Source organism: Nicotiana tabacum, chromosome 16 (assembly GCF_000715075.1).
Source record: "Nicotiana tabacum cultivar K326 chromosome 16, ASM71507v2, whole genome shotgun sequence".
NCBI classification, from domain to species: domain Eukaryota; kingdom Viridiplantae; phylum Streptophyta; class Magnoliopsida; order Solanales; family Solanaceae; genus Nicotiana; species Nicotiana tabacum.
In genome coordinates this window covers 5374940-5447028 of record NC_134095.1, presented here as the reverse complement: position 1 = coordinate 5447028, position 72089 = coordinate 5374940, and the positions used below count along the sequence as shown (strand labels likewise).

The window sequence follows — 72089 nt, the reverse complement described above, 5'->3', positions numbered from 1 at the left end:
TATGGGTGTTTTGAAAGTAGTTCTGTATGCCCATAAAGCATCATCTAACTTTAAAGACCAATCTTTTCGAGAAGAACCAACAGTTTTTCTAAAATTCTTTTTAATTCTCTATTGGATACTTCAACTTGTCTGCTTGTTTGAGCATGATATGAAGTTCCTGTTTTATGAGTTACTCCATATCTTGACAACAAACTAGCAAATTATTTATTTACAAAATGAGTTCCCCGATCGCTTATGATAACTCGTGGAGTTTCAAATCTAGAAAAAATATTTTTCTTGATAAAAGCACAAATAACATGAACATCATTTTTTCTAGTGGCCATTGCTTCTACGCATTTTGAGACATAGTCAACAGCAACTAAAATATATTCACAACTGTTTGAAGGAGGAAAAGGACCCATAAAATCAATGCCCCAAACATCAAATATTTCATACATAAGGATAGAGTTAAGAGGCATCTCATCCCTTTTTGAAATGTTACCGCTTCTCTGGCATTTGTCACAAGTGGCGACATAATTTCTTGCATCTTTAAATAAAGTGATCCAAAAAAAACTAGCTTCAAGCATTTTTGCGGTTGTTCGTCTTCCTCCATAGTATCCTCCTATAGCTCCATCATGACAGTGGCTTAGGATATTGTTCATCTCTATTTCCGTATCATACCATCTGCACAAAATTTAAACAAGTAAGGATCTTCCCAAAAATAGTATCTTATTTCTTTTTTGAGCTTTTTTCTTTGTTCGTAAGATAAATCTTTTGGGATCCATCCTCCAACTAAGTAGTTGGCAATGTCAGCAAACCAAGGTGTCTGATTTGTAACTATAGCTATTGTATAAACATGCTCATCAGGAAATTCCTCCTTGATATCTGTTGTTTCAGTTGGAGGATTTTCCAAACGTGATAGGTGGTCAGCCACCTGATTTTCTGAACCTTTTCTATCTTTTATTTTAAGATCAAATTCTTGCAAAAGAAGTATCCATCTTAACAATCTCGGTCTAGCATCTTTCTTTGCTAAGAGGTATTTTAAAGCAGCATGATCAGTAAATACTGTAACCTTCGTTCCTATCAAATAGGAACGAAATTTGTCAAATGCAAATACTACTGCAAGTAGCTCCTTTTCAGTTGTGGCATAATTCTTTTGAGCTTCATTGAGGGTTCTACTGGCGTAGTAAATAGGCCTGAAAATCTTGTCTCTCTTTTGTCGCAATATTGCTCCAACTGCTATATCACTTGCATCACACATTATTTCAAATGGTTCGCTCCAATCAGAAGAAATAACAATTGGAGCATTAGTCAAATGTTCCTTGAGAATCTCAAATGCTTTATTGCAATTATCTGAAAATTCAAACTTCACATCTTTCATCATTAGGTTAGTCAGAGGTTTTGAAATTTTTGAAAAATCTTTTATAAATCTTCTATAAAAATCTGCATGCCCTAAGAAGATTCTAATACCTTTAACAGTGGTATGAGGGGGTAATCCTGCTATAAGATCAATTTTAGCCTTATCAACTTCTATTCCTTTAGCAGAAATTTTATGTCCTAAAACAATTCCCTCTGTTACCATGAAGTGACATTTTTCCCAATTAAGAACCAAATTTGTCTCTTCACATCTTTTAAGCACCAAACTTAAATGATAGAGACAATCTTCAAATGTCATACCAAAAAGTGTAAAATCATCCATGAAAATTTCAAGAAACTTTTCAATCATGTCTGAGAAAATTGCCGACATGCAACGTTGAAATGTAGCAGGAGCGTTACATAGTCCAAATGGCATTCTTCTGTAAGCATACGTACCTTTGGGGCATGTGAATGTGGTTTTTTCCTGATCTTCTGGAGCAATTGGTATCCGATTATACCCTGAATATCCGTCAAGAAAGCAGTAAAAACCATGGCCTGCAACTCTTTCAAGCATTTGGTTAATAAAAGGTAAAGGAAAATGATCTTTCTTTGTGGCATCATTAAGTCGTCTGTAATCAATACAGACTCTCCAACCTGTGACTGTTCTAGTAGGTATGAGTTCATTATTTTCATTTTTTATTACTGTCATACCTCCTTTCTTTGGTACTACTTGTATAGGACTCACCCAAGGACTGTCAGATATTGGATAAATGATACTTGCTGCTAGAAGTTTCACCACTTCTTTCTTGACGACTTCCTCCATTGTTGGGTTTAGTCTCCTCTAGGGTTGGATTATTGGCTTGTAATTATCCTCCATAAGAATCCTATGCGTGCAAATAGCTGGACTGATTCCATTGATGTCAGCTATAGTCCATCCTAAGACTCTTTTGTGTTCTCTTAACACCTTCATTAGTTTTATTTCTTGTTCTGCAGTCAAAAAAGATGAAATAATTATTGAAAATAATTCAGGTTCAAGAAAAATATATTTCAAATGAGAAGGAAGAGTTTTGAGTTCAATTTTTGGTTGAACTTCTTCTAGTGAAACTTTCTCATTTTCAGAATCTTTTTCCAGTATTTTAGCTTCTTTTCTGATTGTGATGTCATCATCACTTGTGGTACCTGACTGTGCCAAACATCTTTCCAATGAATCAGTAATCAGTTGATTATCTTTGTATTCATTTGCAAGGTGATTCAACAAATCAATTTGAAAACAAGATGATGATTACTCATCTTCAGGATATTTCATTATTTTCCGCATATCAAAAATCACTCTTTCCTCATCAACTCGCAAAATTAATTGTCCTTGATGAACATCAATTATTGCTCTTCCTGTTGCAAGAAATGGTCTGCCTAAAATCAATGGTACCTCAGTATTTTCTTTCATTTCAAGTACTATAAAATCTACTGGAAATATAAATTTATCAACTCTAACAAAGACATTTTCAAGTATTCCTTTCGGTTTTTAGTACCTTGATCAGCCAATTGTAGAGACACACCAGTGTCCTTCATTTCACCAAGTTCTAATTTCCTGAAAATTGAAAAAGGCATTAGATTTATTGAAGCACCTGAATCACATAATGCTTTTTTCAAAGTGAGCACCTCCCAAAGTACAAGGAATTGTAAAACTGCTTGGATCACCAAGTTTCTGTGGAAGCTTATTTTGAAGTATAGCACTATATTTTTCTGTAAGCTTAACTACTGAAACTTCTTCCAGTTTTCTTTTACTTGACAAAATTTCTTTAAGAAATTTAGCATATGCCGACATTTGCTTCAAAGCATCTGTAAAAGGTATGTTAATATAAAGTTGTTTTAAAATTTCTAGAAACTTTGAGAGCTATTTGTCAAGCTTTTCTCTTTTTAGCTTTTGGAGAAATGGGAAGGGTACAGAGTAAGGATTTGTCATCAATTCATTTTCTTGTACTTTTTCCTTTATCTTTTTGTTCTTTTTGAAGTTCAGAGTCTCTTTTATTCTCACTTTCATTTACCTGTTCAACTTCTTGTGGATTTCCTTGTCTATCTGCATATGAATCATCAAGAGTTTTACCTGACCGCAGAGAGATGGCTTTGAGGTGTTCCTTTGAATTTTTCTCGGTGTTACTTGGTAAAGAACCTTTTATTTGCCCAGACATGAGGGTTGCTAATTGGCTTACCTGAATTTCCAAATTCTTGATAGCTGAATGTTGACTTTCAACCTTCTCGTCAATAGCCTTAATGAATTTGTACATCAGGTCTTCAAGGCTTTGTTGATGAGCTCTGTGGGGTTGCTGTTGATTTTGTTGAAAATTTTGTTGCCCTTTATTTTGATTTTGAAAACCAGGTGGTCCTTATAACTGCTGCTTTTGATTAAAAAATCTTTGAGGATTTTCAGCATCATTAGGATTACTCTATTAAAATTCTGGATGTTTTTGTGCCATGGGACTACTAAATAAGTAATTATTTCTATAACCAATCATATTTATATGTTCCTCATTTTTGTGTTGAAGCTTGACATTCATGATTGGGATGATTACCTCCACAAACGTCACAATTCTCAAGTTGAGATGATGATTGATTATTTACCTGAAAGGCCTCAACTTTTTGTGTCGGAGTTGCAATTTGTTGTGCTAATGAATTCCAAGCTTCCACTTGATTGAATCCTACTGCTTTTTTAACAATCATTCTGTCAAAGGGCCATTGAACAACATTTTCTGAAATTTCATTAAGCAATTGCATAGCTTCTGCAATGGTTTTGCTCATTATGGATCCTCCTGATGCTGCATCAATAACATTTCTAGTAGAGGGTTTAAGACCATGATAAAATATATATAAGATGTCAGGATCTTGGATACCATGGTGTGAGCATTTTCTTAACATTGCTTTTAATCATTCCCATGCTTGGTATACAGATTCAGAATCTGTCCGCATAAAATTATCGATTTCTTGCTTCACTTTAATTGTTTTTGCTGGTGAAAAATATTTATTAAAAATTTCTGAGTCATTTGGTCCCATGTAGTGATTGAACCTCTTGGCAGACTTCGCAACCATGTTTTTGCTTCACCTTCTAATGAAAAAGGAAAAGGTCGTAACCTGATAGCGTCTGTTGTGACTCCATTATACCTGCACGTTTCAACTAATTTAAGAAAATCAATTAGATGAGTGTGAGGATCTTCACTCGCATCACCAATAAACTGACATGACTGTTGAATGGTTTGAATCAAGCCTGGGCGAATTTCAAAGTTGTTTGCTGCAATTCGTGGTCTCCTCACACTTGATTCTCATTCAAAATGATCCGGCCTTGCATAATCTCTGAGTATTCTATCACATCGTGGAGCCACCTCATCGAACTGTTCTTCCACTTGATGTGGTGGAAGTTGATTATTATTAAGCTCTTCATTCTCCATTTCCTCACAAGTTATACGTTGAGGAGATGGTGTTTGTCCTTTCCTGTGCAATCGAAGAGTTTTTTCAATTTCTGAATCATAATTTGCCAACTCTTTTGTAGAAGAGCGGGTCATAAACTACTTGAATTCCTTAAAGAAAAGAATTTTTTTTTGGAAAGAAAATCAAACTTAGTTCCTAAAATAGTAGTGGTGATACTAAAAAAAATGTATATTAAAATAGTAGTAGTAATTAATATAACTAGTGATAGAATTAAAAATAGAAAATAAAATATGTTTTTTAATGAAATGAGCTGGCTTATCCTAGAAACAATAGAATTATACCGTAGAATAAAAATAAAAATTAAAAATATGAAGAAAGAAAAATAATACGAAAACAGTAAGTAGTAATATTGTTAATAAGAGATTATAGAAAGACATTACTAGTAACAATAATTACAGTAGTAACAAAAAAAACAAAGATAACAATAATACTAATGCTACTACTACTAGTAATAATAATAATAGTAAGTTCTCAAATTAATAACAAAACAATTAATCTGAAGTAAATGTTGCCAATCCCCGGTAACAACGCCAAAAGTTTGACGAGAGTCTGGCGTGCATAAAATTTAAACTTGTACTCTGTCAAATTATAGTATAGAAAGATGTCGAACCCACAGAGATTGGTTTATCTATTCTACAGACGTTTCTTATTTTAATTACTATTTGAGAAAACCAGGAAGAGTTGAGTTGTGAATTAACTAACTAAAAATGCATGAATAGAGCAATAGAAAATATTTTATTTTTCACAAATATAATAAAAAGGTGTTGGGATCATAACTTTACTTAATATTTCTATTATATAATAGGTAAAATTATCCTTCAATTTCTATTTCTCACAAATGTATAAATGCCTCTCACGATTACATTTATATATCATTACTTAAGTTGAACAATTAATTGCATTCCTCTCGGTTATACAAATTAATCATCAGAATAGTATTATTAAAGAGCCAGAAATATATGCTTAAACTAAAACTTGTTCTTTTTAGTAAGTCCTTTTCGGTTACCCTACTTGTTATAACTGATTACTACAATATTTGCCTCTTTCGATTACAAATAAGTGTAGAATCAATTTTAACATATAAGAGTTAGATGTCACTAAATAAAAGTTAACATTTATCAATACCAAAATTAACTATTTACTCTTCCGCCTCTTTCGATTATAGAATTAGTAAGAGTTAATGTTTAGTATGAAATAGATAGATGTTAACAAATTAAATAACACCTAACTATAAAGCAAATAAAATTTAAATGAAAAACTTCTGCTCAAACATGTGAAATTGAGGGATAATATCTACTATTATATAGAAATATTAAGATCCATCACTCTCCCAACACAAGAAAAGTTACTCCATAATGGAGTTAGTACTGACAACGGAAATATTCTTGCCCATTAAATAAGAAAATAGAAAGAAATATTCAAGAGAATAATTCCCCCTATTTATTAAAAATAGGTGCTAGAGTAATTTTCAATATTATAATTTATTCGGAACTAGAAATGAAGCCAGTATAGTGGCTAAAAGAAGAAAGAAAATATTCACAAAATAAGAACTTAGAAAATTGAAAGAAATGAGTTGATCAAGAATGAGGTTTCTGTCTTCTGCTCCCCCTCCAAACAACTCAAGATGCAGCTATTTATAGCAAGTTCTCCCCAACAATTCCTGTTATTTCTGGACTTTTTTTTCAATTAAATAAAACTTTGTCAGCTTTTTCATTTAAGTTGGCCCAAGTTGCCAACTAACAAATGCCAAATTGATTTCACGACAACTTGGATCTACTTGGCAAATTAAACTTTGTGTCTTGAAATTGGTTTTGCTCACAAAGTTTTCTTTCAAAAAGTAGCACATGTCCAATTGCTAGTAATGCTTTTATTCCTTCTTGGTTTCCTCTTTCCAGCAATGGTTGTCCCTTTTCTTTCTCCATTTTATTTGTCTTGGATTTTTTTCATGTGCTCAATTACTTTCATCATTTGTAAAGTTGCATAAACCACTGTACTTTTATTTTTTCAGCTTTATAGTTTTTCTTTGCAAACTTGGAAAGTGAATTTTTTTCTTTTCATTGTTCCTTTTTCTCATTAGTTTAATTATTTCCTGCAAAGAAAGAGAAAAATATTAGTACTAAAAATTAGGTTCCATCTCAACTTATGCATGATATTTTTCTCTGATCACGTTGGTTTGATGTGTTATGAGCATTTTGTTGGTTAATGTCCGGGACTTTTAGGGTGAGGGAGAGGTTTGCCAAGTTGCGGACCTGCTCAAGTTCCCCTTGCAATTCCAGTATTTTCTGTTCCAATTGTAGGATTAAATCATTCTGGGTCGGAGTACTCCGACCGTACGAAGTTTCAATATTCTCAGCATGTGCAGCGTTTTCTTTCCGGATACCACTATTATCATCCATCTTAGCTTTTTCCTTGCCTTTCGGATTGCTTGGAGGAGGAGGTAGTGGAGGGCCTCTAGATCTGGTGTGATATGCTGACGATGCCAGTATGTGCGAACCAACCTTAGAGGATGGGAATAATTAAAATAAAGAAAAGTGCAAAAGGTAATCAAGTCAGTAAGGATTTTGAGAAGTATTTGCAGTATTTAAACACGTATTGCAGGAATGTAAACTCGCGTCCTAATTTTGGGGAACCTCGTTGTGCCCGACGTAAGCTTAGCGACAAGTAGATTCAGAGAGATTTAATGTTGATAAATGCTTCATTTCATTAACATAATAAATAAGATGAACCTAAAAATGACGATAAATAAATGAGTCACGAATGACATCTGCCTTATTACATTCGAATTCCAAAACGACTCAAAACAGATAAACCTAATCTACTTGGTCCCAGATGGACCTTTCCCATATTTGACCCTCTTGGCTCCATCAATTAGATTCCTTAGGTCGTGCATGTCCAGTAATAGGTACGCCCTTGCTAGGTGTCCTCCCTCGTTGCCCTCTGCATTCTGATAGTCTACGACCCTTTTCCTCATCTTCCCTTCCAGTTCCATTAGACCCTGCTCCAAATATTCCAACCTTTCTGTCGACCTTGTAGCCATTTCCCTCCACTCGTTAATTGACTCTATGTCTAACTTTTGTTGTTCCAAATGCATGGCTTCGGAATCAAATACTCTTTTGCGTAGCTTCTCATACTTCACTTGTGCTTCAACAACCTCATCTATGACTCTGTTTCCTTGACCAATCCTTGGATCGACTATTCATGCTATGTTATCTTCTAACCATGATGGGTAGAAGTACACATGATCGGTGTGATATCAATCTGGCTCGATTGTATCCTTTTTCACGATAATCTTCAAATCCCACATGTGCTGGGCCATACATTTGTATGGAATGGCATCATTCTAAAAATTTGCTCTGTAATGACTCATTTTGGAGACTCGTGGTATGACTTGTTTTCTATCAGCTTGTCTCATGACCCTGATAAGAACATATGTATGTATTCCTCTTAACCCAATCAACACCAAATGCGAAACATCCCTAGATCTGATGATGAATTCATTAGTGGGGAACCACTCGAACATCCAGTGAACCTTGTCCTTGGTCAAATTGCTGAAAATTGTGCCCATTCTATAGCATTCTCTGGCTGTGCAAACCTGTATGGGATAAAGGTCATTCTTTTAGGATGGTGGAAAGCTATGTTATCGTTCCACGATCTCCATGGAAACTCTTGGAGGTATTGGCCCATCTGAAGATGTTCTAACAACCAAATTTGCAATAGCAAGTTACTACCCTCAAAATGTTTGAACCCTTTCTTGCAACGATCTAGAGCCCGGTATATGTCTGCTACAATCATCGGAACAATAATATAGGTTTGTCCCTCAATTCCCTCCATTAAAGCTTTGGTTACCATGGCCAAACTGGTGTGAATTTTGTCCCCTTGGCTTGGAAATACTATCATACCCAGAAAGCAGACGATGAATACAAAAATCCTACGATGAGTCCAACCTAGAGAAGTGATGGAGAATTCATCATGGAAGATATAGTAAGATTTGCTGTATCTGTATCGTTCATAGAGGAAGTCGAAGGGTATGTAGGACTTCTTCAGGCATTCCAAGTCGTCATTCTTTCTCAGACCCATCATCTTCAGAAACCCCCTAGTAGTGCGGTTTTCTAGTACTAGTAAACCGAGACTATCCCATGGTAATCCAGCAAATCCTCTTATTTCCTCCAAAATAGGAGCCATTTCGATATTGCCAAAATGGAACACGACCCTTTCCCGTCCCAGAACATAGTAGCAGCCTCAATCAGCATGTTGTTTGGCTAGATGTCCAACAAGGAGGGTAAATTTCCAAGAACCCTTTTCATGTGATTTTTGTTGCTTAGCGAAAGGTTTTCCCACCAATCTAGCAATAACGGTGGTATATTTCGGACCATGCCGAACTTGGGGACTTCGTGCCTCATTTTCTACAAAAAATAAACAGAGTTAGACCCTTGCCCCCTCCAGATTCGACTACTTACACATTAATGATTAGCATGTCGGCATTTATCTCTCCAAATAATGCACATATCATGGTTGCACCTGTTGGGATTATGGAAATCCCGGTGGACTTTGGACAAGGTTTTCTTAGAGGGTTATTATGCGAACAACATATTAACCCAGACTAGGTTTGGTTATGATGCATGTACAATTATTATCAGAGTAAGGTTTCTATAGAAGTCGAGACTGGTACCCTCAAGCGAACAACTTGAGAGGGAAAGATACAGAACCGTCGATTGCACCGCTGATCGACTAGTTTTACCGCAAATAAGCCTTTCCAAATTTAAAGGGTGATTTTAGGAAGAGCGCGGACACTCATCAAGCGTCGCTATGGTATCAGTACGCACGGGTGGAATGAGATGTTGAGCATGTATTTATGCAAAAGAAAATAACATGTTGTCAAGTATTTGCACGATGAATAATGATAAAATGCGGTATTTAATAACTGTAAAGACATTTAAGAAAGAAAAACAAGGAGATAAGTTAGTTTCCATAGTAAAAAGTGATAAAACAGGGAAGAGAAATCATGAATGAATTAAGATAGGCAAATAAATTCACATAGAGTGGGAAGGAGAATGGTTGTGCAAGTATTAACGGAATAATAAGGACATGCTTAAAGACTAATTCACAAACAAGTTCGTTATGGTAAGAGTGTGACGACCCGACCCGTCGTCTCCTGTAATTTTGTCCCGTATTCTCCGTTATATGCTTATTCATGCTTCAATATGTGTACTTGGTGAATTTGAGTCAATTCGGATCGAGTTTGGTAGAAATTGGGACAAATAGTATCTTTAATGAAGAATTAGTTTGGAAAAGTCAACCGGAAGTTGACTTGTGAGTTAGAGATCTCGGAATTGATTTTCGATGATTCGGTTGGTTTCGGGGGATGATTTAAGGATTGGTAGCGCGATCGGAAGTGAATTCGGATGTCCGGAGGGCATTTTGAAGTCATTTGGCTAAGTATAGAAATTTGAAGGTTTTTGAGAAAAATTCGATCGGAAGTGGAAATTTTGATATCAGAGTCGAATGCGAATTCGAAAGTTGGGGCAAGTCCGTAATGTCGAATGTGACTTGTGTGCAAAATTTGAAGTCATTCCGGAATGATTTTGGTAAGGGTTGAGGCACTTAGTCTCTTTTAAGGAAGCTTAAGTTGGAAACCGAATATTGACTTATGTGTTAGAGAGCTCGAAATGCGAATTTTATGGTTCAGATAGCTTCGTTAGGTGATTTGGGACTTAGGAATGTATCCGGAATATTTTTGTGATTACCGGTGTAGAATTAAGCTTGAATTGGCAAAGTTAGTATTTTGGCAAATTCCGGTTGATAGGTAAGATTTTGATCCGAGGGTTGGAATGAAATTTTGAGAGTTGTTGTAGCTTCGTTATGTCATTTTGGACTTGTCTGCAAAATTTGAGGTCATTCGGACGTGGTTTGGTTGGGTTTTTGATCAAAAATGGAATTTGGAAGTTCGTGAGATTCATAGGCTTGAATCCGATGATGATTTGATGTTTTGATGTTATTTTGGGTGTTTCGAAGGTTGGGACAAGTTTGGATGATATTGTGGGACATGTTGATATAATTGGTTAAGGTCCCGAGGGCCTCGGGTGGATTTCGAAAGGTTAACGGAATGAAATTCGGACCAAAAAGAAAAGAAAAAGTTGCAGAAATTTCTGCTGCAATTTTATGCAGAAGGTCTTTGGACTGCAATCGTGGAGCGTATTTCGGAGGCCTATATCTTTTGATATACAAAAAATTTTGAGATGGTTCAAAAACGAAAGTTGTAGCCCTTCATGTCTAGTTTCCAGAAAGCTAAAGAAAACGTAATTTGGACATCTGTAGAGAATGTTACGGTCGATTGAATATGACTGGTGGAGATCGTTCTCCAGAATTTTCTGATTTCGGGGAGCCTACTTTAGAAGCTCATATCTCGGTATATATAAAGAGTTATATGGTGTACAACCTATCAAATTAAAGATCGTCGAGTCTAGTTTCTAAATCTTTAAACCGTTTGTCATTTGGATATTTATACAAGACGTTATGGGTGTTTAAACAGAAGGTGTCCGACAAGGAAAATTTTTAATATGATGTACAACTTGTATAGCACAAGTGCAAGGTACAACTCGACGAAGCACGGGCAGATTCTTTTAAACACGGATTTGGCTTATTTCTTTCATTTCTTTCATTTGGCTTGGATTATTTTGGAGAGAATTTCAAGGGGTATTTCATCAAGCATCAAAGGTGAGTTGTTTCAACTTATTTCCAAGTTAAATACATGGATTAGAGCTGAAAACTCAAGTAATTTATGGACAATAATGGTGGTTTAGGGCTTGAAACTTAAGAGAATTAAATGGTGATTTGAGGGGTCAAATGAACTCTGATTTTTATGAATTTGGTGTGTATAGACTCGTGGCGAGATAAGGGTCGTATTGATGTAAAAATTTCTGAATTTCGAGACGTAGGCCTGGGGTTCGAGTTTTGCTAATTTCGTGATTTTCGACATTTTTCGAGTCTTTTCTATTGAGTTATATTCCCTTAGCCTATTGTAATGTATTCGTTGTGATTTTGACTAGATTCGATGCGTGAAGAGGTCGATTCAAGAGGAAAGGGCATTGCGGACTAGTCTACGACCGGTTAGAGGTGAGTAATAGATGTAAATGTTGTTCTGAGGGTTTGAAATCCCGGACTTTCACATCGTAATGCTATATTGAGGCGTGACACGCACTCCATGGCGAGTGCGGGGTCGGATACTATTGAGGATTGTGACTTGGTCCATCCCGTGTGATGTTTATACTATACTGGTGATTGATACACACACTTTATTGATATTACTGGGCTTGATGCCATGTTTGGGGCCTTGTGCCGACTTGAAAAATCCTTCGAGGATTTACATTACTGCTTAGCATGAAGCATATCATTTAATTTCAGTCCAACGTTTTAAATGCTGCCTTGCAAACTCAGTCATAATTCTAAGTGTTGAAAAATTAAATGACATTTTAAATGTATTTCGGGCTGGGAACTTCTACTTTGTAAATGCCCAAGGGGCTTACTATATTATTTTCTGGACGGATTATAAAGTGACTTGAAACAGTGGCAACAATGACACCGTATGTTATACTTGAAACAGTGGTAACAATGACACTGTAATATATACTTGGAACAGTGGTAACAATGACACTGTAATATATACTTGGAACAGTGGTAACAATGGCACTGTGTGATATAAATTGGTCAGGTAACAATGGCTGACCGGTCAGCCAACAATGACTGACCAAGATATTGCGTTTGGGCTGTAGGAGCCCTTCCGGAGTCTGTACACACCCCCAGTGAGCGTCGCCGACGATAAATAAATATGGATGGCTCGGGCTGCACGCCGTAGTGGGTACTGGAATGTACCATCATATGCATTGCATTGCATTCATGTATTTGTATTTATACTGGTGTTTAGCTGCTCAGTTCCATATGTTGCTGTATATTCGGATTGTAGCTTACTTTGTGTATTTACTGGATTTTCTTATCTTCGGACTGTAGTTACTTTTATTACTCACTGGGTCGGAGTACTCACTTTACTCCCTGCACCTTGTGTGCAGATCCCGGGTAGTCTCAGGCTCAGTAGATCCAATTGATCAGCATATCCAGCCTCCGGGAGTATCGAGGTAGCTGCACGGCGTTCGCATCCATTGATCTTCTCCCTTCTATCCTATCTCTTTATTTCTGCATTATTGGACTTTGGATATACCGTGTATTAGGATGATATTCTGTATTCTAGAGGCTCAGATTCGTGACACCGGGTCCTAGTGAGATTATATTGTGTATTTTGTTAAAATCTTCAGTACTTTAATCTTGCTTAATTGATATTTCTTTCCGCTATTTTTGATAAATTGGGTTAAGTGTTGAATAATGGTCGGGCTTGCCTAGTAGTGTACTGGGCGCCATCACGACCGGGATTGGGTCGTGACAAAGAGCCTAAAGATATCCCTAGCAGAGTAGCCATGCTGTCGCGCCCCATTTTTCTTGCGAAATCGGGTTTCGACATTTTTGGAACAACTCCTTTTTGTGAGGGTAGGGAATTGGGATTGAAAGAGTCATCACCTAACGGATTAAGGTGTGTTAGGGCACCTAGAGCAGATAACTCATGTTGTACTAGTTTACATTACCAGATATCGGGTAAGAGCTCAAAATTATCTTGAGGGAAAGGTGTTAGGCACCTCTCGAGGTCCGCAACGGTGGGTCCCGACCGAACTTAACTTATGAATTAGTCTAATAAAGAAGCGAGAGGAATATTTAATAGGGATGGGGGGTCCTAAATTTTTTAGCCTAAAGGATCACCCCGTGCAACATAAATAATACTTCGTAACTCCTTCGAGTTGGGGTGTTACTTATATTTATTCAGTGGGCATAGACTATCATCTCCTGCTACCCGATTACTATTTTAAAGATGTTACCTAAAACGCTCTAATTGATTCTAGTCTGATTCTTATGCGTGCATTACCCGTCCCTTACCTATGGCCCTGGAGGTATTAGGACCTCTATTTGGAATAGTTCTAGACTAAGCCTAGGTTGCTCAAAAATGTAAAAGACTAAGCGACAAACAAAACATGTTAGGACTTGCAAGTATAACGCAAATATGGGCTCATGTTAACCTCCGCACATAAAAAACAAATACACGCAATTAATTAGTAGGTTTTGTTAATCTGCAGAATCCTATAGACAGGATATCTATGTGAGAAAATAGGCGCGCAGTGTTATGTAGGAGCAACTTCATTAAGGCGGGTATTAGGACTTGTTATTTGCCTACTGATTTTATTCAGTGATATAGCAGGGGACTTCAAATAGTAGTGCATCATGCTTACAGAATCCGGAATTGTTATTAAGTCCTATAGGCATATTGTCTAAGTGATGACAGTGGTGATTATGTTCAGAACCAATTTGCATGATTTCTAATATCGAATTGACTTAAATCCTATAGGCATGATTTCTAGGATTTGAAACTGATTTTTTATCATATAGGCATGGTATCTATTTCGGAATTGATTTAAATCCTATAGGCATGATTTCTAGATTTGAAACCAATTTTAGTCCCATAGACATGGTATCTATTGAGCAGTAATACGAACAAAAATTGTACATATTACCAAAAGGAAAACATTTAGATCAACATTGAGGTCCTATAGGCATGATTGCTAACATATGCTTGTTGGACAAATTAATACAACCTATAAGCAGGACTTCTAATGCAACTAATTTCCTATAGGCATGATCTCTAATGCAGTTTATTTTCCTATAGGCAGGATTTCTAATATGCAAGCATAGTATATCACCCACAAGATTTCAACAGAGATGACGTAAAACAGGGTTAACAGAGCAAATAAAATCCTATCGGCAGGATCTCTACCCGGATTGCCCAAAGAGAATAAAGACCCTTCCCAATTTTACTATATACCCCAGAATTTGTTTGTTACAAACTCTACAGGCTAGAGTAAATGAATGAATTACATAATAGTAGTAAGATAAACTATAGGGAGCCTTCATTAAGCCTAACTGAACCTAGGAACCAGGCCTTCACACCAATCAACTTTGAGTCTCATTTCATAGGCACAACATAGCCAAAATATGAGTGATTCACTCATAGCAAATATAGAACTAGGTTTCCAGTGTGTCAAAGTTCCCAAAGGCCTCAGGGACCCAGGGCAATGCTCACACCAGAACCATGTATTCAGCAGATGATTCACAAGAGATGGGTAACCCATTCCTAGTGTGTCAGAGTTCACAAGTATCTCATGTGGACCCTAAGCAGTGCTCACACTGGGGTGGTTGAGAACCTAAGGGACTAAGAGTGAGGTTTTAAAAAAACCACTTTGTAAAAGGGAGTAGGGGCAGATTTCAAAACAGTTTGAATTCAGAAGAAACAAGGTTTAGAACAGAGGATTGCATTCAGAAAAAAAAAACCAACAAGGGAGCATAGTTTCAAATAGGTTAATTCAGAAGAGAGACTTAATAACACTAAGACAGCATGTTGACATTTAAGACAACCATTGTTTAATCACAGAAATAATTCAGGCAAAGTAATCAGATCATCACATGACATATTAACAGACATGACACATGAGTTAAGCAACAAATTAGAACAAATTAACTAATTACATGCTTGTAGTATCGTAAGAATGCAAGGTTCAAAACAAGTGTAGGATTAACAAACAGTGTGTCCGGACAAATTTGGACATTAAGATAACTTATAAAAGGATTTATATTATTCAAAATAGCTAATCTTATACTAACAGTATTAACCATAAGATCAGAAGAGAGTCATAGGATCATAAGAAGTAGAATCATGCTAAAGTTAAGGTTCAAATCATGTTGTTCACGTAACACTGATTATGAAAAAATATGGAGAATGAAATGACAAGGGATTAGGGACTTACCAGTTAAGCAAAAAAGCAAGTAGATATGCTACAACAGTTATGTTCCAGAATCACTTGGCCTTGGCTTTCAGCCGGCCAAGACTAGAAAAATAAGCATAGAATCAAAGTGAAAGAACCAAGTTTTAGTGAGAGTATGGGAGTTCGAGTCTGTCCTAAAGGGAAGAGGGAAAATGGTTTAAATAGTGTTCAATTAGGAAGACAAATAAGGGAATAAATCAAATATACACAAGTAAGGAATAAATCGGGATTCAATTGAAGTTAGAGTTCAGTCAATTAAAGAGTAATCAGGCAAGTACTACTTAGAATAAGGAAAATATTAATTAACGGTCAGTCTCATGGTAAATAAAGCAAGCAATACTAGAAGCATGGTAGATTGACTGGAAATAAGGAAAGTATCAGTACCATACGAGAAAGGAAAGAGTAAAAGTCTCAAACCTTAATTTTAGGTAAAATATATAAAATCGGCACTAATAACAAGCAAAGATATGCATATAGGCATATAGACAGAGATTTTAACACAATAATTAAAGAGTCAAACAGATTTGGTATGATTTTGCAGAATCAAAAATTCCTAATTTAGGGTAAGTAAAATAGTCAGAAATAACCAAAGGAGTAACAAGGATGCACATAGATACATGAAAACATTGAAGAGAAAATACTCAAAATTAAGGAATCATAACAGATTAGAAAAGATCCGAGCCCTAATTCTGGGCGAGTAGAATCACAATAGCATGCATATAGACATGTATACAGAACATTGGAGAGGATATTCAACCAAAAATAGAACCAGAACAGAGTTTAAAAGATTTGAGCCCTAATTTTAGGGCAAATGAGATTAGTTAGAAAACTTTAACTAAAATCACTAAGAAAATGCATATAGACGGATATTAAATAAGGTACTTAACAAAAACAGAACCATAATAGATCTTTAAAAAGATTTGGGCCCTAATTTTAGGGCGAGTAAATTAGACAGAAAACTTTTGACGAAAAATCACAAAACATTCATAGATAGACATGCGGAAACATAAATAAGATCTTTAACAAAATAGGAACATAAAGAGACGGAGAATGAAAATAGATGCAAAAGAAGCAAAGATCTGAACCAGATTTTGTTCATGATAGGAGAGATCTGCTTGCCATGTTAGGCAAGCAATTATGTAACACCATAAATGAGTAGCCAGTAGCAAGAAAGGCTTAATAAGGTAAGGGAATCATTGATTGATTCCATTTTAGGTTGGAATCGAAGGGGGTAACAGGTGGCGGCGCTAGGGTTTTGGGAGGAAGAAGATGAAGGAGAGGTAGTGTATAGAGATGGCGGGTTGGGGTAAAGCTATTTAGGGTTTGGGCGGATGGGTATAATTAAAAGGGGTGAGGGTGTTGTGGATCAACGATTGTGATTTTAAAAAGGGAATTGGGTCGAATTTTTAAATGGGTATGGGTCTTGGTTAGTTGGTGTTGGGCTGATGTATTGGGATGGGGTAATGGGTAGTGTATAGATCCGAAATTAATTAAGAAAAAGGGCTAGATTTTAAATACCCAATTAAATCAGTAAATAATTTATAAAAATAATTAATAAATAACAAAAATATCACTTGTGCATGAAAATGATTTAAATAATTACTTAACATTATAAAATATAAAAAGTCATTTTTATGTAAATAATGTAATTATGCATATATATGGGCTATTATTGCAAGATATGCAATTTTAGCCTAAGGATGCAAAAATAAATAAATAAATAAATATATATATATATATATATATATATATATATATATATATATATATATATATATATATATATATATATAAAAGATATTTAAAGCTTAATGTGGATATAAATGATTAAAAATTAGATAATAAATTATTATAAAATTATTTGTGATGCAATTAATAATTATTTATATAAAAATGCAGGAATAAATTGATTAAAAGCCTTTAAAAAATTATAGAAAATTATGAAAAAAATACTTGGTGATGCTCATGCACTATTTTGAAGGTATATATGCATATTTGAAATATGTGAGGGAAAAACTGGGTATCAACACACACCCCCACTCCTCCTCACACTACAACCATCACATAGAACTAATTCTAACATCTTTAGATTCGAAACTATCTAGACTTCACATCCTGACTTTATTCATATCCTCAGGGACAGTTGGCACCCAGTCCCCTCCTTATTAGAAGCCAAAGATTACTTCCAAGAAAACGTAAAGCACTGGAATAAAATATCTTTTGGCAATATATTCCATCGCAAAAAGCGTTTGTTCGCTAGACTTGCAGGTATCCAATCATCCCCTCACTTTTTCACTAGTCAATTTTTGCAAGATCTAGAAATTTCCCTTTTAAATGAATATAATGATGTTCTACGCCTAGAAGAAGAATGTTGGAAGCTTAAATCACATGTTCAATGGTTACAAGAAGGTGAAGCAAATACCAAATTTTATCACCTCACAACGTCGTCGTAGAAATCTCATCACAACCTTACAAGATCAAGTAGGCAATTGGTACTTTGATGACTCTCATATTTGTACTCTAATCAATGACCACTTCACCGCCTTATATACCACAAATTCTACTAAATCATTGCTACACCACCTCATGTTTAACTCCCCTACAATCACATCATCAGACAAACTATCTCTTCTACGTCCACTCACTGACCTAGAAATTACCACTGTTATTAGATCTTTCCAACCTTTTAAGGTACCTAGTCAGGACGGCCTACATTCTTTCTTTTACCAACATTACTGGTCATACGTGGGCCCGAAAGTCACTAATTTTTGTAAACAAATATTCTTAGATTGTGAAATTCCGACAGAGATCAACAAAACATAAATTTGCCTTATCCCAAAAATGCGATATACTTCTAATATAGACCTATTAGCTTTTGCTCCACTATCTACAAAATTATCACCAAACTTATAGTCCACAAAATCAAACCTCTCATGGCCAAAATTATCAGTCCCACTCAATCAAGCTTTCAACAAAATCGGCGAGCCGCAGATAATGCCATAATTGTTCAAGAAATTCTATCACACTTCAAGTGCAAATCGGGCAAAACCAGCTACATGCTATTTAAACTTGATTTAGAAAAAATATTTGACCGCATTGAATGGTCTTTTGTCCGACAAGCTTTGCAATATTTTGATTTTCCTCCAACTCTTATCAAACCCATTATGTCATGTCTGACAACTACTTTACTCTCCATTATTATTAATGGGTCTCACACACCTTTCTTTAATCCCATACGAGGTCTTCGACAAGGAGACCCATTATCCCCTTATCTCTTCATCGTATGTATGAAATTATTCACTAGAAAAATTGATATGGCTTTTGACTACCAGTTATGGACACCTATTAGTTTATCTAGGCATGGACCTAAACTTTCTCATATGTTCTTCGTCGATGACTTTATTCATACATCCACCACCTCCGCCAAAAGTTTCCATACCATAATTGACATCCTAAATGAGTTCAATCACCTCTCTGGCCAAAAATTAACTTTCAAAAATACAAAATATTTTTCCTCTAAAAATTGTACCCCTCAAGATAAAATTTTTATTCTCACATCCATCCCCATATGAGAGGGATCCTCCTTTGGGAAATATTTGGGCTTTCCCCTATTCACCAAACGACCCTCCAAATGCGATTTTCAATTCCTAATTAATAATTTTAAAACTAAGCTAGCAGGTTGGAAAACAAACTTCCTGAGTCCGGCAGGACATACTACTCTCATCAACTCCACTCTCAACAGTTTACCGAATCATGTCATGTAATATATTAAACTTCCTCAGTATATCATTCATCATCTTGAACGATGCCAGTGCAATTTCCTCTGGGGTACACCCCCCCCCCCCCCCAATGCAAGAAAATTCATCTTATCAAATGGAGCACACTGACCACTCCCAAACAGCTTGGGGTTTAGGCATTCAGCCTCTCCAACTTAAGAACCAAACTTTATTAGCCAATCAAGCCTGGAAATTACTCAAGCAACCTACCTTATTATGGGCTGCCACCCTACTACATAAGTACTTCTATCACTGTAGCCCTCACACCATAAGAGGCTGTTTCATTTGATTAAACTTAATTGCCGGCTGGCAACTCTGCCAACAAGGGATACAATGGATTATTGGTAACAACTCACTTATCAATTTCTGGAAAGACCCCTGGCTCCAGTGCAATACTCTACTTCGTCACTATCTAGTTGGGCCCTAGTCACGACATACTATAAACAACACTGTCTCTTCCTACCTTTCAAATGATCAATGGAATCTCAACTAATGTTGCACTGTGGGCCGGTCCCGAACCGGACCGGATTGGGCCCGCGGTCTTAACGGGCCTCACGGGCCTGATGGGCCGGTCCTGGTGGTCTCTTAAAGTCCGAGGCGAGCTGGTCTTGTTTGGTAAGCCCACGAGCCCGGGACCGGCTGGCAGGCCTGGTCTGGGCCCAGCGGGCCTAACGGCTATAATTTTAATTTTTTTTTTAAAAAAAAAATAACCCAACGGCCATATTTAAAAAGTAGTCGTTTGGGGCTTTTTTTGACCGTTTGGTAGTTTAGAAAATGGCCATTTGGCCCCCAAACTTTATATAATTACACTTTTCCCCATTTCTCAACTATAAATACCCCCTCATTCTTTCATTTTTATTCACCAATTCATCAATATCTCTCAATCTCTCTACTATAATTACTTAATCTATTGTTGAAATTTCGTGAAAAATTGTGAAGTTGTTGAATTGAAGTTTTCAAGTGTTCAACGATTTTCAATTTTCAAGAAGTTGTTCGGCAATCCGGTAAGCTCGTTTCAACTCTTACGTTTTAAGAATATATTTTTGTGTGGTTTAGATTGCATAATTATAATTAATATGGCATTTTCTTTGAAAAAAATGTTTGGTAAAGGAAAAGATAAAACCGGTGAAAGTAGTGGCCAACCAACTACCCTTCCCCCGGCTCCCCGACCTAGAAAAGATAAGCAAGTTGAAAGTAGTCGCCAACCTAGACGTCCTCCTCCTTCCGTAATTCTTGATAGTGATCACCCTTGTTTTCAATTTACCGATAGTGAATTTTACCATAATGTTGCACCAGGTGAAAGATTAGATGATGAAATTATGAATGCTCTTTATCCTAATGAAACCATCTTAGAAAATAATGAGGAAAATGAGGATGATGATGAAACCCAAGCACCAGATTTAGATGATACACCTACTAGTCCTCTTAATAACTCAACTGATGCACCGGTCGACCCACCTGTAGAAACTCCTACTTTTAATAAAGAACCTGCTAAACGCCTAGAAACATCATTAGTTTGGAATTTTTTTACTCAAGTAAGAGAACAAAATAAGGCTAAGTGTAAAACTTGTGGGAAATTAATGTCGCATAAATATACTGGAGACCGTAGCGGCACGGGTAGTTTGACTAGGCACATAAAAACACACCCTAGAGATAAGGCTAGATTTTTTCAAATGAAAGCGCAGCTAGAGGGGACAAGTGTAGATTCTGCGGTTAACCCTAGTACAGGTTCAAATCTAGTTCAACCAGGAATTAACACTGTCACCGGAGGTATTTTATATTACGATCCAAATAGAGATCGTGAAGAATTAGCAAAGATGATTACTGTTATGTGCTTACCTTATACTTTTGCTTCTAATCCTAATTGGGTTCATTATATTAGAAGAGTTTTTAATCCTACTTATAAAGGTTGGCCTCGCGCAACAGTTAAGAGTGATATTTATAAATTCAAACATGAATATGAACAATATTTGCGGTATTTATTTACTCATATACCTAATCGGATTTCTATTACTACTGATATTGGTAGAAGTGGTAATGATTGTGATTATCTAACTGTTACAAGTCATTGGATAGATGAGGAATGGATAATGCAAAAACGCATAATTGCATAAAGAATAATTAATTCGTGTCACACAGGTAAGTTTATAGCTAACACTGTTGCAGATATTTGTAGATATTTTTGCTTTAGCGATAAAATAATGGCAATTTCTATGGATAATGCTTCTAGTAACACTAGTGCTATAGGCATGCTTACAACAACACTAAATCCTGCATTTACTAATATTTTCCATGTTAGATGTATTTGTCATATTTATCATTTAATTGTCGGTGATGGTATGCGAATTTTAAACATAGAAATTGAAAAGGTTAGAATGGCTCTTAATTGGCTTTTTTATTCAAACCGTAGAAGTAGACTTAGAGAGTATTTTAAAAAATGTGATGAATATGGCCTTAGAGGAAGAAAGGTTCCTAAACCTTGCCCGACTAGATAGAATTGTATGTACGAAAGTTTAGTAGTTGCATATGAATATAGAAACCCAATTAATGCAACGTTTAATTCTCGGGTAGGTGGTGAGGATGATGATGAAATGCTTACTACTCAAGATTGGACGAATGTTAAAATTCTTTTAGATTTTTTAGAACATTTTCAAATTGCTACAAATGCATTTTCTGGGCAATATTATCCTACTATTTCAAACTGTTTAGTTTATATTGCAGCACTATCTGATTTGTTTGTTGAATTTGGTGAGGGTGAGGACATTTATGAACTTGCTATGAATGAAATGAAACAAAAGTTTAAAAAATATTTTTTTCCTATCCCTCCTATTTATAGTCTTGCTGCAATGCTAAATCCTACAATGAAATTGGGAGGTCCTCATTTTTGGTATTCAAATATTAATAAGGCTTTAGATCTTTCAAATGAGGAAATTGCTACACTTGCAGATGCAAAAGCCTCAATTAAAATTAATGCTCAAACAGTTTATAATGCTTATCAACTTGTCTTAGAGCATGCTAGGCCAACTATTCCAACCCCTACTTCGTCTAGCTCACAATCGTCTAAAAGAGTTGCGGGCTTAAAAGCTCTTAAATCTTGGACGGAATTCAGGGGTTCTCAAGGTGATAATTATGATGAAACTTCACATCTAAATGAGCTTCAAGTTTATTTGTTTCAGGGACTTGAAAAGGAGAATCCAGACGGCTCTTTTGATCTTTTGGAATGGTGGAAGGCAAGGGAAAAATATTTTCCGGTTCTTGCAAGGATGGCTCGGGATATTTTATCAATTCAAGCTTCAATTGTTGCATCAGAGAGCGCTTTCAGTCAAGCAAGACTGCAAATAGGTGATCATAGAGCGTCTATGAGGGATAGCTTGGAAAAATCAGTATTGTTTAGAGATTGGATCCGCTCGAAAAGAAGAAATTTTGGAATTGCAGAAGCACAACCGGCGATAGATGAAGCTTATGAAGAAATGATAGCGGAACTTGCGGAGGATTCGGCTTCGCCCGGAAGTGGTGATGAACAAGCTTCTTTTCCACCACCACCAACGCAACCTCCTCCGAACCTTGAAGGATTTATGAGATTTGTTAGAGATAATACATAGACTAATATGTAACTTGTATTTTGGCACATCTTCCTTAGTTTTTTTCCTTCTAATGGTGGTATTAGTACCTTGTTGTGCTCATTCCATTGGGGGAAGGATGACTAAGAAAGATATGCCATTTTTGGTAATAAAATTTATTGCTTCTACCCTTGAATATCTTTTCGCAATATTTCTTTGTCTTTACTTAGAATTATTTATAAGCTACAATATATACATAAGATACAATATATATACTACAAGAAAATATATTATGCGAATATATATACATAAGATACAATATATATACTACAAGACAATATATTATGCGAATATATATACATAAGATACAATATATATACTACAAGAAAATATATACTACAAGAAAATATATAAGATAATATATATACATAAGATACAATATATATACTACAAGACAATATATTATGCGAATATATATACATAAGATACAATATATATACTACAAGACAATATATTATGCGAATATATATACATAAGATACAATATATATACTACAAGAAAATATATAAGAGAATATATATACATAAGATACAATATATATACTACAAGATAATATATTATGCGAATATATATACATAAGATACAATATATATACTACAAGAAAATATATAAGAGAATATATATACATAAGATACAATATATATACTACAAGAAAATATATAAGAGAATATATATACATAAGATACAATATATATACTACAAGAAAATATATAAGAGAATATATATACATAAGATACAATATATATACTACAAGACAATATATTATGCATGACAATTTAGTGTTTTACTATTGTTTTGTTATTTTTCTTTTTCGTCAAGCACTTTAATAATTAGATCTACATATATACTACATATATATTTTTAATATAGCCATGATACTACAAGAAATTGCCTTAAAAAAACGCTAGGCCCGCGAAGCCCACGAGCCCGACCCGTTAAGCCCAGGACCATGTGGGCTTAGGCCCGTCATGGGCCGGTTCCACCCGTTGAGCCCACGAAGCCCGGGACCGCCAGAGCCCAGGCCCATGAAGCCCAGGCCCACGAAGCCCGGCCCGTTTGGCCCACGAAGGCCTGTGCCCGGCCCAGAATATAGCACTAATCTCAACTCCATACCTTTTGAACTACCCCATCCATCATCCAACGTATCACTAATACACATATCCCTTCGTACACTTCTACAACCGACACCTTTGCTTGGGCCCTCACTAGGTACGGTACCTTCACCATTAAATCCCTGTACCATCAGTTACTACCGCAGTCATCCAGTCACTCCTTCAAATGGATTTGGAACCTCCACATACCTTCTAAAATAAAATATTTTTTATGGCTATGTGGTCACAATCGATTACGAACTGCGGCACATTATCACCATATAGGCCTTCTCCCGACTGACCTTTGCGACCAATGTCAGATCAGCTCAGAATCTCTCCAGCATCTACTCTTTCAATGCCCACTAGTTGCACACTTATGGTCTGACTTTCATATGACTCGGGAAATTGCAACACTATTTGCTACACAATGCGAACCCCCCTATTATGTGGTTGAAACAACTCATTTTACACAATGACGTTCCTAACTCCTTTAGTGTACCTAGCTCCATTCTCATTCCTTTTTTGCTATGGCACATATGGCTAGCTCGAAATGGAAAACTATTTCGAGCCCAATCTACTCCACCCTCTTCATCTCATATTTTGAATATGGTCGCCGAATACTACTATTTCTTACTGTTACACCACCATCCTCCCACGACCGTCTACCCCTTTATATCAAATGGCATCCCTCTAACTCCACCCCTTTTAAACTCAATGCCGACGGCTCCGCACAGTTACCCTCAAGACAAGGCGGAATTGATGGAGTAATCCGTGATTCATCTGGTACTTGGCTTATGTGTTTTGCAGGTTACCATTTCTCTCACGGGAGCATGGACTCGGAACTATCCGCACTTTATCATGGGTTGAAATTACATGGCTACAAACCACTAGAAGTGAACGTAGATGCCCAGACTATCATTAAATTACTGCATACATCGCATCCACTATATACTAACATTGTTAATGATTGCAGGCTTCTACTCACACAATTGGATGATCCAGCTGTACTTTACACCTACAGGGAACAAAATCAAGTTGCTGATCTACTTGCAAAGTTTGGTAGCCAACTGGAGAGCTCTGCAAGACTCATTGTATATACACAACCACCCCGTTTTGTTAAAACAACACTAAAGCTGATCGCTTGGGTAAGTTTTTTGTGGCTCTACCATCTCTTCCTACTAGTAGTAGTTTTTCCCCGAATGCCCCTTTTTGTTACGATTCATCGTGAGGTCGCCCCATAGGACTCTAAATAGATTGACTACAACTACTTGTACTATTACTAATATGTTTTAATAGAATAGAATGTTATCCTTTGCACACAAAAAAAACGTTGATATGTTAAATGAGTTTTATCTATTCTTGCTTAGGGGAAGTCTTGGCAGCTAACTACACAAGAAATTGTGCTACTACACCAAGTAAGAAGAACCAATAAATCATCCCATAAGTTCGTAAATCTCCAATAATACTTCTTTGTACAATAAGGGATCGCTTGGTATGTGGAATAAGATGGAATAAGGCGCAGGTAAAATACAGGGAAACTTACACAAATATCTCAAATAAGTCTCAACTTATCAACCTTTAGCCATTAATTATAGACTTACCAAAACTAGCCAGACACATATAAAAATTGAAAAACCAAATTCTTCCACATTTTTAAGCGTGATTAACAACATTAGATGCAAGACGGAAAGGAATTTCATGGATTAGGTAGCAAATAAGGTGATGAAATACAAAAAAAAAGATACAATATTCAAAAAAATCTAAGCAAAAAAGGAACTTTTTCAAGGGGTATAGTTGAAATTCATTGAAAACATATAGATAAGTCAATATACAAAATTTGAGAAAGATTGTACGTGATTTGGACTGGTTTTGTATCAAAATTCGTAACTAAATCGAGTTCAAAAGATTCTTCTGCGACACCTGTATCAAACATGTATCATGCATGTATCTCACACACAGATATACATGGATATACATGTGATACACAATTGATACAACTATGATACATATGTGATACACAGTATGATACACATATCATTTTTTTCATGTTCAGTTTTACTTCGAATTTTCAATTCAAACCACCTCAAAACTTCACCAAATCATCCCAAAACTGAGATTCAAGCTCCTTAAGATGTACTCAATCTATTCTAGTAACACTCACTCAAAAGAAAGCAAAAACTTGACCTTTTTTTTGTTACAAATAGCTAATTGGCTAATATTAGTAATAGTTAACTTTTATGAATTGACCAATTTTTGTAATGAGCTACTTATAAATGGACATAGGTGGCAGTATAAATTTATCATATCTTATCCCATCAAATTTGGTATTATGTTATCCTATTTTCTAAGTGGTATAAACAATCCATGCATTACAATTCCATAATTATAATTCCAGAATAATTTAGTCCGCGTACCAAACGACCCCCGAAACACCAAATATGTAAAATCCCATAAATATCTATATTTACTTTTGCCTTAAGTTTGCTTGCTTCAAAGTTGTTGCAAGTTTCACGCATACGTAAAGTGGCTAAACTTGTAAAAACACAGAAACTTTGGCTATGCGTTAAATGGAGATCCTGAAATCGGCTATATGTGCACTTCTTCCTCCCTAAGGAAGGTGACTAGGTAAGCTCGCTCAGATCCCACAGGTGGCCATGAGGAGCCGGAAACTATGGCAGCATAAAACGATGATTTTCAATGGGACGATGGAATTTTACCGATTTTACAGCTCGAAACCAAAAGTGGATTTGAAGAAGCTAAGGCCAATGATTCTGAAGAGGATTGAGAATCGGGCTAAAGATTATCCAGTAAAATCCATGGTTCCTGTTGCTGAGGAAGTCCTTAAGGCTCGAACTATCCTTTACCATGGCGTTTCTGCCTTAATTCAACGTTTCCCTACTTGGGCATGCAAGTAATTTCACCCCCTTTTGCTCTGTTTATTTGATTTAAGCCTATTTATGTGTTAAAGTTGTTATCTTTATTCGATCTTATTGCTGACTTTAGATTGAGGATAGTTTATGCGTTATTTTTTTTTTTTTAGCTTATAGGGGTTTTGAAGGGTTCTGGATATGCCTTGGGACCTCATGTGGAAATAGTAATCAACTTTCTCTGTCCCAATTTATGTAGCACTCTTTTCTTTTTAGTCTGTTCCAAAAAATATGTCACATTTCTATATTTAAAAATAATTTAGCTTAAAAGTTTTCATTGTACCCTTAATGAGATGATTTATAGCCATACAAATATCTAAATTTTGTTCTAGACCACAAGCTCAAAAGTCTTCTTCTCCTTTTTTAACTTCGTGCCAAGTCAAATGGTGCCACGTAGCTTGGGATAGAGGGTATTGTTTGGGATGGATTAAAGATTATGAAGCTTTTGTTTTTAGGGGACAAGTGAAGATTATGAAGCTTTTTGAATGAGGAGATTGAGCGAAGTAGTTTAAGTAAATAACCATCAGGCCAGGCTTAGTCATCTTAGGTTCCGGAGAAGTTTATGTAGCTGCAGAAATCAAAATAGTGAAAGAACTTTGGGAACTTAGCCCAAAGAAGGCCAAGATTTTGCGATTGTCTTGCAAGCTAAATGTAATCTTCTGCATTTAATGTCGCTCAAATTTTCTGCTAGTTGAAACATTCTTTCTTTGAAGAGTTAAATTTACAGACGAGATATCTTTAGTTTGTATGGTGAACGTGCGTATTGGGACATGTGGGGCTTGAATTGGATATATTGATGTTGGAGCAAAGAGGTGCTTCAAATATTTTCAGGTTTCTGGCTTTGATAAATAGAGCAGAGGTGTTTCATCCCTTAAATAGGTACAAGATTAAGTGCAAGACAGCAAGAAGATAGCAGAGATAAATGCAACACAAAACGATAGCAAGAATTATAAAAGAAACAACGGATTTGGTCAAAACAAGAAGAAAATAGTGATGCACTTAGCAAAGTGTTGAGATATCTAGAACTGAAGATCTGGTTCAATCTGAGGCATGCCTATGTTTATCACATCCTCTTTTTCGTGGAAGCTAGGGCAAAATTATGATGTCTAACTTGTTTTTTCATAATATTTATCTACATATATTAGCTTTGAATTGATGCATAGTTCAATTAGAATTTATTCAGATAATCATCTGTTGTTTTGATGCTTGTATTAGACTTGGCTTGTTTTTTGGCATGTTTATGTCCGACTTCTAGTTGTAAGAAGCCATACCATCAGATACATTTGTTTTACTGACACACTAGTTTCTTCTTTCACTCTTAATGAAAGAAAAGTGGTACTGGACGAGACTTCTTCTAATCTCTAAAAGGGTTTTATTTTGTTGTAGATATTGTCCAGAAGTATATATTGGTGAGAATGGTCATCTAATTCGAACTTGTCATGGTTACCGGCAGCGTGCTAAGAACCAGGCTCATGAGTGGATTAGAGGAAGCTTGAATGATATTCTAGTCCCAGTAGAGGCATTTCATTTGCGAACTATGTTTCAGAACGTTATCAATCACCAAGAACGATTTGATTATGATCGCATTCCAGCAGTTGTGGAGCTGTGCTTGCAGGCAGGGGCTGTTCCAAGTGAAGAAATTGTATGTGGAAGTAGTTTGCCCTCAAGTGATCCTTTTCAAGCTGACTCTCTGTCTGATGACGATCTGTTGTTGTTGGGAAGAGAAACTCTAAAGGCATGGGAAGCACTTAGATCTGGAGTTCAGAGACTATTGTTGGTTTATCCAGCGAAGGTCTGTGAACATTGCTCAGAAGTTCATATAGGACCTTCTGGACATAAGGCTCGTCTTTGTGGCGTATTTAAGTTTGAAAGTTGGCGAGGCAGTCATTTCTGGAAGAAGGCAGAAGTGGATCATTTGTTTCCTCCAAAAATAGTATGGTACCGCCGACCCCAGGACCCTCCATTGCTCCTGGATGATGGCCGGAACTATTATGGGCATGCTCCCGCTGTTGTGGATCTGTGTACTAAGGCTGGAGTAGTTGCTCCTTCCAAGTACTATTGCATGATGAAAGTTGAAGGACTATCGGCACCATCTCTATAGCAGGATAATGGGATCTTTTCCTGCTCTTATTTACCCGATGACCAGAATGTGTGCTTAAATTGAATGAATTCTCTGAAGTTGGACTTGCTTTTGTTCATTTGGGCAACCCTACAACTTAAGTGGATATAGACTGAAGATTGTGGTTGTGCTGAATCAACGTTGTCTTAGCGCCAGAATATTTCATGAAGACAGGAGTATCTTGTAAATATTCATGGGAGGTTTATTCTTATTATACCTACTCCATTCTCATCAATGGAGTATTACAGTTTTTTGTTGACTAACCAGTTAAATCCGCCACTGGATACTTCAGATCCAAATAGGGAGAACCAAAAAGAAGTACAATGATGCACAAGGAAGAGAAAAAGCAGCTGAAAGTGATGTTTCCAGGACTTAATTTTTACTCTTCATGGTCACAAGCGCTTTTGCTCAGACCATAGTTCACATTGCATAGATTCTGCATCGTCGACATTGCTGGTTAATTATATAATCTTTTCAAGACTAGAAGCAGTTTTTACCATCTCAGAACAATTGTTCTTTCAAGATCACTGCTCTGTCAGTCTGTCTACTTTAGTCTATGGTGTTCTTTGGGATCACTTTTCTGTCTTCTAGTGGAATGAAGTTGTAACCTAACTAGGAGTGGTACTAAAGCGTGCAAGACTTACTGGTGCATATGCAACATGATATCGGACAGCAGGTAATTTGCACTGAAATGGAAGTTGATGTCCATCTCAATTTAGAAGAAACTTCTTTAGAGGTAGAATATGTCATCTAGCTGTCCGGCCCTTCCCCGGGTGCGCATAGCATGGGTCCTGCCCTTCCCCGGACCCTGCGTATAACGGTAGCTTATTGCACCGGGCTACCCTTTTTTATTTTTCATTTTCTATTATATACTGTCAACCCATTTTTGTGGCCATACATATAGTAACTTCTGTGATTCTTTTGACTCTGCATATTGAGAAAGCTGTCACTCACTCTAGTTACCTAGTAATGAAATTTTGGTTGATGAGCTGAACCTGGATTTAATTATGGTTGTTTTTCTATTATCTGAGCTCTTAAAGACTACGTATATGTAAATTTGAGGCTTTTAATCGAAGGAGCAGAAAACTTTTACAGGGTTGCATTTGATTCACAATCATTAGTTTTATTAACCACCATTCATTTAAGGGGAGAGGTGGTTGAATGCTTACGAACAGTTGCAGAGCCAAGATTTTCACTAAGTAACATCAAAATATAAAGAAGAAAACTTACGAAAAAGCCAATGGGTAATCAATACATAATATATACATACATAATATTTATCAAGCTACACAATGTAATTTTTCGATGAGGTGCCAATTGACACCCCTTGAGTACATGTGGCTCCGCCACGGTGTGCGAAGCGACAAAGGTAGCTAGACAAGACTGGAAATAACAAGATTTATGAAACCCAAATAACTTGGAATAACTTATGATTTTTCGTTATAATGACAATTGTTAGATTTAAGTCATGCTCGAGAACTTAAACCAACTTAAGAGCAGTGTTATTAAAAGCCATGCTAAGTAAGGGATCTGCTTCATGAGCAATGCCTTCCGCTTCAGATAAGAGAAAATGAAGAACAATCATTTCTGTGAATCTCAAATTTTTGATAAGTTAGAATTAATTTCGGCATTATTATATATTTTGGATGTTGAAAGTAGTTATTTTAACTGAAACTTGATGATTAAAGTACTAAAGTCATATATCTATGGTATTTCTCAACTTCCCGAATAGTGTGTGTGTGTGTATTTTCTTGGCGCAAAGTAATCGTTGCAAGTGACTTTCATTGCATATAAGCATTCACAATTGTCTGGTGTAGCTCATTTGATATGTGTGATATGAATTCTGGCCAAAAACATGCAAAGTTTAAAACGTAGACTAACTAGTGGCCAATTCAACAGGGTGGCGTGAAGAAGAATAAGAAGAAGATGAAGTGCTCCAGCTTTGATTTACATGATTTGAGTTTCTCACACAAGTCACAACTATCCCATTTTTCAGGCAATGCAAATTGTAAGAAAATCCAAGAATGCAGTTCCTGTGAAAACATTCTTTATAATCCATGGATCTTTCATCACAGAACAAGCACTCAACAAAAACAAAACAAAAATGCAGGTGGTGGTCGAGATTATGACAGGAACAATCTTTCATGTCCAAGTAGGCGACAATGCAACAGTGCTAGATTTGAAGATAGCAATACAGAATCAAGAAAACCTTCCCGGTGATCGCCTCATCCTTTTGCTCGACAAGGATGGTGATCATATGATGATGAATGAAGATCAAAAATCCCTTAGTGAATACGGGGTCCAAGATGGCTCTCGCCTCTACGGGTTTTTTAAGCTCCCTCAGGAAGAAAATGATGACGATGCTGATACCGGTGATGACAAGGTCATGGATAAAGATAGGACTGAGAGTGATAGTGAGGAAATGAAAAATGACAACGCTGGTAATAACAGTGGCAGCTCCACTCCTAAAACTCCATATGAAGAGGATTCTGTTCAATCACCTGAGTATGTTTCAGACTCAGATTAGCTTGAATTAGCTATATGAATGAATCACTGTAGTATCCATTCTGCTTTATCCAGTCTTATTCCTGTTAGCTACTAAATTATTAAGTGTTGTATTGCAGTCACAATGATTTCCTAAAATTTGAAGTATCATCCTTCTTACATCTAGCTTCTTCTTTCTTATGATAATCTAGAAATATGTATTAGGTATTCGGGGAGAAAGAACTCGTAGTGACATCTTCATGTTTCCAGTAGACAACATGTACCATGTTTCTGTTTCCAACTTTAGCCTCGACTTTGAATTACTCCACGTTAGTAAGGGAACTAGAGTTGCATAATGGTTTCTACAGTGTGATAACAACACTATTTCTCTTCTTGTATTACTAGTCGAAATGTTAATACAGAATGCCAAAACAGAGTAAGAAATGTCACTATCCAATAAGATATCTAATAGTTTCTACAGAGTACCAAACCATCATTAAAGACCATGCTTCTACTGGTAATACATTCATATCTAAGTGCTAAATTGAAGTATCTGATAATGCAACAACTCGAAAAATCCTTGAACAGCAACGAACAATTCCTATTTGTCCAAGGATAACACAGCTCCGGGTTGAAGCTGCATCGACAAACTCTAGTACCTAAACTAAATCAAGTCATCTAGTATTTCTACATGCATCATAAAAAGGAATAATCTAAGTCATCTAATATTAATAACTATATGATTCTAATTGAGGAAGGTAACTAATCCACCTAATGGTCGTTTGATCTATTAGATCCCTTATTGTAATGCCACTGCAACTAGAATCCTGTTGTGCTTCAGTAGCTACTCAGGAGAAAAGATGAGACAAAGCACAATCCTGCAAGATTTTCGAATAGAACTACTACTATGGTGAAAGAGAGACAAGTTTTGAACATAGAAGCAAAAGTTGGTTGGTATTACACATTGATCCAAAAGGGAGAATCAACTGAGCTACCTGTATGTAAAGACAAAATAGTACGACAGAGAATATAGCTGGCCTAGCTCTCAATGTAAGGTCCAATTTCAGCAGCTGCTGCTATTATTCTGAACCATCTGGGAATGCATCCAGCGCATCCTGCTTGCCGTTGACATAGTACTCAACAACTGCTTTCATTCTAGGAAACTTGTCCGGGTGATAGTTTACATGAACTATAACCGGTTTCAACTTCTTCAGATTAGCATCTTTTCTTACAGTCTTGAATAGGACCTTGCTATTCATGAACAGATAGATATCCATTGTTCTCCTGGAAGCATAAAGGCCAACATACCCGGGATGTGATGGAAAGGCGAGCTCTTCATTGAAAACTGCCTGGTCCCAGGAATTTGGCTGCTTAGTAAGCCGATCAGCAACCCGATCTAAGAGCTCGATTGAAGGAATCGTTGGCCGGATATAAAAGAAGCCAGAATTATAAACCCATATCCTCATTGTATGTGCATATCGAGCCCAACCCATTGAAGGTTCATCGAAAACGTCATTATAACCATAAGCTGTCATATTATTGTGACCGTCAGACATTGATTCGACATCTGAATCCCGATATAAATGATCAAAAGGATTTTGCAGATACACAATATCGACGTCAGAAAGGAGGACACTGTAACCAAGCTGCAAAAACTCCCTCAAAATTCGAAACTTCAATCCTGAGACAGCATGGTTGCCTCCATTTTTTCCAATAAAATCGACATTATCATCAGGATCTCTTTTATAAAAGGGGACATCATTTTCCTTGCAGAAATCCACTATAGCATCATCCAACGCCACAACCAGATAATTGGGAATACCCACTTTTTTAATACTGTTGAACCAAACCTCCAGCATGGATCTAACATTTGAATTGGCAAGTGCAACTATGACCTCTTTGCTAACTGCAATCTCTGCCAAGATCTTTGCTAATCTTGGGTTCACCGACTCATCGGGCACAACAGGAGGGTTAGTTCTCAAACTTTTGACAGTTCCAAAAGGCCCAGCTTTCTGAGGTTGACTTGACACCACAAGTTGCTCCTGAGCACGACCGTTTCCCTGAGCAGCCACCTGAAGCTTTTGATTTAGCTCTCTCACCTGCCTTTGCAACTCTGCATTCTTCTCAGACAACTTCCTATTCTCGGAATTCAACATGTTTACCCGCTCCGTGGATTCACAATTGGATGAGCCAACCTAGGAATCAAATTGAATCTCTAAAATAATTTAACATTGATCAAGCAACATTCAAGCATTTTATATCAAGTCCAACGTAACAACAATAACCATTATCAAAGACTTCATAATCAAGGTTAGTCATATTATATAGCAATTAGGTATACAGACAAGAAGGGTTGCTTTGATGGTAAGCAACCTCCACTTCCAACCAAGAGGTTGTGAGTTCGAGTCACCCCAAGAGCAAGGTGGGGAGTTCTTGAAGGGAAGTATGTCGAGGGTCTATTTGGAAACAGCCTCTCTACCCCAGGGTAGGGGTAAGGTCTGCGTACACACTACCCTCCCCAGACCCCACTAGTGGGATTATACTAGGTTGTTGTTGTTTAGGTATACAGACACATGCATCTAAGTTCAAACATAAATCAAACAAAAAGATAAGAGCTGGACTGAATTCCTAACAGCACCCTAATCATTTCATATACATTACAACCACTTTCATGCAATTTAAAGACATAATCATTTAGGATTTAAGCTATGTACACTAACAGTGTAATAAATATTTTACATCATCAATGTAATTTAACCCGTTATAGCAGGCAACTTACCATTTAGGGATTGTTATGCAAATAGCTAGCAAGATTCAACGTTTACTTTTTTTAGCCGGTATACATAGATTATACACAATTATACATATATTATACATCGGTAGGCTAGTTTTAGTTTAAGAGATTAGGTGGGCGGCTATTTGGTTAATTCTTCTACCATCTATTTATCCTAGGTTATCAATCACTACAACTGCCTTTTAATAACATGATAGTGTAAATATTTTTTACACACTGTCAGTGCATACAACTTAAAAAGCTATTAACACAATTCAATAACAAACCCATTTCCTATATAAAAAGAAGACATACAGAAAACACATAAAAGTAAACAAATTTGCAAAAATGGCAAAGTTTCAAGACTGACCTGAAGATTGGATTTAGAAAGAGGGTGAGGTGGATCGGGAGAGAAGAATCCATTAGGATACAAGAAAGCAAAGACACAGCCCAAAAGAACACCGATCGCAATTGCTGCAGCAATTCGAGATCCTCTTATTGATTGCCCATACTTCTCCCTACGACCCGCCATTTTTCCGTCACACCCAAGACACAATTTTTTTCTTTTTTTTGAATTACACAAAGTCCTTATTTTCTATAGCATGGTGTAAAGATTACTCAAACTTTTTAAAAATTAAAAAAGAAGAAAAAACACTGCTTGGTAAAAGAAATGAAATGCAGAAAATGGGTGTACAAGATTAAGCTGATATGGGTTTTGAAAACTTTAAAAAGTTTGGATCTTTGATTATGGAAATGAATCAAAGTCTACGAAGTCTTCTCTGTATGTAAGAGGAGAGAGTGTAATCGGAAGGGGTTCAATGGGTAGTGGCACCGCTGTGGTTAGAATATTTTATTCAACGTGGGTTTTTAGTTGGTGTTTCGCGGACCAGGTTGTTTGTAATGAAGAGCTGATTATTCTGTTTGTTCCGATATTTGTATTGGAGGCCGACTAATCTACGAGAAAGAGCTCCTTATAAGGATATTTTTTTAATTCTGAGGACTTGAATATGAGACATGCGATTATGGATGAATAGGTGGGCATTTGGACATAAGTATAAAATTCCGAAAAAGTGATTTTTTAAAAAGTAAAAATGGTATTTTGGGTTATTTTTGTTTTTTTTTTGAGCGATTTGAAGTGAAAATTTTGATTTTTTTTTATATAGAGTTTTTCAAATTTATGAAATTTCGAAATTCATCTTCAAGTGAAAATTAAAAATTTCATGGACAAACACTAATTTAAAAAAAAAAGTGAAGAATTTTTTTTATGGCCAAACGAGTCCTAGATCTTATTCATCGGTGAACGATTGTGATGTTTATTTTGGAGTTTTTGCAAAATTGCTCTACCTAATTCTGTTGACTCTCTTAACATGCAATTGTAAGGAATGAAACACAATCTTCGTTCCACTTCCAGCCTTCTTCCCGAGGCTTATATTTGGCGAGAAATATGAGCTGTTAGTTTATTGTTTAATATGCCTCATCATTGCCTTTACAACAGAGTACAAGAAGCCACGGTTTGAAGCTTCATGTTTATACGTAAATTGGTGTTTAATTTTCAAATATCTCTGTTAAGTTTTTGTTTTTGTTTTTTCTATCTCGGGGCTTATATTTGTTTTCCTCGACTTTGTGTTACAGTTGTTGGAGGTAATTAAGAGAGTATCAAGGAACAAGAAGATTCGGTTCTTGCACAACAAATGTGGATGTAATTCAATATCCTTCAAGACATGATAAGACACAGTTGGTGCAATCTGATTTTTCGAGAGAAGAAGAAAGTTTCTTTTTGAAAGATTTCTCATTATTGTGGAGGGTGCTTGAGTTGATTAAACAATTCCTCTAGCAAATACGGCTTAAAATATTATTAAAGTAAAAAAAAAATAGTTTCTTCTTGTCACGACCCGGAATTCCCACCCTCGGGAGTCGTGATGACGCCTACTCGTAGAAGCTAGGCAAGCCACGAACTTAGAAATCTTTAACTCTTCTGTTTTAATCCTTTTTACAACTTATATTAACAAGTGATAAACATCTAAATGACAGCGGAATACGAGATTTAAGCGGAAGTCTTAAATAAATATAAAACCAAAATGTTTCGAAAGTCAGCACATGCCTCTACCCAGAAACCGGTGTCACAATATCCACAGACTACTAAGAGTACTACATACAACAGTTTGAAGGGAAAATAACATTATTTGTCTCGGATACATGAGATAACAGAACATAATAAAAGATAGAGGAGTCGCCGGGCCTGCGGACGCCTGCAAAGCTACCTCGGTGTCTCGGTGGACTGAAGGCTGGCTCCCCTACTGCTGTTGATCAAGTGCCGCTCCGGTATCTGCACAGAGTGCAGAGTGTAGTATCAGCACAACCGACCCCATATGCTAGTAAGTGTCTGGCCTAACCCCGGCGAGATAGTGACGAGGCTAGGACCAAACCCCAGATAAACCTGTGTAGTTATATAATATATGGCGGAAAATAAACAGGAATAAGCAGTTTAAAATGGGAGGGGGTACATGCTTCAGGGAAACATATCAAGGCCAACAAAAACTTAATAAAATATGAAAGGACAACTCAATATCTACAACCATACAATAACAATATTGTTGCGGCGCGCAACCCGATCGCTTATCATCTAACATTGTTGCGGCGTGCAACCCGATCCAATATAATATCTGTTGCGGCGTGCAACCCGATTCAATATAATATCTGTTGCGGCGTGCAACCCGATCCATATATATATATATATATATAATAATGTTGTGGCGCAACCCGTTCCAAATATATACCGTCAACAATAATCATACTTAACTATCCCGGCAAGGGATCAACAATAGACTACACCATCCCGGCAAGGGAACTCAACAGTACATGTATATACGTCCCGGTAAGGGAGAAACATATTTAACCAAACTTGTTCCAACATCTAACTACCTCGACTATAACCCAACTGGTTTCAACACCTAGCTCAAAGAATCATCAACCTAAGCGTCAGTAATATAAATTAAGAACACAATGCAAGGGAACCTCAACTCAACAATAGCCCGGAAAGGGGGCAACATAATGATCTCCTTTCTTTCTCACTTTTACTTCACAACTCGAACCAATGCTCTAGAGTTTCGATTATCACTTATACTTTTACAATTTGTTATACAACTGGAGCCAACGCTCCTCAATGTTTATAGGTCACAATTCCTTCCACAACTTTACACAACAAATAGAAATCTTCATCAAGGCATGAATAATACAACGAGATCATGAAAATCACAATATAAGACTCACGGTCATGCTTGACACCAACGCATAGATACTCGTCACCATGCCTATACGTCGTACTCAACGAGAAACAAAGAGCAAAATAGGACACAACTCCTAATCCTTCAAGCTAAGGTTAGACCAAATACTTACTTCGATGCCACCAAATGTCATATGGACTTACTCGTGTAATGAAATCATCAAAATAACCTCATGCACATCAAATTAAATCTCGAGATCAATGAAATTTTCTCAAAACTTCTTTAAACATAAATTTTTGCAATTTAAGTCTGAATCAAGTCATGTGACATTCGTTTTTCACCAAATTCCACAGAAATGTCTTAAATCATATATAAGACCTGTACCGGGCGCCGGAACCAAAATACGAGCCCGATACCATCATGTTCTAATCAAATTTCATTTCAAATTTCTTTAAACAATTCCAGAAAACAATTTCTTTTAAAAATTTATTTCTCGGGCTTCGGACCTCAGAATTCGATTCCGGGCATACGCCCGAGTCCCATATTTTCCTACAGACCCTCCAAGACCGTCAAATCACGGGTCCGGGTCCATTTACCCAAAACCTTGACCGGAATCAAATTAGCTCATTTTATAATCAAAACTTATCGTTTTTCACAGATTATCATATTTAAGCTTTCCGGCTATGCGCCTGGACTGCGCACGCAAATCGAGATGGCTCTAAATAAGGTGTTCAAGGCCTCAAAACACAAAATTTTCGTTTTAAAACAAGTGATAACCTTTTGGGTCATCACATTTCTAGAGGTGCTTGATGTACACCGCAGGTAATGTTGGGCGAAGTGAAATGGGCTTCCTAAAACTGCTTGGCCATAGTGTTAACTGCTAATTGTTCCTTGAACTGTTCATTCAGGAAGTTCTGCAAGACATATTGATAGTTGTTGCTTGTTGTTCTCTTTTCAAAGGAAAGGAATAATTGGATGTTCACTGCCTGGATAGCAACATTCGAAATATTGAGAAAATAATCCTTGCGTTCCTTTATAACTCCTTCTGTATATTTGACATGTTTTTTTCCCGGAGGATATAATCAATTGTTCTTCTCTCGAGTAGTTATTTTTTTCCACTAAATTCATATGGTGTGTTGTTGAGACATTATTTATTTTGAAGCCTTCATTTGGAGAAATAATGAGGAAGGATGCTCAAAGAAAGAAATAGCATGCAATAAAGCTTCATCAAGTTCAAGTCCTCATACGACTATACTTCTATGTCTGAACTATACTGATGTATTTTTGTTGGGAATGTATATATAATGGTTCTTGAAAATTAATTCCATTCTTGTTCCAAGATATGGTAGAATTCTAACGTCGTCCAATGCATGATATAGTGATATGCCATAGAAATCTCATCTTTGTGGCTATGGAGGAGTTTATCACATTCTTTTCGGGTAACTACTTTGAATATTGGCTAAAACAATAGACAGTTGTACTGCATATTATGCTTCTTCTTTTTTTTTTGTGAATTTCTGTTATGTTTATGTAGCGATGTTGTATCTATATACTTAGTGATTGCCGAGTTAATTTGAATTCAAATTGGGTTTTCAAAAATCATTATTTATTTGGATTGAGTGTTGTTGTAAATAATTGGGAATATGGTTTGGAGTTTATATCTCAATTTTGAGGGGTTTTGGTGAAGATTAGACTTGATTTTGGCTGAATTTCAGATTGAAACTCGAAGAAGAAGAAGAAGAAGAAGAAGAAGAAGAAAACATGACATACATTATATTACAGCAATTGTAGAAAAATTGTAGACTGTTGTTTATTTATTTTTGAGCTTTTGTGTTTTTGTGTTAAAAGTTTTGATGGGAGCTTGTTATTCCACTCCGTCTGTTTTGGAGCTAACTTGTGCAGAGGAGAAGATATTTTTTAAGTTATATATATATTGCTATACCTTTAAATTCAAGAAAGCATGGTTGTATTGTATTTAAAGAGGTGTGAATTTGTAGAATAGATTGAATGTGAGGAATAAGTCAAATAAAACTCACAATGACTTGTTTTCTACATTTAATCTACAACAAAACTACATATCATTTGAAGAATTAATATGAAAATACAGAATTTCAATGTTTCTACAAATTATCTACAAAATATCTACAAACTGTTCATAACAGAATTTATCTTTCTTTTCATGCATGTTCGTCTGGAACACTAAAGTTACTTGATATGCCAACATCTCCCATTATAGAGGAATACAACTTATCTACAATTTTCTACAACTTTCACACATTATTTCCACCAAGTGAAATACAACTACAATAACATAAAACTTACATACAAATTTTATACAAAATTTATACAATATGTCTTTTGTATATTTTGTATCTGATTTATACATACTAAAAATAATTTTCATACAACTAATTATATATTATACAACTTATCTACAAATTATCTACAATTTTCGTACATTTCTACTAAGTTATATACAACTACAATATAATACCACTTAAATATAATTTTTATACAATGTTGTTCAATTTTCATACAATAGTTAAATGAATAAAAGAAAAATAAATAAACAACATAATACAATTTTTCTACAATTTAACTACAATTTTTCTACAATTTCTTTTTACAATTTCTGCAATATAATGTATGTCATGTCTTCTTCTTCTTCTTCTTCTTCGAGTTTCAATCCGAAATTCAGCCAAAACTAAGTCTAATCTTCACCAAAACCCCTCAAAATTGAGATATAAACTCCAAACCATATTCCCAATTATTTGCAACAACACCCAATCCAAACAAATAATGATTTTTGAAAACCCAAATTTGAATTCAAAGCTTTTTAATGGCTGTCAATGGTGGAATTGCTGCTCTCTTTTTCTTTGCTTTGTATTACTGAAATTTGGACATAATTTCGTTTGATGTAGAAGAATTGTAGAAAATTTAGTCGTTTTTGATTTGTGAATTGTAGAAGAATAATCAATTCGTTTTTGAATTGTAGAAGAATAATCAATTTGTTTTTGAATTGTAGAAGAATAAATCTGTTTGATGTAGAGACGCAAATTTGAAATGAAACTAACGAAGAAGATTAATGTGCGTGATTTGCGTTTGGAAGATCTGGAAGAATATTTAATCCCCCAATTTTAGCGCGCCTAAATAAGGAAGCCTACAACTACAATGATTCCTTATTTAATACATGGTCTATATTTTGTAGAAATACTATTAGCATGAAGGTAACATGCAAACTATGAACATATTTGGTAATATAGTTTCCTATATGGTATAGGAACGAAAATTTTCCTAGAAAAATTAAAGTTCTAAATATTAGGAGAATAATTAAATGACTATTCTTAAATATAAGAAAAATAATTAAATGACTATTCTTATATATTAGGAAAATAATTAAATGACTATTTTGTCTAGTGAAAACTCTATTTTAAAAGGGTAAAAAAGGTGAACGACATTTCGGCCCCGGCCCGACCTGTAGGTCCGCTAACGTAAAGCGAGGAGTTGAGCCTGAACTGGCGCTAAGAGCCTCCGTGCTTTTAATATAGTATAGAATAGATAGATAGATACAAATATATATTAGTACATATTCGTCAAATCTTTTAGCAAGATTAAATTAACATTAACGAAAAGTGCTGCTCTGACCAGACTATACTTAACAGAGATCCTTAACCAATTGAGGGTTTAACGTGACTAAGGTTCTAATATAGTGCAATAAAAAAAATTATAGTCGTCTCACCCCTAAATTTCGTCTTATTATTTATACCTCCTACCTAATTTTTATCACATGCCGAGTAATTTGACATTGCTTTAGTAATTATATTGTTTTAGCAAAAAAATTGAACGTCCAAGAATGCTAATTTATATTGAATATTCAACTTTATTATATTAAATAACTTTTCAACAATTTCTTCTTTCATTTAATTATTTCTTATATAACTCAAAGTTGTATTCAATCATATGAGGTAAAATAAACGAAGTAAAAGATCCACCAAGACAATTTAAGCTGATTTCTATAAAGACGAATTCGTTGATTTTTCTCAGAGTGAAACTTCACAGAACTTGTAATTAACAACTTCCTTCAAATAGGAGAAGTTAAGATGCTCACTTAATACTCCAGAAATTTGGAGCAACAAGTCAACAACATACCCAGTATTATCCCACACTGTGGGATCTGGGGAGGGTAGTGTGTACGCAAACCTTATCCGTACCTTGTGAGGATAGAGAGGCGGTTTCCAATAGACCCTCGGCTCAAACTGAGAATTTTGGAGCAAAAGATCACAACATCTTGAACTGAACACTGAAGACTGACTATACAACTCAAGGCTCCAATATCACTAAAAGAAAAAAGGAAGTCATTGACAACCATTTTGATAGATGAAGTCCCAAGAACTATCAGAGTGGATTGACAGGATTTTAAATTCAGCAAGGAATAAGCTTTATGCTGTAACTTAGGTATATTCTTTAATTGCAATTCCAAAGGGTACCAAAATATTACCAGAAAAGTCCAAATCTTCATTAACCACCAAAAGAATTCCCCTCATATTTGTACACTTCATTCAAAAAACATAAACATTCTTAACTTCTCCACAGAGGAACACAGAGAGGGGATCAAAGGTTCTGTATAGGGTGTGGTTTGGAGTATGGGAAGAAGAGGTAGAGAATTGCCAAAAGACTAATATATACAAGTGGTACAGTATTAGATTTGCATCCTCAAACGCCTGTGTTATATGAAGCTGCTAAACTGACCCCAAGACCAGCAGTTTGAATTTCACAAAAAGACGCGCACCTGCTACCCAATATAGGTACAAAACCTGTTTAACTAATCTTCAACCTGTTGGAGCTTTCCTGCACACAACAGAAAATAAAAGCATCAGGTTCCATTTTGTTTGAAATTTTGCTCAGCTGCACACAACTAACATACTGAAAAGAACAGCTTCTATTTTTACTTTGGAACTCGATGCACATATCAGTTCATTTCGCGAATTGGATACAGAAAGATAGGATTCTGTATCCCGTGAACAATGTATCTATCAGAAAGTGAGTTTCATCCAGAAATTGAAACCAGTATCCCATGAAACCAGTAGTCCCAGTAAGTTTGACAAAAATCACTATACAAGGAGTCGCTTCTTACTCTTCTGCACAAATACTAAAACACTATCAAACACCACCTTTTTTTAAGATCAACAACTTCTTCCGAGGATTGGACTCAGAATCGATGTTATAATGAATAGATAAAAAGAGATACTCTATATGTGCCAGAAAAAATGCACAATGCAAGCAAATAATGAGCTTAAACACCTGCAAGCGGTTTGTAAAACCATCTCATGGAAAAAGAAATAAAAAGGAGAAAAGGACGAGAGAATAGATAAGGTGGTCAGTGTACAGTGTGCTCATACATTTTTGTCACTGGTTATGTAAGACACAACCACAGTTATGTCGTCCAACTTCCCACCATAGTAACGGAAGCCAGCTTCTTGAGCTGCAGCAGAGAAAGGAGTTTGCCTGTTTTTGTCCTGTGCCCTTTGTCGAGCCAATGCGGCTATCTTCTGAGCTGTAACCTGAGGTGCTAAGCCAGCTCTCGTGGCATGCACCACGATTGCAGTTATATCGCTGTTATACAAATTGTCAAACAACCCATCGGTGCCAGCTATGATGACATCTCCTGGAGCAACTGGTATTTTATACACCTGCACCCGAGGCCAGCCATTCAGTTTAACAAAGAATTAGATTACAGAACTATTGGATGGGAGAAACCTATAGTAGACCAGTTGAAAGAAAAATTAGAGTGACGATCGACTCATCATATTTACAGTTGACACAACATTCAACTTGAGGTATAAACGCACTGCAGAGGGTGTCGGACGCCACAAAATCTAAATTATTCGAATTTTGCAAGAATAATATTAGTCAGACCATTCAAAAGTCAAGTCATCTAACGAGCATGTGCCAAGAGTCTAAACAAGGGAGAGAGTGACAGTACAAGTTAAGTTGATTAAAAAAGAACAAAAACGTTCCAAAGTCTCTCGAGATTCAGCTCAATAAGGAAAATGAATAACCAGATGGATTCAAATCAAAAACAGGTTATTCTATCATCATTTGATCACTATTTATCATTATCCAATCCCAGTTCCCGTTTATACTTTTGCTTAATGAAAAGATTTCTTTACTTGTACCATCTCGAAATCTTGAATTTCTTGAAAAGGTTATTCGATTGATGGGATTTGGCAAGAGATCAAGATTCTCTGGTCAGGCTCAGACTGACAGCTTATAAAGATTTCTTTTATACTTTTGCTTAATGAAAAGATTTCTTTACTTGTACCATCTCGAAATCTTGAATTTCTTGAAAAGGTTATTCGATTGATGGGATTTGGCAAGAGATCAAGATTCTCTGGTCAGGCTCAGACTGACAGCTTATAAAGCAGCTTAACAAAGGCTTTTCAATTTCAATTCATCTGAGCTTTAACTTATTTATTCGGAGACTTTAGGAAAACAGAACCTCTACGGCGTGTTATATAAGATGACAAGAAGACCACTTATAAATATACCTCCCCAGAGCTTGGTAAGTCACCAGCACTACCACTCTCTAGCTGAAATGTAAAATTGAAATCATGCTGCTGCACGGGGGATCTGAAAACAGTACATCCATCTCTAACCACCAGGAATCCGCTATCTCCTAAATTAATGGCATGGAGACCCTGAGAAGAGAGGAAAAAGGATAAATTTAACATGAGTAGAGATATAAGCTTCTGTACAGCCTCACATCGTTTTAATTTCATTTTCCTGTTTTAGTCACAAAACAATTATTTCTGTGCACATAGGCGTATACAGTGGCTAAAGAGGTCTAAAAGTCTTTTGCCTGGAAAAAAAAATTCATCATACTCTGAATCTCAGCGTAGGAGTAGCCGATTAAAAAAAGGTTTACTCCCATACCTCAACTCCATCAAGCTACACCTGTGTCCCAAAATGACGCTTTTACTTTCATCTTCGGGCTGGCAGAAAGTGTTTTCCTTAAAAGGAAGGTTTCAATGCATGTTTTATAACTTAAAAAATTATGAGGGACCCATTAACACTTTTTTTTTGACAATGTAACAGGGACCCATTAACACTTTCCTCAATACAACTTTTTCTTCTTCCTGTTTTTTAGAAACCCAAACGCATTGTATGGATCCACATATTCCCCTAACGAATAATAACTAACTCCACTGTCTAGGTATTCTCTTAATAATCTTGCCATGCCGTGCTGTGCCGTGCTGAAGCACAATTATTAAATACTAAATTAGGACACAGGTATTTTTTCACTCTCCTAAAGTTCATATAATGCGCAGAATGGAAGATACAAATTTACATATATACCTCATCTGTAAGGGCAATAATACAGGCAGTTGAGGACCCTTTGGCTTTTGTGTGTATATAAGCTTTCTCCAGGACCCTGGCTGGATCTACTGAACCTTTTGGTTCCTCGCAAATTGCACTTACTGCGTTTGACATGAGTTCTCGGGCGTATTGCCCAGCATCAACACCAAGATCAGCCCATCCACCAACACCATCAGCTACACCAATTACTTGTTCATCGATGCAAATAAAATGAGCGTCCTCGCCACCTTTTTCTTCTTTATCAGGATGAGGCAGGTAACATGACCCTGAATTAAGCTTCAGGCTTCGATCGATATGGATATTTCTGAAATGTGTCAAAAGAAAGATATGATTTAGGAAAAGAAACATGAGGGTTTAATTTTGAAGTTAGAATGACACTGAATTGAGTAGTCTTACATAGTAGCATACATCTAGTTAATTACTAAGTAGATATTCTTAGAACTCCAAAGCAAGCAGCACCTCAAATTTAGGGACACTCTCATTTAGTGATAGTTCTGTGGTGCTGCTCATGAATTGGTTGTATGCAGCAACACATTAAAGACACCTATTCATTCACCAATGGAAGTGGTAGAGATAGAAATTAGCCTAAGGCAACAAGATGTGCAGGTTTCGAGCTATCTGCCTTTTTCTGCAAAATTTAAATTTGAGAAACTTCAGGATGAAACCTTTAACCCCACCTGAACTCACCTACTGACTTGCTAATCAAAATACTTGGGTCATGCAGAATGAGAGAAAAACAAGACTGTTTGAAGGGGTAAAGCGTGATTTTCTACAATTGAGGGACAATATACTGTTTCAAGTTTCTTTGTTGGTGCACCAATGAGGTCCCTTTTTTGTATAGAAAATTGGATGTTCTTTTGCAGAGAACCATATTTGATTGTAGGTCCTCTACATTTTGGCACTGCTTGTATACATGAGTTTATCCACACACTGATGAACTTATTTACCTTAAAAGGACAAAAAGAAGGGGATGCAAGGAACTTGTCAGGCATAGCTTCCAACTACAATCAGGACGGGAGCTAGTAGCCCGGCTACTAGGTTAGTGTTTGGGTGAACCCAGTAGCTTTTGCTCAAGCGGGTGTATTTGTGTTTAAAAATCATTTAATATATACAAATATTAAATTTAGAACTCAATTACTAATACTTAAATTCATTGTTCTAAAATCCACAACCTATAAGGTTGAAACTCTAGCCCCGCCGCTTGTTCCTAATCTCTAGTAATTAAAAACCCAAAGGGATGCATAAATTAGCTTATCTATTGGACTTAACTTAAACATGTTAAATTCAAAGAACACCTCCATTTTCAATTTCAGTGAGTGAGAACCAAATGCTACTATCGAAAATGACTTTGCTATCAAGTTTTAAAACCATAAGGCGGTCATCATAAGCCTAGTTCCGTATCTCAGCTCAACAATGTGCAATCTTAGAAATCATAATGGAGTAAGTGAATGCGAAACGAGAAGAGAAGGTAGTTATAAATTTCTCCAGATCCAGCAAATTTTCTAGAAGTTGATTAGCTGTTATTCTTTTTAGATAGAGTATGTTATTTGCTGGAATCTTTCCTGCAGGAAACTTCAAACCATGTGCACCCTGGACTTTCCTATTGATTAGGCTTTGGTCTAGTGGTTGAGTGGGTTAGACACACATCATGGATCCGAATCCTACAGAAAAAAGCCTGATATTTAAGTGGAGAAGGCTAGAGAGGCAACCTATTATCAGCAGAGTTTCGGACCATGCACCACCAACCCTCGGGGATTTCTCAGTAATGACAACAACTACGCCTCAGACTCGGTTACAAAAAGAAAGAAAAAAGTCGTCTTAAATAAATAACAGCAAAGTCGAGGAACATACTGTTCAGGAGAATTTGCTGAACTTGCAGGGTGTACCTCACGCAGAGAGTTATCAAAGGACACATCAGGAGCAGCGCCAGCAGAGATACATGCAGCTGAAGAACTATGAAAACCCTTGAATCCAAATCCTTCATAAACATTTGAATTGCCCTTGCTCTGTACAGCATTGTATGTGAAATATCCATAGACAACAAAGTTGTTGGGCTGATTGTTATTCCTCACTCTCATGCTGGCTTTTTGAGAATTGTCGAAATTTCTATTGTTATACATAGTAATCGGACTATTTACTAAAAGGCAAGGTTTGAGATGCCTTGAAGTCATTTTACTCGAGGAACAGCCAACAGAAGTTCTTGAACCACAAATGGCCATAGGAGCTTTATGAGAGTCAGTCTCTATAGAAACTTGAGTAGGCTCAGATAATAGGCGATCAATGTGATAGCCACAGAACTGAAATGCATGCCCTGAGACAGATGGTATAGACAATGCACGAGGAATAGCACCGACCACTGAAAAATTCTTCCTCTGATTAACTATATTCAAATTTGCCTGTGCAGCCGCTAAAGTTCCAGGCCGTACAATCACATGCAGGTCAGACAATCTTGCAGATGGCACAGAACAGAAGAATTTCCCGAACAACAATCTCTCTTCTGCGACCAAAATCTCCACCAAATCTTGGAGCCTACTTTCTTGCCCAGATATGGATTTCTTGATTCCCTGCCTCACTGCACCACCTAGTCTAAAAAGATAATTACTCTGCATATTGGCTTATCAACCACAGAACACAAGAAATATCATTACTCCCAGTACATCTATTAACAAGCATACATTTGGTCTTCACTTGACAACTCAGACACCTGCTGAACACGGGAACCAGCATTAGGAGGAACAGATCATAAAGAACATACTAGAGAATATACAGGTAATATATAGCAAAATCCACCATATTTCATATCAAACAATTGCTGCTTACTATACTAACTAAATCAACACAAAACTCAAAAGTTCCATACTAAACCCTCAGTATGCGCACATCCTTTTCAGCCTTGACAGTTTGGTTTACCCAGTGCTCATACTTGTGAACTGCCCTGACGCCGACACCACGGTTAAAAGGGAGTCCGAAGGCACTAAGCTCCCACTATGTGCGGGGTGGAGAAAGGCCAGACCACATTCAGTCTTACGTAGGCAGCCTTACCTTGCATTCATGCAAAAGGCTGCCTCCACAACTTGACTCGTGCCCTCCAGGTCATGCAACTTTTACCGTTGTGCCGAGGCGCCCCGACACCGCGGTTATAAAGGAGTAATTATAAATAAAAAGCTCAAGTAGAAACTAGTACATTATTTTCACCAAAAAAAAACTACTAGTACATTATCAAGCTACTTGCCTAGAAGGCTAGAACCCAGAAAAGAGGAAGAATTGCAATAAATGTTGGACGACTGGAGACAGGCTCTTGAGTTTAAGGGTTTCAAGCTGAGCAGGACGAAACGGAGTACCTGGAGTGTAAGTTCAGCACTGAGCCAAGGGAAGTGGGTGTGGAAATGAGGCTTGAATCACAGGTCATCCCAAGTAGTGGCAATTTCAAGTACCTTGGGTCGGTTTTCCAGAGGGGACAGGAGATCGACGAGGATGTCACACACCGTATTGGGGTGGGGTGGATGAAGTGGAGGTTGGCATATGGAGTCCTGTGTGACAAGAGAGTGTCACCAATACTCAAAGGTAAGTTTTACAAAGCGGTGGTTAGACCGGCCATGATGTATATGGCTGAGTGTTGGCCTGTTAAGTACTCACATATCCAGAAGATGAAAGTAGCAGAAATGAGTATGTTGAGGTGGATGTGCGGGAAACACTAGGATGGATAAGATTAAGAATGAAGATATTCGGGAGAAGGTAGGCGTTGCTCCCATTGATGACAAGATGCGGGAAGCGAGGCTCAGATGGTTCGGACACGTACAAAGGAGAATCTCAGATGCTCCGGTAAGGAGGTGTACGCGGCTGGCTTTGGAGGGCACGAGAAGAGGTAGAGGACGACCTAATAAGTATTGGGGAGAGGTAATCAGGCAAGACATGGCGAGACTTTAGATTTCCGAGGGCATGACCCTAGATAGGAAGATGTGGAGGTCGAGTATTAGCGTTGTAAGTTAGGAGGTAGTTGAGTCTTTCTTTACTTCGTACCTTTGTGAGGCTAGTCTAATAGGGTTTTTGTCGGAGTCAGTTAGCGGCAATGTTTTGCCTTACTACTCTTTCGTTTTCCATAGTGCCGGGTCTATGTAGTGTCTATCGCTTTTGCTTTGCATCTACTTTCTCACTTTTGCTTTGCATCTACTTTCTCACTTTATGATGTTATTTTTCCTATGGTTTCTATTGGTGGTACTGATATTGTCTCTTTTCGTCTTCTTAAGCCGAGGGTCTTTCGGAAACAGCCTCTCTACTCGCTCAGGGTAGGCCCTCGAGCAGGGGTAAGGTCTGCGTACATACTACCCTCCCCAGACCCCACTAGTGGGACTTTAATGGGGTTCCTAAGCTAGCCACCAAAATAAATTGCTATCTCCGTTAAAAAAGCAAATTCAAGGCAATCTCAAGTCTCAACCTTTATTAAAGCCAGTCAAACACAATACTACATCCCTAAGCAAATCAAACACGTCATACAACTATCCTTCCAAAAGCCACAAACATCTGACCACAAAATTATAAAAAGAGATAAAAAAGATCAAAGCACAGAATATGAAACCTCATATAAAACTCCAAACGGACACCCACAACAAAGTAAAAAAAAAAAAAGAAGGGTCTTTAAAAATTGCACCTTTACAGATAACAAAAGCCAAGAATAGACAAGCTAGCAAAATCACAACAACTCAGTACTCAGCCTTCTCTCCCTTTCTCTCTAAACCCAACTTCTCTTATCTCCTGGAAGTTGGCTGTTGGGTTAGCTCAAACGTAAAAGTCCAGAAACTTCCTGTCCCCTGAAGAAACTTTTAGGCTTCGGTTGATTTTCCCACCAACAAAACAAAACCCTATTATCACCACAGAAAAGTTTTCACCTTCCAATCCAATTTGAGATTTGACATTTGAGAATCCTTTTACTTGTCATTAATGATGACCGTTAAAATACGAATAAAATGGCAAGAAAAAAGAAGTGTGTGGTGACGAATTTAGTGCTCGGAATGTGCTAATTTATGCCCAGACAGCTGTTATATATGTAAGGGTGTTTTGGTCATTTCGAACATAATAAGTACTACTACAAAATTGGAGATCTTACGTTAGTATCTTTTTCATTACCTATTCTGCAGGTGAAGTTTGACGGGTGAGTGGATAATGGAGCCGACTTAAGGCGTGTTTGGTCCCATTTTATGGGACTACTGAAGGGTAGAGAACAGCGCAAATGTGTGAATCATGCCATTTCTTTTTCTTTCCTTTTTTTTTTTTGTTGTATTTCCCATCATGGAGGGAGGGGGGGGGGGATTTATAAGATTTAAAAAAAAATCACCATTTTCTTAAGCTAAAGTCAAAATATTCGTTTTGGAGACAACATAATAGAAAAGGGAGATCATAATTTGATCTAAATATGGAGAAACATTGTCGTATATAGTCAGTGAGATAAATTTAAATAGATAAATATGAACAATGAAAATTTATATAGTAAATTAATTACAACTTATTTGAGTTTGAAACATAATTGCTATTGTCATATCACTTTTAAGTCCTAGTAATCTAACCAATGAAGCATTTGTATATTGGTTATCAAATTAAGGTGAATATATTAGGATTAAAGTCTTGAATTCATGTTGAATCGAAGGGTAGTATTTGACCAAAAAGTGTTGAACTTTTTATTAAACTAATTAAATAAGAAGACTTTAAGTAAATCTTAACCAATGATAATTTATTCTATATCTAAGATAGAAGATGAGAGTAAGCAAGCATATCACACATAAGATTTAACTATAACAGTGATTGAATCCCATTATATAAGAAGAGGATGATAATTTTCATAATATCAAACAACAATTAAGAAGACGTAAATGAGAAAGGTCACCGATCTTTAGCAAGGTAGAACCCCACACATTTGATATGATTAGACTAACAATATATATTGAGCATCTGAGCTTCCTTGCTTCTTCTGCTTCGTGGTGGAGAGAAAGATGAAGATTTCTCTTCCTTTCAGGAAACATGTCTGTTTTCTCCGCCCCCTTTTTTCTTCTTTTCACTTAGTTTATATACTAGGTCTTCTCCCTTACCCAACGGTCATTAACCATAGTACTTAAGTCATTTGACTATATTACGTGCTGACCCCTTGAAATGCCATAATATCCAATTCGCCTCTCAGGCATTCTAAATACATGATTTCGGCCGTGGCCGAGGTGCGTCTCATTACAGCGTGGTGTGGATACGACAGTCTCAAATAACTTTTCGTCGTTTCTTCCCACGCCGATTGTCGTCTGACCCATACAGTAGTATTGATAGTTTTACAACTAGTGTGTCTAAAGGGTGTAAGCCAAAACATAATAAGTGTATGTACCTAATTCTGAATTTTGCTCCCATGGATGAGTTTATTATGGTTGGTAGTCTAAACCAAATTTTATGTTTGGTAGTCCTAACTTTCAAATTGAGCAACTACTCATTAAGTCAAAACTTAGGCCCGTTAGGCCATAAGAAACTTTTCACATTTTTCGAATTTTTTATATTTTTTTGGGAATCAATGTTTGTCCATGAAAATTTCAAATTTTTACTTGAATTTGAATTTCGAAATTTTTCGAAAATTTGAAAAACTCCAAAAAATTGTTTTTCAAAAATTTCACTTCAAATCACTCACAAAATTCGAAAATAGCTCCAAATTGTATTTGTGTCCAAACACAACTCTAATATTCAACTACCATTTTCACTTAATTTTTATTTTTATTTTTACTTTTTTCGGGAATTTTTCAATTTTTATGTCCAAACGCCGACTTAATGTAATGTTGTCTTTAAATCTGTTACTCTAACAAACTTTCAGGTGGTTCATTCAAGAACAGACTCAGTGATAAGCAGACAGAATGAAGTTGAGAAATCATAATTTGAAGCTTGATAGTGCTTTTTACAGCTTTACTAATAGTGAACTTAATTAATGTTAATAGCACAAAAATTTTGAACTCTGCTTTTACTATATAATATATATATCTTCTTCTTTTTTTATGCAGCAAAAGAGGAATTGAGATAGCTTAACTTTAAAACAAATAAACAATGACTAATAGACCATTAAAATTCGAGCTCCTAAGAATTTGAGTTAGAGGTTTTCGGCCTCTGGATTTGCCCATTTGGGGACAGAATGTGCTTCCATTTACTAAAAAAAACATGAACATAAAATAACAAAAAAATAATTGTTAGGACATGTATAAAGCAGTATGAACGGATTCATATAATTGATCCAACTTGAAACTTAATTGATCATCATTAATGGACTATAACTGTTCACACTGTGAAAGTATTATCCTGTCAAAGTCTTGGCTAATTGATCGAAGTCGTTAGCTCCAGTAGATCCATAGATCAAGGAACAAATAGGGTGGGTAGACCTAAGCACCACATTACAACGGGCCACTGCAAGTTCTACATCCACTACAAAAATCCACTTCAGATAACCATGCCGAGAGCTGACATTTTTGGATATAGAGATGTTTCTATAACAGGTCATTAACTATAAAAGTCAAGTTTTTTTTGAAATCAATAAATATTAGAACAAACACGAATGTTATAGAGATGTTTGACCGTAAGTTAAATCTTCCTAAAAAGGATGGGAGCACCATATTGGGGCTGTAAAGTTAGACGCATAGTTGGAGCATGAACATATGAAGGTGACACTGTAAAAGAGAAATTCTGAACTATCATTGCTAGGATGATTTTGGCTTCAACCATGGCTAAGTTTTGCCCAACACAAACTCTTGGACCTAATGCAAAAGGAAAATATGAAGCCAAATGCTTTCGAGATTCGGCAAATCTCAGAGGGTTGAATTCCTGTGCATATTTTCCCCATATCTCAGTGTCATGATGTACAGCAGCTACGGACACATAAAACTGTGTATTTGCTGGAATTTCAAGGTTTCCCAACTTAATATCCTTAGAAGTTCCTCTTGTCAATGCCACGATCGGTGGGTAGAGTCGCATTGTCTCATTGAGAATCATTGTCACCTGTTTGAATACACAAATGAAAGAACAAACATGGGAAAGGTTAGAAACTCTTAAGATAAAACTATTACGAGAATAGAACTTGGACTTAATTTCATCTCAAAAGTTATCTGATGAGGTAAGGATTATCCAAGATCATAAAAAGATATAACAATTCATTTCTGCAACTAATGTAGGGCGCTTAACACACACCTCGACACACTTAAGATTGGTTCTGAGAGTATAAAATGGGTCCGATATTGAATAAATCAATAATTGAGATGAGTTTGACTCTGATACTATGTTATGTTAAGAGAAATAGACTTTAGGTTTAACTCAATATAAGAGCATCCCAATGCACAAGGTATCCCGCGTTCATACAGAATCCGGGAAGGGACCACACCATAAGGGGTGTGATGTAGACAGCCTGCACTAATGCAAGCATTAGTGATTCTTCCACGGCTCGAATCCATGACCTATAGGTGATACGAAGACAACTTCACCCTTGACCTATAGGCCTAACTCAATATCAAAAACTAAATCATGGGAGCGAGCAAACGAGATCATATAAAGAGGCGACAACTAGTTCTATTCCCTCAACTAACATGGGACACTTACAAATAGATAGAGAACATAGATAAGAGATTCTGAGATATTGAACTTACAATCTTGAAATCAGTCAGATTCTCTGCATTTGGAAGGTTGTTACCGTTGCAAACTCGAAAAACTTCATCTCGAGCTTTTTCTTGCCATTCTTGATGCAATGCCAAAAGAAGAAGTGCCCAAGTTAACAAGTTGGAAGCAGTTTCTTTCCCAGCAAAGTAAAATGTCTTGCACTCATTTATGACTTCTTCCACCCCAAATCCATGTTCTGCTTCACTTGCAGACATTAGCAAACTAAGAAGATTCTTAGAATTTTCTCTCCCTTTACTACTCTCAATCAGCTTCATTACTGACTTTCGAGTTTCTTTCTCTAGTTTCCACCTCATCATGTTATTTTTCGTGGGCAAAAACCTGTTTATTAAGACATCTCGCACTCATAATTAAAAAAGGGCAGTCCGATGCACAAAGCATCCCGTGTTCACGCAGGGTCTGGAGAAGGGTCGCGCCTCATGGGGGCAGGGCAGATCCAGCCTATTACATGTGAGTAACTTTTGCCTAGACAATGCATATGTATTAAAAAATCCACTAAATATCTATAAATATTTGATTGTGAACTCAGTTACTTATTATATATTTACTTAAGGTCACCATAAGAATCTTTAAACTTTAAATCTTGGCTCCGCATCTGCATAAGTATGTGATGTATGCAGCCTACCCTGATGCAAGCATCAATGGCTAATTCCACATCTTGAACCCATGAACTTTACCGTTGCTCCAATGTTCCCCTTCGTGCTCATAATTATTTAGGAGTAAATTTTTTGTGAAGATAAACAATGTTCAATAGCAAAGCTAATATGTACTAACCTAAATCCAGGAAGGTAGATGCTTCGAATTGCCTGCAAAGTAAGAGATATTTGTTGCTCTTGTGACTCAAATATGCGCTTCCCTTCTTCAAAACTACTCCCAAAAGCTGTTCTAGATATAACCTCAGCTGAGAGATCATTTAATTCTTTGAAGACTTCTATTTCAAATTCTTCCTTCTCTTCATTTTCTTTTTCCCATTTCTTCAACATTTTGGTTACACTAGTCACGATGTCCGGCACCCAAGCCTGGAATTCATCAAACCTAGCTTTAGTAAAAGGGACACGAATTTTGAGTATAGGCAGAGTTGCTACTTTAAAGTATACTCCAAGTAGCGAGGTCAAGGTTCGAGCCGTGAAAACAAACTCTTGTAGAAATGTAGGGTTCGACTGCGTGCAATAGACCTTTTTGGTCCGGCCATTCTCCGGATCTCACACATAGCAGTTTAGTGCACTGAACTGTCCTTTTCCAAGTAGCGAGAAGAACAAGTTCTAGTTATACAAATTTAAATTCAATACATACTCAATGATGAATGAACGGAGAAAAGTTGTAACGTAATGGAGTGAGGAATACCTTGAATCTTATGTAAGACAACTAAATACACCTTCTAGCAACCACCAACAAAAAAAAAACTAAATGCACCTTGACATGTCGCCGAAGAACTGAGAAGCTTTAGGTAATTGAGGGATAAAGCTAGAACTTAGTGCTCTAGACAACAAAATATATGTTTGATAGTTGAGGCTTTTGATTTGTACTACTTCTATTTCAATTTATATGACGGCTAGCTATGAAGTTTAAGAGAGAAAAAAAAACACATGTAAGCTAAACGTATATAACATGTCGAAAATACCTTAGAATCTTTTGGTGATAAACGTGTATATGATTAGCATTCCTATAAGAAAGTGTCATTAAAGGTAAAATATGAACATTCAAAGTAAAGAATTTTCATATAGAAATGTGGTCCTTTTCACGAAAAGATTAAAAAGATAATATATCATATAAAATAAAACGAATGCAGTAATTTGAGAATATTTGCAAAAGTTATTTTAAAAGGCCTTTCGGCTCAAAACTTACTTTGAAAGGCTTTTAAGAAAAATAATAGGGATCTTTACACAAATAGCCGGTCATTTTTATTGTTTACCTTTTTTAGCCAATTTACATAAATTATACAGTAATTATACATAATATTATATATAGAGTATACATATATTATACATTCTCCAACTATCTTTAGTATAAGTAATTGAGTGAGTTGTTATTTAGGTTAATTCCTCAAAATAATATAATACTCGTGCAGCCAACAAATAACAACAACAATAACAAACCCAGTGTAATCCTACAAATGGGGTATGAGGAGAATAATGTGTACGCATACCTTACCCCTACCTCGTAAAGGTAGAGAGGATGTTTCCGATAAACCATCGACTCAAGGAACAGTAAAAATGAAGCAACAAACAATAGCAATATGTCAATACGACCGCATAAAATAAAAATAACCAAAAAATTTATAATATATACATATATAATTCATATATATATATATATATATATATATATAAAATCTATGTATACCAGCTAGAAAAAAAACATTGAATTTGCCGGCTATTAGGTGAGAGTCTATTTGTATTAATTAACGGGCTTTTTAGTAAGAGAGATGGATCACCTTAACAATCTCCATGTTGAAGGCCTGGTTTGCAATCCTCCTATGTAAAGCCCATTGTTCACCTCGCAAACCAACAAGTCCTTGTCCAAACAGCTGCTTAGTTAATGGATCAAACTCAATCTTATCCACAGCTTTATTCATAAAAAGCCCTTTAATCATACCCGGGTCGGCAATAGCCAACCGGGGCTTCGACCCAAACCAGAACAAAAACGTCTTCCCATATTTGGCTGACCAGTTGTAGTAGTGAGGAGCAATCCGATGCAACACGTTGTGATTAAACGGAACGGATTTCGATTCAGCTTTCCTTATCTGCCGTTTGATTTCCTCTGAGTTTCCGTAGATCAGACGGTAGTTAGGACCTCCAATTCCTTGTTTCCTAAAGTGTTTTCCTAACTTATATGGAATGTAAATCACTGAGTAAATGAACTTGAAAAGGAAAGTCAAAAGTAGTAGCAGAATCATAAGAACTGTGAGATACATGGTTAAATAAGCTCAGTTTTGGGTGCTATTAGTGAAGATGAGCTTAAATTTGGGAAATCATTTTGATCATTATATAAATGATTAAGTAGTGGGTGATAATAATAAATTAATATTAGAGGCTGCAGGCGGAAGAGATTAAACAAAAGGGATAAGTTAGTCACGGTCAGAATTAGTAAACTAATTTACTTGATAGAGGCATCTTTTTGTCCAATTATTTTTAGGATCAAATAGAATGGAAGTGTACATATCAAATTAATTGTACAAGTCAAAAATTAAAGAACAAATGCATATCATGTAATAATAACTGCAGATTAATGCCACTGCAGGTAGTACAATGTACAATCAAGAGTGCTACATTCAATGTCATGCTCATCTGGCAATCCAATTTAAAACACTAAGAAAAAAGCATGAGTTGCCTTGAACTTGATACTACTCTCGAGTGAAAGAAGTTGCAAGTTTTCGTTCATTAGTTCAACGGTCAACCCGAATCTATAAAATATAAAAAAATAGGCTTATATCATTAAATATTTTATTTATATTTAAATGTGTGAATTTGATGATAGTCCAATTATAAGTGTGATAATTGTGTTTACCCTTAAAAATGGATAACAATATTTATACACAATTTTAAGGACATATTCAATACAAATGATTAATGACGTTAGATAAGTAAATTAAAGACGGAATAAACAGTTAAACCAGTAGCAATGTTGGATCCGCGATCGACTATAAGCTTAGCAAGTATCCTGCCTTTGGTTCGGAGCCAAACACTTATAAAGAGCTATGAATAAAATCAAACTTTGAACAACCTTTTAGAAGCGGAGAAAACAAACGTATATTGCCTTGATATGCGTGTTACGGTGTCCCTAATAAATAATTAGCTTTCCGTTTATATAGTAGGGCAGTTTTACCCTAAGTACAATTCTATGAAAGGTAAAAATCTTCTTTTTCGCTAATCACTAATCTACTGTTGTTACGGGCCGGGATTCACGTCGTGATATCCGGTTGGACATGGATTCATGCGTGGTCGTTTGGTAATACTCTCCGGGGTCTTGGAACTCGAACCAGACTCGGGGGCGTGGTGTCGATGGCTCCAAGGGCAGGTGTTTTGCTCGGGCCTTGATGCGGGAGGCTCCTAGCTTCGATTTGGATTCCTTGCAATCATGTCCTTACTTCGTTTGCCTCACCGGGAAATCAGGGTACTCATTAGCTTCGATTTTACCCGTATACAAATTGATTACAGTCAAACCTCTCTATAATAGCCTCGTTTATTCCGATATTTTTTGGCTGCTATAGTGAAGTGTTGTTATAGAGGATATAGTATAACATAACATAAAAATCGATTACGAAAAAAATATAATTTTTATAATGAATGACTGTTATAAGATATATTGTGTTAATATTATTATAGGCGGATCATATTGATTATAACATGAAATTAAACCATATCAGGTGGAGGAAAACAAGACCACTACTTTTGCAGGAAGAGATCATGAAAAGAGTGAAGGACCAGAGAAGGAATGTGTGCCATAGCACTTTCACGAATCCTGTTCAAAAATTACACTCAGCACTCGAAATAAATATGGGCCTGCTACAATTTCTTTATTTCTTTGATTTTCGATGTGACTCAACAGTCAACTACAGTAGTCTACGAGCATTAAATTTAAGTTTCAAGATTTGACTGGGCAGCCCCTACAGCTAGTCAGCTACTACTGACTGGCATGATCGTCTCTGTAGAAGTGTTATGGTACTTTCAATATAAATGGTAATGTCTGTTGCCCATTCCCCACACTCCCATTTCTGATTCTGATTCTGATTTCTGTCCCCTCTCCCTTAGCTGGCTCAAGCAAAAGCATATGCTGGTTTATTCACTATTTTCAGAAGTAGTACGTAATATGGATATTTTATTAAATAAAACAACAACAACAACGAGTGAAATCCTGCATGTAGGGTTAGGGAATGGTGATATATAGCGGCAAAGGTAGAATTTCCGCAAAAAGAGTTCAAAATAGGAAAAAGTTAGAAAAACTAAAAAAAATTGTGGTCAGTGAGAATTGATCTAGTGACCTTATTATGGTTTTAAACCCCTTAACTATTAAGCTATGCTTTTTAACTATGTCAAGGAATTCAAGATACAAAAGGTACAAAACAGATTTTGCCGTGTAATTTTTTGACAATAAATACGCCTTTGATGGTATGTATACGTTTAGAATCTTGTAACTGATGATGTCAAAGTATATAGTATAATTTAATATATTTAAATTCTTGTAAGTCGTAATTACTCTATAAAAATAAAAGTGTTAAATATGATGGAAAGTACCGAAATAGTTTTAAAAGAAAAGTTTTATATATTGAACATTCACCATTTAGCCATTGCATTATTTGCAAAATGAAAATCCAACATCAATATTTTCAAATATTGAATTTTAATGCAGTATTTGAGATACGGGTGGAATATTGAAAGGCTTATTTTGCAATTATTACAGGTAAAATGATATTTTTCATACGTAAAATTTTTGTCTCACACAATTGCAACTTCCAAATAAGATTTTTTAGCTTCTATTTCAAATAACTTTTTGTTATAACTTCAAACCAATATTGAACAAGAACACCAATATTGTGAATTGGTTTTGTGGCTATTTACAAATTTTGTTTTTAGTTTTATAACCCTACCTTCTTTTATTTTCACATGAGAGATTTACTTTTATATATAAAAAACCTAAAAATAATATTTTCTTAATTTTAAAATTGTAAAGGGGCATAATTCACAAATAAACACTAAGGGATCATGCTATTAATTAGGGACGGAACACATATTTTAACTTCACTTCATTGACCATGAACAGTCAACCCCAGAATATTGAAGGGCAAATCACTTACTCCCTCCGTTTCAATTTATTTGAACCTATTTGACTGGGCACAGAGTTTAAAAAAAGATAGAAGACTTCTGATCTTGTAGTGTAAAATGAGGCACATATATTTTGTGTGGCTATAAATCATTGTGTAAAGTTAAATTGTTTCCAAATAAGGAAAGGAATCATTCTTTTTGGCACGGACTAAAAAAGAAATAGGTTCACATGAATTAAAATGGATGGAGTATTACGTATAGCTAGATTATTACTTATAGGTAGACAGCCTTGTATTATCGATCAAGTAGTACAAAAATGGGCCACTTATATGGCAAAACAATATGACATTCCGTACGCGATTTAGACTTTCTGTTAGCATCCTAATTTTAGACCTAGGAACATTCACAACATCACACATTATTTTGCTTATTACACCACAACTTATTTGAATTTTTAGTATCGTTTCATAATGTATTGTTTGATTAATGCAACACATTTAAAAAATTAAATCGTTTGTCGTCGTTTCACGATATCAGGCACCGGCAATATGAAAGTATAAATTAAACTTACAACAATACTAAGAAAAAATAAGATACGAAATAAAATTATTATATAAAAAGTAAGGTAAATGATAAAATATGATTATTTAATAATAAGAAAGGCCAAGATGAAAGGAAAAAACAAGATACATCGCCACCATACCAAATCCATAGTTCCATAAAATAACACTTTTTGTCGTATGTAATAATGAATTTAACGATACGATACAATAAAATTTAAATAACAATCAAAACAAACATTGTATTTAAAATAACAATACAATACAATAGTACAATAGGTAACTACCATCCAAACAAGCTGTTAATGTAACATGACGTTAATAACGAAAGTTCAATTCAAATATGGAGATGAAAATCTAAAGCAAAAGATAACAATGGGCAAAGAAAGCAGGTAAAAACGGAGCTCTAACTGCCAAACATATGGGTTTGATCATTCTTTCACATACAAACGAGTAGAAATAAGAAATCCAAGTGGCTAGTTCATTTACCATATTGTCCTAACTGCATGTCCTGAATATAAAACCAAAATAAACTAAGCTTAAAAATGAAGTACGGCTATGAACATAACTTAGCTATGTCTATTGGATATGTATATGTATCAAACAAAAACTCTCCCACAAAAATGAAGATAGATTAATGCATAGAACTTCATTTCATTTTTGCAGTAATATTCCAACTAATTCCACCTAAAGCATAGAAGGCTTTCTATCAGAATGATCATCCCAAGGCTGTCCTCTAGTTGCCACTCCACCATACGACGACGTTGCAACACCAAATCCGCCGTCCATCGAGCTCAAAAGCGCTGAAAATCCATTTGATGAAGTTACATTTGCATCATTTCCTAAACCAAGAAAATCAAGAGTTGGAGGCTTGTTCCCAAACATCATAGACTCATGAGATGGACCCATCATCAAATCGGTCCATTGTCCCGAAGGACCATTAGATGGGAGTGGTATCCCGAGCCCGGGTAGCTCTACATTGTTCTCTAGCTTCACACGGGAAATATTGTCCGATGTAGACGTACTTGACATTGCCAATCCAAGACCACGAAGAAACGAGTTGTTAGATGACGTAGCGCCCATTTGGGCAGCCTTTTGAAGCAATGCAGTTGCGGACAATGCTGGTTGTGTTGTTGAACCATAATGCTGGACGTGGCCGGTGTGATCTTGGAATAAAGTTGACCCGTTATTGGCCGAGAGATAAAATGAAGACGACAATGAGAGCGACATTGGCTCTATGGCGGTCATTTGTTCTGGCCCAATAGCACAAAGAATATTCGAGTAAGACGAGTGGGGGTGCCCAACTGAAGTCGACGACGATGGAAATACACTAGCAAACACTTTGCTACTACTAGGACCAGTAGTACTAGCAGTAGTGGAAATTGTTGTGGCTGTGACAGTAGTTGTAGAAACAGGCGTAGTTGTACCTTGTGCTGCTTGTAATTGTACTCCAGCTTGATTTTGATTGTCTGCTGGCAATTCTGTCACCCAGAAAAGAACAAAGTGAAAAAGGGAGTTTATTCCTTCATTCACACAATCAAGAAAAAGATACAAATCTTTTTTAAAAATGGAATAAACTTTTGTATGTTCTGAATCCCAATATGCATTCCACTTTAACCAGAGACCTTTCACATTTAAAAGCAGAAGCAATCATGTAACTCTTCTCCTTTACTCAACGTCCCTCTTTTAAATCCTTTTTTCGATATTTGAGCACGTACTAGCTAACCTTGCTTTTTTAATTACTCCATTTCTAATTGCCCGACCAGATCCAAAATTTAAATTTTATAGGTTCAATATTTAAGATTTTAACATTTAACCCATTATATTTTTAAAATTATGGACTCATATCCATTATTTCTTAGTGTTTTAATAAATTTATGCTGCGTTTCAAAAGTTATGAGTTTACTTGAACCCATAGCTATAGTGCTAGATACGCCACTGCCCGTGGTCAAAACCAAATATTCCTATGTTTCAAAAAGATTTCTTATTAATCCTTTAAAAATTATTGACATCTCTCAATATTTCTTTATAAAGCAGTTACGGTCAGAGGCGAAGCTTGAATCTGAAGTTTCTGGGTTCTAAATTAATAATCTTGCAAATATAGAATTTGGACCAAAGTTACTAGGTTCGGCCGAACTCGCGCCTCAGTCCATAGCTCCGCCCCGGATACGACCACACAAATACTATGACAGGTTTCAAACCACAAAATTTAGATATTGTACGGCCACATAAATGTTGTACTTGTGGCTTATTTAAGACCACATATCTCAAACGTCCTTCAAACTAGGATAACCTTTTGTAAAGAGGAGTACAATCAAACCTCTCTATAACAGCCTCGTTTGTTCCGAATAATTTTAGATGTTATAGTGAAGTGTTGTCATATAGAACATATATTATAACGTAACATGAAATTTAGGTCCGAAAAAGTTTGGCTTTTATAGTAAAATATTATTATATAGGGATAATGTTATAGAGAGGTCGGACTCTAATTGATTTAATTGATTAAATCAATGGTGAGACATTTTCACACAAGAAGATGACCACTTCAGGAAAAAGACAAAGGACGCTAATGGACAAATGAGAACAAAAAAAAATAATTAAAAAAAACCCCACATCGATCACATGAAGAAACACATACTCTCAAGAAAAATAATTCAAAGAATCTAATATATATATATAAGTTTCATTTAAACGAGAGAAGCGTTTTTAGGACATACTACTACTTGGTTTCTACGATGTTGACAAATTGCAGATTATGCATGTGCAACTACTCAGAAAAAGTACGTAGAATTACCCTTTTTATTTATTTCTTTTTTCCTTATTATAATTACCTGAACTTTGAATGGACAGAACTGGTGAAAGAACTCCAGTAGATGGAGTTAAAGGTTGTGGTGGTGGACTAGACGAAGAAGTAACAGCTTCATCAGCTTTCAAATTTTCCTCAGTATTTGTAATTCCCATTGGTTGAGCTCTTGCACTTTCTTGAGCCAATGCATCACAAAATGCCCTATGCGTTACAAAGCTATCCCTCCTTCACCATCAACAACCACAAAAAATAATAATTAGTAGACGTTTGAACGTGCCATATTACTTACAAATAATGAAATATTATTAGCATTTCAATATTTATTTTACAGATTTACTCTTTTTGTAAAATTTCACTTTGAAATAGAAGATCAAAAATTAGTGTGAGGATATCTCAAATAAAAAATAATGATTTCCAAATCATAGAACTTGAAAAAAATCTACTAGTAAAATTCATGTCAACACACTATTTCAACTTTCAAATGTTCATTTCGAGACTTCAAATACTATTTTTTTCAAATTCAATAAAATATTGACTAAATGGAAGGGAAAAATCGCGGAAAATAATATTGATCATTTTCGTTCCATTTTCCACTATTTCTCAAGTAACAAACAACAAGTCCAGTACCGCAAGTCGAGAGATGACAAAGTGTTACTTCTACTTCTACCTTTATAGAGAGACAATTTCTAATATAGAATGACTGTTTCTAATACTCTCATCTCAAGAAAAAATTTATAAAACAAAAGCAAATAAAAACAAACAGTTACCAACAAGATAGGATGATAAAACCAACAACAACAACAATCCAGTAAAATGTATCGGAATCTGGAAAGAATTGTGTATAGTGTATACACAGATCAGAGAAACGTTCATAGAACCAAAGGAGAAAAAAGAAAATGTTAACATACCTAGAAAACAAAGTGCCACAATCGCAACGATATTCTCTAGTACCACAAGTCTTCATATGAGCTTTCCAATCAGATTGCACAGCATATTTTTTGGTACAACGTTCACACTTGAACTTCTTCTCACCATGTTTTCTACAGAAATGTTTCTTAATTCCTGTAAGATCACCTAAAGCTCTAGATGGATCGTGATGAATACACGTGGCTTCCGGACAAACATACACACGTTTTTTCACTTCTTTACTCGTACGTTGCCGGAGTTTCCAAGGTAAATTATGTCCTCTTCTATGTAACTGTAAATTTTGGTCACGTTGAAACCCTTTGTTACAAATCTCACACACAAATCTGTTTGTTGCCATTAGTGCTTTTGGTGATAGTGCTATTACTTCTGCTTCTGGATCTACAAAAACCAAACACTTTACCCGTAAGCAAACAATAATAAAAGGCGCAAAATAATATATTAACACATACAACAACAAAATACCAGCGTAAAGAGACAGTGGATGAGACAGAATTTAAGCTCTATGGGTTCAATCATCACGGTATTTTTTACAATGAACCTATTGTGTTTTTAAATTATGGGTTTAAACCAACTATTAATTACAATTTTGGTAAATTTTTAAACATAAATATATATTCTACGTGAAAATACTGAATTCATTTGAACTAATTGCAACTCTACATACGCCTTTGCCTTGCCGGTATATCCCACGGTATGGAGTTTGAAGAGGATAATATGTACGCAGACCTTACCTCTATATCTAAACTATTTCGCATAGGTAGAGAGATACGAGGTAAAAAAATTGTTTCCGATAGAAACTCGGTTCAAGATAAACGATAAAAAATAGTGAAATTTTTGAACTTTTTTTTTTACCTGGGTTACCTGGAAGGTTCCTTTTCTTCTTTACTGGAAAATTTTGTTGGCTAATTGTTTCTTCTAATGAACTGCCAGCAACAGTCATTGATGATGAATTTTCCATATCTGCCATATTTTTAGCTAAGAAAAGCTTGAACTTCACATGTGTTTTTTCAGCTACTTTTCTCCACTTCAGCTCAAATTACTGCCCCTTTAAAGTAAAACTGGGCAGTCAAAATCTTGATTTGAAAATGCTTTTTTCCAACCTTAAATGAATACAAGAAAAGTTTTACCAACTATTTCCGAAGCTAGGAAAAAATTGCTACTACTGTTTTTGGGAATTGTTGTGTTCCCAAAAAAGAGGAAGGAAAAAAAAACTCTTATTGAATGAAGAGAAAAATGGGAAGAGGTCTAATATTCAGACATGGCGGCGTTTATTATACAGAGAGAGTGAAAGAGGAGACTCGTTTAGAAAGCTGTCATAATAGAGAAATGTTAATAGAACTCTTTTTCAAATGTTTTGATTTTTAATTTTTTATTTCTTAGCGGCGAAACTAACCACGCGTAGAGTTAAAAGTATTAACCATGGTTAAATTGAAGGGAGGTTTCAGTTTCAGCTGCTTCTTTCCCAAGATACGACTGATGTACCAAGCTCGAGCGATGAATCCAATTGTCCACGTGGCATCATCTGGTTCATTATATGACACCTGTCGGAGGAACTCGGACTAATCAGTTCGTGGTTCAGTATTATGTCGTTTAGTGTATTTTCGTTTAACATGGAAAGACCAATTTACCCCTCATGTACGTCAGAATTTTTTTCGTTGTAATAATAATACTCCTACAAGAAAAACTTACCAAATATTATCGCAATAGTTACCACCGAGAAGGGTTCAAAATGTCACTAAATTATTGAAAAAGGTTTAAAACTGACCTTAATATATTTATTAAGCTAAAAAAAACCTCTCCATCCACCTTTTTGGTTTACTTTTGACTTTTGGCCATTAAGTCAATAATGAATTAAAAATAATTACTTAAAAAAATATTTAACAAAATATTTTCATTTTTTAAAACTAATGCACCAGTAGTCCATTAATTTAGTAAAGTTTTTTTTTTTTTAGTTTTTACCAAAAAAAAGTTCATTTTTAAAGCATTTTTGGTAAAAACAGGATTTTTTTGTAAAAACGGGAAAAAGAAAATTTAATAAAATATTTTCGTTTTTAACAACTGATATATTTTCAACAAAATATTTTCATTTTTGAAAAATATTTTTTTTTCAGTTTTTTTTGTAAAAACTAGAAAAAACATTTTGTAAAAACTGAAAAAAATTGTAAAAACTGAAAAAAAAATATTTTCATTTTTTAACAAAATATTTTTGTTTTTTAAAAACTGAAATTTTTAAAAAACTGAAAAAATGAAAAAAAAAATATTTTTCAAAAACGAAAATATATTGTTGAAAATATTTTTTTCAGTTTTTAAAAAATGAAAATATTTTTGTTAAAAACAATTTTTTTTCTGTTTTTACAAAAAAAAATGAAAATAAAAATAATTTTTTTGTAAAAACTGGAAAAAAAAAAGATTTTACTAAATTAGTGGATTACTGGTGCATTAGTTTTAACAAAAAAATATTTTGCAAAATAGTTTTTTTAAGCAATTATTTTTAATTTATCATTGACCTAACGATCAAAGGGCATAAGTGAACCAAAAAGGTAGATGTAGGGGTATTTTTACCCTAATAGATAGATGAAAGGTATTTTTAAATATTTTTCAATAGTTTAGGGGCATTTTGAGATAGAGATAAAATTTAAGAAACAAATAATAAATTTAGAATTTTTCGTAGGGTATTTAAATACGCCATAACGCTTATTTAGTTAGGAGTACAAAACATTGAAAATTTGTGGACTTACACATTTTCTAAAAGCTTATTATCAACACTAAGATTAAAAATTTAAGTTAGATGTCTTTTTTCTAAATTTATAATGGTTCATTCTTTTTTAACCAAATTAAAAAAAAAAAAAAAAAGAATAGAGTTATGTAATCAGAAATCGAGGAAGTTTTATTTAAAATATTGTATACGGGTAAAATCAAGCTTATGGTGTACCCCGACCTCCGACAAGATAAGCCAGCCTCGAGACATGATGACAAGGGGAGGACATCAAGGTGAAAATCTCGTCGAGACGGAATCCGGGGGCATGACGCCTGCCCCGAGAATATCGGGGTCATAGTTCCGGATTGGTCTTGATTTCGAACGACTTCAAGGAACATTATCGGATAATCGAACATAACCAACGGCAGGCCGAAATATCAGTGAGCCGAATATCACGGTGGGGATCTCCACATATAGATAAGGAGCCGGCAATCAATTAATCAGAAGATTTTTTTTACCTTTTATAGAGTTGTACCTACGGTAAGAATCCCTTACTATATAAAGGGGGTCTAATATTTCATGAAACACATTGTATCACGCATTCAAAAGCAATATATTATCATTTTCTCTGTTATCTAGTTATTTCTTTTTGTTCATCAGTACTGGTTCATCAACTGTTGACCCCGGATCGAGGGTGAACATTTCACCAAGGGTAAAACTGTCATATTCGTGTGGTTTGAATTTAATTTTATCTTTACCCGTTAAATCTAATCCAATTTATAGCTTTGTGTCAAATTATTCCGCATATCCTTAAAACCACTTACAAATTCAATTGTTATCCGATTTTGAGAGTAAACAGTTTGGCGCCCATCGTGGGGCTAAGGATAATAGTGGTTATTTGATACAGACTTCTATGACACACCCTATTTTACGCTTGTTCGTTGGAGTATTTTTGATTTTAGGTTAAAATTTGAAATGCCAAACTCCCAGGCTGCCCCTCTAAGCTAGGATGCTGAATCTGGCCACCATGGCGAGAACAACAATGTAGCACCCGGTAACTAGGTGCCCCCCGTTGACCACAACGGAGTTCCAGTTGCAGACCCGATCGCCGCTAGCTCGCATGTGGCCATCAATGCAAATTCGCCTACCGATCCTGAAAACAACATCCGCAAAAAAGTTCGATCGGTTGTACCAAATATTCACGGTGGCGAAGATGATAGGATCAACTTGCGGGTGATATTCGAAATGTTACAGACTCAATAGGTGGCAATAGCCCAGCTCCAGAATCAAAGCCGCGCCCCGAGCAGAATTGAGCCCGAGCCATCCCGGGAAGTCACCTGCAGAAATGAATCGATCATGGAGAGACCGAGTGATGCTGAACCCGGGACTAACCCGGAGATCATAAAAATGCTCAAGGAGCTGACAAAATGGGTAGAATCGGGAGAAAAGAAAATCGAAACCAATGACAAAAAAGTAGAAACCTACAATTATAGGGTCGATCAAATACTAGGAGCACCGCCGATATTAAAAGGACTGGATTTCATGAAGTTTATTCAAAAACCTTTCCCTCCGAGTGCATGATAACTAGGGATTTTAATGCATTTTATACTCCTTTTTGCTTATGTTTTGATTAAAAATTTGTACAAAATAGTCCCAAAAGGCTCACAAGTTGTGCTTGATTGCAGGTTTGATCAACAAAGTGACAAGAAGTCAAATATCAGCTCAAAAGGAGTAAAACTTGCACAAGTATCAAGACAAGACAAAGCTCAGGCAAAACAAGGCCAGTGCGGCCGCACACCACTCTGTGCGATTTGCACTTTGAGGTTCAGACAGCATTACATTCAGGCACAAAAGCAATGCGGCCGCACACCATTCTGTTCGGTCCGCACTAAGATCAATGCGGCCGCACTCGATTTAGTGCGGTCCGCAGTAAAGAGGATCAGAGAGTTGCCAGATTTCGAGTTCAAACCAATGCGGTCCGCGCTCCATTTTATGCGGACCGCACTAGAAGCCTCCGCGGCAGCAGTCCATTCTCTGCGGTCCGCAGTGCCCGAGTTCAGAGAGTCAGATTTTCAAGCTCAGAGCCTTAGTGCGGCCGCACACCATTTTGTGCGGTCCGTACTAGCCCCGCAGGGATATTTTGTCCAGATTTTTCAGCTTAGTATAAAAAGCTTATTTCCCCATTTTTAGGGCATCAGATAGTTTTAGAACATAGTTGCGCTCGTGGGTTCGAATATTTTAGTCATTTTGGGCAATTTTATCTACATTTCATCATTGAAATTTATTGTTTATCTTAGTAATTAATTAATATGAGTTGTTCTTCATCTATTTCTTGCTTTTCTTCTTTAATTATGAATAGCTAGACCCATAAGCTAGGGTTGTGGCTCAACCCTAGTGTGGCTAATTGGTGGGTCTTGAATTTTAGGGCTAGATTGACTATGGGTGTTTGATATTTGGGCCAATTTCATGGTTAATTGTTGAATTAGTGGTTGCAAACGCTAGTTTGTGTTTAGTTGACTTGAGCTCTTCTTGAGAAAGAGAGCCTAAGTTTCCGAAATTGGTCTAACAAGGAATTGGGTCATACTCAAGAGATTGATAGCCCCAATTAAAGGGTTAAACTTCGAGAGAGTAATACCCGACTTGAACCTTGATTGCTTGTGCAAATTTGCATACCTAATTGGTCTTGAGAAAGTCAATTCGGGCAAAATCACTCGGACCACTGAGAGGTGTAGAGTGGGTAGTATCGTGCAACGGTTATATCATACTCCCCAATTATGTCAATCGTGTCTTAGATTCAATTACCCGTCAATTAACCACCTAGGCGAAAGTCACTACCCTAGTGCATTTTAAACCACTTGAACAAGCCTCTTTAGTTTTACTCTTAGCTTAATCTAGTTCCATTTACCATTGTAGCTTGATAAAAGTAGAAGTAAATCAAAAAGGCCAAAAATGATTAAAAGTGCAATTTGGGACACATGCGCAATCCTAAACTAGATAGATACTCGACTCCAAATTCTAGTTCTCTGTGAAAATCGATCCCGACCCTAAATCGGGTAAAAGCTCTTCGACCCTCTCTTGCTACTCAATAGTAGTGCATGGTAGGCCTCGATCAACTTTTGGCGCCGTTGCCGGGGAGCTAACGGTTTTGGCTATCTATTTAGTTAGTTTTGTGTATTGTTCTTCTTTCCTTCTTTGTTACTAACTTGTTTGTGTCATAACTCAGGTACCAAATGGAAGTGAACAACGCTAATGACCCTCTTGGAAATGTGATTGCGGAAGAGGAGGTAGATGATGTCGGAGATGATGAGATGCCTTTTGTACCTCAAGGACAACGTAGAGGCCGCCAGGCTAATGCTAATGTTAATGATAATATTCCAGACCCTCCTCCCCCACTTCCAAGAGTGGCTCCTAGAGTGCTTCCGAACCAAGGCTATGCAAGTGCTATTGTCCCACCCCAAATCTGGGCGGGCAATTTTCAAATAACCAATGTGATGTTGACCTTGCTTGAGCAGCGTGGGTATTTTACGGGCGCTACAAATTAAAATGCTTACAAGAATCTCAAGGGGTTCGTGGATACATGTTGGGGGAGCAAACAGACTAATGCGTCCGAGGATGCTCTTAGGTTGAGACTTTTCCCATTCTTACTTAGGGGGAAGGCCTTGGATTGGCTCAAGCATCTTCCCAACCATTCCATCACAACTTGGGATGAGTTGACGGATAAGTTCATTGCTAAATTTTTCTCACCGGGACATATGGCGGCATTGCGAGATGAGATATTGGCCTTCAAGCAAGAGCCCACGAAACATTTGCATGAGATTTGGGAACGTTATAGAACAATGGTGAAAGAATGCCCCAACAATGATATGACCGAGGCTATGATCCAACAAACTTTCTACCGGGGCATTCACACCACAAACCAATGCATAGTGAACTAACTAGCCGGGGGAAACTTTATGAAGCTGTCATATGATGAGGCATGTGATATACTTGACGAGATAGCTGACACTTCTTCTGCATGGCAAAGTAGAGCCAATGTTCCTCAAGGTGACCCCACGGTCACTAATTTGCACAAGGAATTACATGATCACGGGCAAGCTATAGCTGAGCTGACAACTACTATGAACCAATTGGCAAAGGCAGAGTTGCAACAAGTCCAAAATCCTCGCCAAGTAAATGCCATGAAGGGAGTTAATATGCTTGTCAACAAAAGAAGGCAACAAAACCAAGGGAATTATGAGCAATTTGATGATGAATGTGATGGATTTCAAAATGACGGTTATGATGAACAAAATAAAGAGGTTCAATATGTGAATAATTATCAAGGCCAACAGGGAAACTCTTCCAACCAACAACAATGGAGACCTCAAGGCAATTGGGGCAATAAACAACAAAACAATGGTAATTGGGGGAACAACAACCAAACCAACAACTGGGGCAATCAGAACAACAATCAGAGCAACCAAGGGAATTGAAATGGTAATAACAACAATTGGGGTGGCAATAACAATCAGGGTGGATGGAACAACGAAAACCAAAGAAATCAGGGGCAAGGCTTTCAAAGGCCCCCAATGTACCAACAACCGAACAATCCACCCCCATTTCTATCCCAAGGTCCTAGTTCTTCTAGCAATGATATGGGTATAATTGAAATGATGTTCGAACAGATGATGAAGAAGAATGCGGACTCGGATTCTCAGTTGGCTTCCCACAATACCTCTATCAGAAACTTGGAGGTGCAGTTAGGCCAAATCTCATAGTCTTTAAATACTCGCCCTAAGGGTGCTCTTCCAAGTGATACGGTAGTGAACCCGAAGAGTGGGAACAACCATGTTATGGCGGTTACAATAAGAAGTGGGAGAGGCAAGGAGAGCCTATAATCATGTCTCAAGTCAAAATTCACTTATGATTTCGCCTCAACAAACATTCAGGGCAAGTTCTAGACCAATGGCTCGAGACTTGAAATTTCAATGCGATTACTCACCACACAAGCTATGGGATCGCTAAAGACATAAAGTCGGAGGCCCACAATGATCTTAGATAAGATTTGAGCACACACTGGTTCCGAAAAACCACTTGATGATTATTGGCCAAAACAAGAGTCTCAAGGTCACGACTTTCACCATCCTAAACACAACAATTTGTTTTTGACCATAAGATCAAAGGCAAATGTGCTAGGCCCAAGTGAAGCTTTGATTGAGGCACCCTTAACTACTAACTACTAAAAATAAAAAGAAAAAAACGGACTCAAACCCTTAAGAAGGTTGTCACGCCATCCATTATTGGGAAGAACCAACAAGCAAATCTCGGATGATGATGTTGAGTTGCAAGAAGATGAAGTCCCTTTGGTAGTTGAAGATGCGGTTGATGAAAATATGAACAAAGAAGTGAGGATTGATATTCAAGATGTCGAGGTGGAAACGCAAAATGATGTGAACCCGTCTAGGGAACATATAATAGACATGTCGGAGCCGGTTGTGCCAAAAGCCAAGGCTCCTTTGCCAAGGCCACATCCACCTTATCCTCAAAGGCTCGCGAAGTAGAAAA

At 36.2% G+C, this 72089-nt stretch overlaps 6 protein-coding genes across 9 annotated transcripts; 2 read left to right on the top strand and 4 right to left on the bottom strand.

The window, feature by feature from the left end:
- The first annotated feature begins 24346 nt into the window (after positions 1-24346).
- On the top strand, positions 24347-30255 carry LOC107803441 (APO protein 4, mitochondrial). 2 transcript variants are annotated; one of them, XM_016627159.2, is made up of 4 exons: positions 24347-25114; positions 25189-25360; positions 26763-27126; positions 28529-30255. In XM_016627159.2, exons 3-4 carry the CDS (start codon positions 26870-26872, stop codon positions 29241-29243), a joined length of 972 nt encoding a protein of 323 aa, XP_016482645.1. In that variant the 5' UTR covers positions 24347-25114; positions 25189-25360; positions 26763-26869; the 3' UTR covers positions 29244-30255. The 2 variants fall into 2 exon arrangements, with proteins under 2 accessions (XP_016482645.1, XP_075088663.1); XM_075232562.1 differs by having other exon boundaries at positions 24387-25114; positions 26829-27126.
- Positions 29798-31929, top strand: LOC107803443 (uncharacterized). The gene is made up of 3 exons (XM_016627161.2): positions 29798-29937; positions 31161-31269; positions 31372-31929. The coding sequence occupies exons 2-3, from the start codon at positions 31261-31263 to the stop codon at positions 31786-31788; spliced, it is 426 nt and encodes a 141-aa protein (XP_016482647.1). The 5' UTR covers positions 29798-29937; positions 31161-31260; the 3' UTR covers positions 31789-31929.
- Positions 31930-32631: 702 nt separating this feature from the next.
- Positions 32632-35356, bottom strand: LOC107803440 (arabinosyltransferase RRA3-like). Its single transcript, XM_016627158.2, has 2 exons — positions 34889-35356; positions 32632-33940 (listed from the first exon to the last, which is right to left on the bottom strand). Exons 1-2 carry the CDS (start codon positions 35048-35050, stop codon positions 32825-32827), a joined length of 1278 nt encoding a protein of 425 aa, XP_016482644.1. The 5' UTR covers positions 35051-35356; the 3' UTR covers positions 32632-32824.
- A 6880-nt stretch (positions 35357-42236) lies between these two features.
- Positions 42237-50125, bottom strand: LOC107803439 (putative protein phosphatase 2C 55). 2 transcript variants are annotated; one of them, XM_016627156.2, is made up of 6 exons: positions 49768-50125; positions 46971-47823; positions 45099-45423; positions 44291-44440; positions 43142-43432; positions 42237-42590 (listed from the first exon to the last, which is right to left on the bottom strand). In XM_016627156.2, exons 2-6 carry the CDS (start codon positions 47726-47728, stop codon positions 42561-42563), a joined length of 1554 nt encoding a protein of 517 aa, XP_016482642.1. In that variant the 5' UTR covers positions 47729-47823; positions 49768-50125; the 3' UTR covers positions 42237-42560. The 2 variants fall into 2 exon arrangements, with proteins under 2 accessions (XP_016482642.1, XP_016482643.1); XM_016627157.2 differs by having other exon boundaries at positions 46971-47826; positions 49768-50109.
- Positions 50126-52304: 2179 nt separating this feature from the next.
- Positions 52305-56763, bottom strand: LOC107803438 (cytochrome P450 734A1-like). Its single transcript, XM_016627155.2, has 4 exons — positions 56227-56763; positions 54567-54811; positions 53765-54113; positions 52305-53123 (listed from the first exon to the last, which is right to left on the bottom strand). The coding sequence occupies exons 1-4, from the start codon at positions 56704-56706 to the stop codon at positions 52710-52712; spliced, it is 1488 nt and encodes a 495-aa protein (XP_016482641.1). The 5' UTR covers positions 56707-56763; the 3' UTR covers positions 52305-52709.
- Positions 56764-60525: 3762 nt separating this feature from the next.
- LOC107803444 (zinc finger protein GAI-ASSOCIATED FACTOR 1-like) lies at positions 60526-65181 on the bottom strand. 2 transcript variants are annotated; one of them, XM_016627163.2, is made up of 4 exons: positions 64709-65181; positions 63829-64225; positions 62946-63145; positions 60526-61595 (listed from the first exon to the last, which is right to left on the bottom strand). In XM_016627163.2, exons 1-4 carry the CDS (start codon positions 64812-64814, stop codon positions 60802-60804), a joined length of 1497 nt encoding a protein of 498 aa, XP_016482649.1. In that variant the 5' UTR covers positions 64815-65181; the 3' UTR covers positions 60526-60801. The 2 variants fall into 2 exon arrangements, with proteins under 2 accessions (XP_016482649.1, XP_016482648.1); XM_016627162.2 differs by having other exon boundaries at positions 64700-65179.
- Positions 65182-72089: the final 6908 nt, after the last annotated feature.

Bases quoted from the DNA above. Each gene is read 5' to 3' on its own strand.
- LOC107803444 (XM_016627162.2), bottom strand. From the start codon at position 64,814: ATGGCAGATATGGAAAATTCATCATCAATGACTGTTGCTGGCAGTTCA. The intron at 63,146-63,828 runs GTATGTTAACAT...TTGATGGTGAAG, and splicing joins TGTGGCACTTTGTTTTCTAG to GAGGGATAGCTTTGTAACGC. The intron at 61,596-62,945 runs GTAATTATAATA...TCTGGGTGACAG, and splicing joins TCTGTCCATTCAAAGTTCAG to AATTGCCAGCAGACAATCAA.
- LOC107803438 (XM_016627155.2), bottom strand. From the start codon at position 56,706: ATGTATCTCACAGTTCTTATGATTCTGCTACTACTTTTGACTTTCCTT. The intron at 54,114-54,566 runs GTTAGTACATAT...CTTAATAAACAG, and splicing joins ATCTACCTTCCTGGATTTAG to GTTTTTGCCCACGAAAAATA. The intron at 53,124-53,764 runs GTAAGTTCAATA...GTATTCAAACAG, and splicing joins ATCTGACTGATTTCAAGATT to GTGACAATGATTCTCAATGA.
- LOC107803441 (XM_016627159.2), top strand. From the start codon at position 26,870: ATGAGGAGCCGGAAACTATGGCAGCATAAAACGATGATTTTCAATGGG. The intron at 27,127-28,528 runs GTAATTTCACCC...ATTTTGTTGTAG, and splicing joins TTCCCTACTTGGGCATGCAA to ATATTGTCCAGAAGTATATA.
- LOC107803439 (XM_016627156.2), bottom strand. From the start codon at position 47,728: ATGCAGAGTAATTATCTTTTTAGACTAGGTGGTGCAGTGAGGCAGGGA. The intron at 45,424-46,970 runs GTATGTTCCTCG...GACACATTTCAG, and splicing joins TCAGCAAATTCTCCTGAACA to AAATATCCATATCGATCGAA. The intron at 42,591-43,141 runs GTATGAGCACAC...TGTTGTGTGCAG, and splicing joins ACATAACCAGTGACAAAAAT to GAAAGCTCCAACAGGTTGAA.
- LOC107803440 (XM_016627158.2), bottom strand. From the start codon at position 35,050: ATGGCGGGTCGTAGGGAGAAGTATGGGCAATCAATAAGAGGATCTCGA. The intron at 33,941-34,888 runs GTCAGTCTTGAA...TTTGATTCCTAG, and splicing joins TTTCTAAATCCAATCTTCAG to GTTGGCTCATCCAATTGTGA.